The following is a 72089-nucleotide window of genomic DNA, read 5'->3' as shown; positions in this document are numbered from 1 at the left end:
GTGCAAAAGGATAAATGAAGTACACACATTGGAACTATCTTTGTTTGAATCAAAGAAAAGGAAAACTCATCAAGCTAGCACCTCTACAGGAAAAAGGATGACTCTAAGAGAGTGCTTAGCAATGAGGAGGGAAATGTTGGAACCAAACTCAATTGCACAACAAAATGGAAGGATCACTCATCTTACTTACAATCGACATAATGACTCGATCACCTTGAGGAATGCATCAGGAGGCACAATTGCAGTGATCATGTATGACAAAGACCTCCAATTCATACACCCTCAAGACCTTCAAGATATAGTAGATATTGAGTTTCCACTTGACTCCCAAGCTGCAGTGGAGTTAGATATGATTAAACAAAAGGCCGCCCTTATCAAACTGAAAAAGGAAAAATCTGACACAAGGAGCAAAAGGAAGAGATAGCAGAATGGAGATTTAATGATAATCACTTTGATTCTGTTTATCTTTATATTTTTGTTTTATTTGTATTTTGAAATGTAAAAAATGTAAAACTTGATGTGTAATGCCAAAGTGGCATAATTTCCTTTGTGTAATGAAATGATGATTTAGACTAAATTGATTATCTTTGTAGGCTGATACATTTGTAACTATATGCAGGTGTGTTTTGGTGCATCTAAGCTTGTTCCAATCTAGAGGGAGATTGTTGAGTCGGATTTTCGATAAGGAAGATTTGAATCTTCTCAACCTTCTCAGGAAATTAGCTTAAGTATGGACTTCGAGCAAGCTTGGACGATCGAGCGTGGTTTAGTACCTTGAGTAAGGTCTTCAGAACCTTTGGTGGTTAATTCTTCTAAGTGTTAAGGCTTCGAGCAAGCTACAATTCAACGAGCAAGAGTGTTCTTCTATCGAGTTTGGATTGCCAATCGAGCAAACAACTTGATCATTCAAGATATAACTAAGTGATTCCGAGCACAGGATGTTTGAGCACATGGTAACTAGCATGGATGCAATAAGGAGATGGCATATGTTCAAAGCAAGGACTTCGAGCATGGTTCATTCCCCCGAGCAAGATTTACATCCGAGCATGCTAAAGATTGTTCAATAAGTCTCTTTAGACAAGATTGAAGACATCAATAAGAATGAGCTTGGTCGATGGACTAGTTCGAGCAAAGCAAGGATTGGTCAAGAGAAATGAAGCTTGCTGGAGGAGAATATCTTCACTGAATATATTCTAAGTAAAGTATGCTCGAAGACACTCATCGAACATACCTAGCATAGTGAGTCTGCTCGAGCAAGATACTTATCATGCTCGAAGACTCTTACACTTGTATTTGTTTTTGTCTTTCATTATGTAATATTTAGGGAATCTAGAAGGAATGTCAGGGTCTATAAATAGGGTCCTAGGTTTCCATTTAGGGCACGGATAACAACGCGACACACGGATTACGAGAAAACATTCCAAAAAGAATATTCCCTTTTGTTTCCTCGTACCGCCGCCGCTGTCACGAAACCCTAGACATTCCATTTACTGTTTCATTGAATGATGCATTTAATACAATGAATCATTGTCTTTGTATTTGTTCTTAACTGATTATCCTTTATTGTTTCGTTTATTATTATATCACGCCTTCATTCCCATCCATTGGATATCTTAATTCTGCCGGGATATTCAATAGGCCTTTGGGTTATTGAGTCTGTGTGTTCTTGTCGACCTTTCTAAGGTGTGCACCTGACTCTTGGTCCTGACATATTGTATAATTTATAATGAATATTTTATATTATTTTATATTTTTTGATTATAATATTATTATTTATGTTTTAACAGAAACTCGGTTATTAATACGATATAAGTGTTTTAACGGCGAGGATATGAAGTTTGCACATTCGAAATACTTGAACTAGTGTTCATAAGTTTAAATTATAATTGTTGCTTTAGCGATATGTTTTTTAGTAAATTAAAGTTTACAGTTGTTATTTACGAACGATTTTTAATTACTGTTTACGAAAATGGAAATTTCGGTTTTTAAGTATGAAATGGTGAGATATATTTCATATTTAATTTACATTATTTTTATTTAATATAAAAAGGTTTTTATAAATTTATTATGATTTTTAATTAATTAAAATGATTAAATAAATATTTAAATAACTGATAATTAAATAATACAAAAAAAATGTGTCTGACCCGATTTCGAACCCGAGTCCTTATGTTACCAACTCAAAGTGTTAACCAGCTGCTCTAGGTTTCATATTCGTTAAAGACATGGTTTTTATTATTCAAAGATATTAACAGTTCATGATATATATTATTTATTAATAAATAGTTATTATAACAGTTTAAAAAAAAAAAACAAACAAACGCTTGACCAGGGTTTCGAACCCAGGTCTGGTGTTTACAATACATCATACTTAACCAGTGGACTATCTTGGTATTTCAATTTATTTATGAAAAATGATAATTATAAATACACAACATGTTCATCTCCTTCATCTATAAACCCTAAATTTCTAATTGTTTAAACCAGATTCTGATTGATTTAATTATGATAAGGGTTTCATTTGTTGATCAAAAACTATTATAAAACACCTAATAATTACCCGGAGTTGTGTTGTTTTGACGGAGAAGACGAGCTCGACGGAGCTGAAGCTTTTGAACTTGGTTATGGCCAAGTAATAGTATTTTAGAGAGAAAGAAGGTTGTGAGCGAGTTAGAATGAAGGTCTGGGTCCTGTTTATACTACGTATTGGAGCGTATACGCGTTAATAACATTGATTTGATTTCCGTAATTTCCGGCGAATATCACGGATTTAATTCGTGGCTAAAGGTTGTTATAATATAAGTAATACGATAGATATCGATGTTAATTGACAACATAACGCGTTGAACTAAAAATACGGGTCAAAGATTGAGGTTTGGAGGTTGTTTGGGAATTCCGACGCCGCCACCGGAGACGGTGGCCGGAAAAAAGGGGGTCAGGGCGGCATTGGGTTGGTTTATTTATTATATTATTTTTAAATAGAAATTTCACTTTATACCCTTGTACTTTCTAGTTTCTTTAAATCAGTTTTTAATTAATACATTTTTCACTTTAAACCTCGAACTTTGAAGATGTTATAAGTTACGTTGTGTACTTATGAATTTTGGATATTTACGTGTTTAACCCGTAAAGCTCGATTAACGATAAAGTTCGGGATTTCATAAATAAATTGAACATAGTACTAAATGAACGAACGTCGAACATTAAATGTTGGGAATACTTATTAATGATAAATAATAATGATAGTACATCGAAACGAGCTAGCGGGTCGGGTTTACAAATACAAATACGAATCAAAATTTGACGAATGTCACAGGTTTTTAGTGAGATACTTATTTTTTGTAAATAAAAGATTTCCAACAGTTTTTTACTCTGAATTACGTAATGGATCACAACTAGTTCCACTTGAAACATGCACACTTTTAGTGTGGCTTGGAACATTTCGGGCAAGTTCAACTTGCATTCGACCATTTAAGTAAACGAGCCAAATTTACTATTTGTGTTATCAAAACTGGCCATTTTAAGAAAAATATTACTTTTGGTTCGGATCATGTTTTCTTTATAGTTTTTTGTTTTTACTTTTACACACAAATATAAAACTCACTATAAATGTTTAGTTTCTTGTATGTTAGAGTTGAGCAAAATGTGTCAAGATCATCTAAAATTAAAAGTTTAGTAAGATAACATGATTGAAACCAAAAAAAAAATTATGATAAATTGCCTATAACTTTATTACTATTACACTTTCTTGGCTGATATTACCAAATATGCAGTTGCCCTTGTTTCTAATTTTATAACCTAACGCATGAATTAGAAAAAAGACATGAAGTAAGCAATGCAAGTTTATTTTTTGTTGGTTATGAATGGTTAATAATTTAAAATCATTAAACCCTCCATTTGAATCCTTTGGTAATTTTTTTTACCGATTGAAACTTTTGCAATTGTTATTTCAGTAGCAAGATATTTTGAAACTAACACAACAATATACTTAGAAGCAGTTTGTTTACATTTTTCAACTCTTGTGATTTTTTAAAAGATTTGGTGTATTTTGTTATATGATTATTGCAACTTGAAGAACCAAAATCATATAATAATAAGATAATGAATGAGATTTAATTTTTAAAACCGTGTAATACACGGATTTATAACCTAGTTTAATATAAACTAGGTTAAAGGCCGTGTTCCACAAGAGTGAAAAATATAATAAAAATAAAAAATTATTATATGTAATACGTAAATTCAATTGTTTCATATAATATTTTATATTTATGACTTTTTTATTAAGTTTTTATATATTATGCACTATATTTTAAGTTGAAAACCAAATCTTGATGTTTGATTTATTTCAAATAAAACATTCATGCCGATATTGTTATACTAAATATTGTGTGTATAAAAATGATATTCTAACAAAATGCTGTCACAGATTTAAAAACTAAATTACAAAGACTAAGGTTTTGTTGTAAAATAAAATAAATAAAAATATATTATATTTTAAAATAAAGAAAGAAACGATGAACAATCTTAAATGGTTGTGTTAAAGATATATGAGAAGACAATGTCATATTGTGAATTATGAAAATGTTAACAATTAAATATAATTTTGGTTTTATACTTGAAGAGAAATCACATTTATATATGTTAAGTTAAGAAATTAAACACAATTACTATTTTATTGGAGCTGGTAAGCACATTTGGTTTGAAACATGAGGTCTTGGGTTCGAAACCCGTATCACACAATAATATATTTTTTTTAATTTTATAAAACCTTATGGGTCATAGGTTATAATAGGAAAACGGGTCATGGGTCATAATATAATAGGAAATAGTGACGTGACATCTACTTGTGTAACACCCACAAAGTTTAGGTCCAAATTTTGACAAGTTTTTAAGATAAAGGACCAATAATAGTTATGAGAAAGGTAATGGGAAAAAGGATGATAAAGAAAAGAAAGCATATTATGCTAAGGGAATAAGTAAGGAAACTCCATCCCACATAGAAAGTGGGAAAGAAATAAAAACACTTTATAAGGAAGGCGTTTTCCATGGTAATGTTCTTATGGGGCTAACCACTCTTACTAGTCCTAGCGGAGGGTGCTGCGCACGGACTCGAACTCGGACACGGACTCGGACTCGGACTCGGGTGATGGGCGTAATGTGGTGTTTTGATGGCGCACTTCGCACGCTCGCATCGCCGCATAAGGGCCGCTTTAGTATTTTTGAGCTATGATCAAGATGTGACAAGCTACCAAAAGCTCAGGGACTAAAAATGAAAAGATTTGAAATTTTGCATCTTCACGATACGATAAGAAAGGAATTGAAATTCGTGCAAACGGGAAGACAATTCAAATAGCCGGAGACAAAGATGGAGGTCATGTTAGCTTAATCTCGATGATTAAAGCTAATAAATGTCTACGTAAAGGATGTTTAGCATTCATGGTATATGTAACGGAAGAACCTAAAGAGAAGAAATTAGAAGATGTATCAATTGTCTCAGAATTTCCTGATGTTTTTCCAGAAGAATTACCAGGAATACCACCGGAGCGTGATGTTGAATTTAGAATAGATTTAGTACCTGGAACCGCTCCAATAGCTAAGTCCCCGTATAGACTAGCTCCAACGGAAATGAAAGAATTAAAGAAACAATTAGATGAACTGTTAGAGAAAGGATTTATAAGACCAAGTTCTTCACCTTGGGGAGCTCCGATCTTATTTGTGAAAAAGAAGGACGGTTCGATGAGAATGTGCATCCATTATCGTGAGTTGAATAAAGTAACAATCAAGAACAAATACCCGCTCCCAAGAATCGATGATTTGTTTGATCAACTACAAGGAGCAAGTTGTTTTTCAAAAATCGATTTACGTTCAGGCTATCATCAATTAAAAGTTCAAGATGAAGATATTCCAAAGACTGCATTTAGAACCAGATATGGACATTTTGAATTCACGGTTATGCCATTTGGACTTACAAATGCTCCCGCAGCATTCATGGACATGATGAACAGAATTTGTAAGCCCTATTTAGATAATTTGTAATCGTATTCATCGACGATATACTTATTTATTCTAAATCGGAAGAGGATCATAAGGTTCATCTCAGGATTTTGCTTGAACTACTTCGAAATGAGAAATTGTATGCTAAGTTTTCTAAGTGTGAATTTTGGTTACATGAGGTACAATTTCTTGGTCATGTTATTAATACAAATGGAATCCAAGTAGATCCCACAAAGATTGAAGCGATAGCTAAATGGGAAATTCCTAGATCGCCAACTGAAGTTCGAAGTTTTCTAGGTTTGGTTGGATACTATAGAAGATTTATCGAAAATTTCTCCCGTATAGCAGTTCCCTTAACTTCTTTAACTCGGAAGAATGTTAAGTATGAATAGGGAACCAAGCAACAAGAAGCATTTGACTTACTCAAACAAAAGCTTACTAATGCACCTATACTGTCTTTGCCAGAAGGTACAAGAGACTTTGTTGTATTTAGTGACGCATCTCATTCGGGTATGGGTTGTGTAATAATGCAACGAAACAAAGTAATAGCTTATGCTTCTCGACAATTGAAAATACACGAAAAGAGTTACACGACTCATGATCTAGAGTTGGGTGCCATAATTTTTGCTTTAAAGTTATGGAGACACTATTTATATGGAGTTAAGTTTATCGTGTACACTGATCATAAAAGTTTAAAACATATCTTTGATCAAAAGGAACTTAACGTGCGTTAAAGAAGATGGATGGAAACCTTAAATGACTATGATTGTGAAATCATCTATCATGAAGGAAAAGCAAATGTAGTAGCTGACGCATTGAGTCGTAAAGAACATGAAAAACCCAAGAGAGTTAGAGCCTTGAGACTGGAATTATAAATAGATTTAATTGAACAAATCAAGGAGGCTCAAAAGAAAGCAATAGAAGAAAACCAAATCTCTGAAGAAAAACGGAATGGTACAATCGACTCTTTAATCAAAGGAGATGATGACATACTCAGACTTGGAAACCGAATTTGGATACCAAAGATTGAGGATTTACATAAAAGGATTATGAGTGAAGCTCATCGATCAAAGTATATGATGCATCCCGGTAGTGATAAAATGTATCAAAACCTTAAACCTAACTACTGGTGGAACGGGATGAAAAAGGATATTGCTCTGTTCGTAGCCAAATGTTTAACGTGTTTACAAGTTAAGGTTGAGCATCAGAAACCTTCAGGATTGCTACAACAACCTGAATTACCTGTATGGAAATGGGAGATGATAACAATGGATTTCATTACGAAACTCCCTAAGACTACCCGACAACATAATGCTATTTGGGTCATAATTGATAGGTTAACCAAGTCTGCTCATTTCATACCTATCAATGAATCTTACTCTATGGATAGATTGGCACGAATATACGTGAACAACATAGTATCATTACATGGTGTGCCATTATCTATCATATCTGATCGGGATAGTAGATTTACTTCTCATTTTTGGAAAAGTTTCCAACAAGCATTAGGAACTCAATTAAATCTTAGCACTGCTTATCATCCTCAAACTGATGGGCAGAGTGAGAGAACAATTCAAACGCTTGAAGATATGCTCCGAGCTTGTGTGATTGATTTAGGAGGAAGTTGGGATGATCACCTTCCTTTGATGGAATTCTCGTATAATAATAGCTATCACACGAGTATTCAAGCCACACCTTTTGAAGCATTGTATAGACGGAAATGTAGAACGCCAGTGTGTTGGTCTGAAACTGGAGATAATCAAATGTCTGGACCTAAGATAGTCCAAGAAACAACAGATAAGATATTACAAATCCATGAACGACTTAAGACGGCAAGAGATCAACAAAAGAATTATGCGGATGTTCGCCGTAAGCCGTTAGAATTTCAAGTAGGCGACAAAGTTTTATTAAAAGTTTCACCCTGGAAAGGTGTTGTACGATTCAGCAAGAAAGGAAAATTAAGTCCGCGTTTTGTTGAACCATTTGAAGTGTTAGAACGAATCGGTACTGTTGCTTATCGTTTGCGACTGCCAGAAGAGATGAAAGGAATACATGATGTATTTCATGTTTCTAACTTACGAAAGTGTCTAGCTGACGAAACTTTAGCTATGCCTTTAAAGGATGTTGAAATCAATGAGAATCTAAAATTTGTAGAACAACCTCTACAAGTTGAAGATTTCAAAGTAAAGAGACTTAAACGGCGAAAGCTAAAATTAGTCAAGATAAGATGGAACTCCCGAAGAGGACCAGAATTTACTTGGGAGTTAGAATCGGAAATGAGAAAGAAGTATCCGCATCTGTTCTAGCGAATCTCGAGGACGAGATTCATTCTAAGGTGGGGAGGATGTAACACCCACAAAGTTTAGGTCCAAATTTTGACAAGTTTATAAAGATAAAGGGCCAAAAATAATTATGAGAAAGGTAATGGGAAAAAGGATGATAAAGAAAAGAAAGCATATTATGCTAAGGGAATAAGTAAGGAAACTCCATCCCACATGGAAAGTGGGAAAGAAATAAAAACACTTTATAAGGAAGGAGTTTTCCATGGTAATGTTCTTATGGGGCTAACCACTCTCACTAGTCCTAGCGGAGGGTGCGATGGGCGTAATGTGGCGTTTTGATGGCGCACTTTGCACTTGATCTATGATCAAGATGTGACAAGCTACCAAAAGATCAGGGACTAAAAATGAAAAGATTTGAAATTTTGCATCTTCGCGATACGCGAAGAAGAATCGAGTTGCATCTTCGTGATACGCGAAGATGCAGGACACGTCATGGGACACGTGTCAGACCGGAGTGACACGTGGCAAGCCTACGATGACTCACCTAGGCTAGTGCACCTCCGCGATACGCGAAGATGCACGGATTCGGGCTATAAATAGGCAGCCATGGGATGAAGCTCCCATCACATCGCACTCACATTACCTCGGTTTCCGTGCCATAGCCTCGACAATTCCGACGCGCTAGTTGTCTAGAAGTACGTGCAAGTAGGAGTGCTACCCACGCAAAGTTTAAGCATTTTATAAGACAAGCCATACAAGGTAGGGGTTCTGCTCAATTATTTTATTATATATGGCTTAGACCCTAGTCAAGGGTATAGTTTATACCTTGATCAAGTAAGTAAGTGAAATATAAGCTTTCATAAAATAAGATTATGATGAAATGTTACTCTTTATTTTTATAAAGATGTTACTTATGAAAGAAGAAACTTGATATATACGTTTCTTCATGATGAAGAAACGTAGCATATAAATGTTTTGTAAAATAAAAATATCAAGGTAAAGGTTATGCAAATAGACTTAAGGTCTATAGCTAGATTGTAGATCTAGTTATTTATTGAATGTTATTCTCGTACTATAGGTCCGAGATAAAGATCAGACATCTGTTGGTGAGAAATTTTGAAATCAACAAAAGGTGAATACGTCCAAACCTTTTTATAGTATGAAATGTTTTATGACGTGAATACGTCTATGTACTGTATATTTTGAAAAGATATTTACTCTTTGAAACTATGGACTGTTATTCATATGTAAAAGAGTTATGGAAATATTTGCATGAGGGTTGGTTCAAATCCTCTAAAACGTTTTGATACAAGGTAGTACTAAACACTCAGGCTAAAATACACATGTGTCTGGATCCTTACATATATTTACCGTAGTGGGCACACTACAGACATACTGACCATGAGGCAAGTGACTGTCTCTAGGGCGAGTGAAGTCCGATTATGTGGTTTGTGCGTATGTTTAGTTCCGATGAGATGGGATTGAGACCCACTGAGTCGTTGAACACTATTGGTGTTGTGTCATTACGAATTGTGAAAATGTTTTATTGAGTCAGCGTATTCACCAGCATATAGCTGACGTATTTTGAAACTGTTTTCAGGTAACCAGGAGTAAGGAATAGTGATGAATATGACAATGAAGATAGAAGAACACTAGGCATAGTTTACAGCTGGTGGCTCAGCAAATTTTGTATTGAGGCATATATATATTAAACTTGTTTTTAAACAAGTAATTTTGTAAACAAACAAGGGTATTTAATTCCCTTTGTTATGAAATTAAATATTTTAAATTAACATTTTCCGCTGCAAACTTTGATAAATTGACAAAAGTGGTACCAACTGTGAGTCACACGCCTAGACCTTAAGGCGGGGTGTGACAACTTGACATCCTATGTAGAGTGTCTAGTTAAGTACCATATCGACAACTTGTGTTGTTTTAATAATATAGTTAAAAGTTAGATACTAATTAACCAACAATTAATTTACTCATCCATGATACCATATCAATTTCAATAAAAATACATAAAAGTCAATAGATATTTTTATCATTATCAAGTTGTATGGATTATGGATAACGCCTTAATTAATAAATTGTTTTAGTCTACTAACAATTAATAAAAAAATCACATCATTCTGAATTAACCAGTAAACAGCTAAAAGATATCGATTAACTGATGAAGAGCCAAAATCAAAAAAAAATTCCGAGCATCTTATCTAAGTCAGCCAGAATTAATTTGTGTTAACGTTGTTAGCACGTAACGGTTATTAAGACGAAAATATGTTCGTCACAATCATGCTTGGATGATAAATATATATGTTGTTTACCATAAGAAGAACCGCTTGACGATCATAATTGGTGTAAAACGTTTATATATAATAATTAAAATTTATGACTGGCTCAATAATTCTTCATTAAGTTCGGCTAAGAAAGAGGTTGTGGGTTCGATGATTTTTGTTGCCTGGTGGACCATATGGAAGCTTCGGAATGACAAAGTTTTTTTGACGAGCCAACCAAAAAATTCGTGGTTGTTTGATGACGTTATGTATTTCTCTTATTTATGGTTTTCAAGTAGAAAGAATAAGTATCAAGTAAAATAACTTGGACAGAGTAATTGCAAACTCCTCTTCTGTTCATGTAATTTTACTTTTGTTCTTACCCGTCTAGCAACTTACTAGTCAGTGCTTTTATGACATGGTGTGAAGGTGTCCGTCTGATGTAAACAAGAGAGGCAGGGATTGTATTTCTTTCACAGGACAGGAATGGAAACATGCCAACACGGAATGAAGGCCTACTTGAGCCTTTGGTTTTGAGATGCTCCAAGTTATTAGACATATGAAATAAGACTAGAATTTGCTAATCTTAAATCATGATAAGTAAATTACAATTAGAGAAAAGTTAACGTACAAATTAAATTAACGTGTTAATTGTGAGAATCAAATAATGTAATTATATTTACAAGCAGTGTAATTATGTAATTACATCGTAGTATAATTACACTATGCTACAATTACACTAAACTGTATATATTACATTACTTGATTCTCACAATTAGCATGCTAATTTAATTTGTATTTGATCCAAACCATTAACAATTATTTTCTTCAACGATGGGTGGGATATCATATAGGCATATACAACAAAAAAGAAATGAAGACCTCTAGCAAGCAACAAGATTATTAGCATTAGTTTTTAATTAATATTTAATTATGATACTGTTTAATATTTGAATATTGACCTTCTGTTATTGATGAAACAATTAATAATGAAATAATCACAAGTGCTTCCTCATTTATTACGATATAATAAATATTTTGAAAGTATATGTCAAAAAGCGCTTTTACATTTTCACTAATCATTTATAAATTTAACTTTTTTCTGTAGTAAAGGAATTTCAGTTTCCTTTATTTATACATATGTGGGTTTGAATATTAAGAAATTATGTTAGATCTACGGACAGAAAATATATAAATCTTCATGATATATATATATAACACACTTGAGTTGTGAAAACCCGCGAAAACCCTATGTAACATCGTTTTTTTTTTGTTACATGCAATATATGTTGTAACATTTAATACAAAACACCGAAACATAAAAAAAAATGTTTTGCTATTTTTTAACATTTTTTTTTTACTAATTTTTATATATGTTTGCAGAAGAGAGAAAACGTTATATTTGTATTTACATTTTTTATTCAATCACAAGATTTAAACATTAATTAAAAACATGTGGTTGAGAATGGGTTTCTAGAGTTTTCACAACTCAAGTAGGTTTTCATTTTATACTTAGCCTATATATATATATATGTGTGTGTGTGTGTGTGTATGGAAAAGTTAAAATACAAAGGGAGACAAAAATGAGAATGGTGAGAAAAATTTGTGGCCACACAAAAAACCCCTCAAAAAAAATTCTAAAAAATTAATTAAAAAAATCATAACTCAAAATATAAATAAAAAAGGAAAAAATTTAAAAAACAAAAATGTTTCCCTCTTGATTCTCGTTCCAAAAAAAAAAGAAAGAAACCGAAAAGACACAATGCATAGACAAAAGACACAATGACGAAAATGAACAAAAGACACAATTATAACTAAAAAAGGCACAATAAATCGCAAAATATAACACAATGTTGACTAATATAACACAATGTCAAGAAAAAAAAGACACAATATCAAGGAAAAAAGATACAATCAATGACGAAAATAAACACAAAACACAATGATAAACAAAACGACACAATGGTCTTTTTCACTCAACATTGTGTCTTTTTCGAGGTTTTTTTTAAGAACGAGAAAGACGGTGGAAACATTTTTGTGTTTTTATTTTTTTTTTGTTTTTTTATTAAATTTTTAGTTATGATTTTTTATTTATTTATTTTTAATTTTTTTAAGGAGTTTTTTTTGTGTGGCTATAAATCCTTCTCATTTTTGTTTACTTTTGTAGAATAACTTGACCCTATATATATATATGTGTGTGTGTGTTTTATATACATTTTAATAATTGTAAACGTCAGATAATCTATTATTATTATTATTACATTTTTGTTTAATTAAAAGAATCCAACATATAAAGACAAATAGAGAAAAATAACAATTTAAAACATAATTATAAGTTATGCCACATATTTCTAACTTATGCTATGAAACAAAAAATACATATTAATTAAAGCTTCAACATTTATTGAAGTTACATGGTGTAAACTATAAAGCGTAAACATGTAGATGTTGTAACATAAGTTGTGTGTTATAAAAACTATTAAAATTATAAAACATTTATAGTACACAACATAAAGAATGCTAAAAATATGAATATAACAATGATATATAATTATAATATTTATTAAACCACGTGTTTAATAAAGCAGCACTATAATCCAAACCTCGTGATTTAAAACACCATTTCAATCCAAACATTCATACATCCAAATGTTCATAAATAATTTCACAAAATCCAAAAATAAAAAATAAATAAATAACCAAGTCTCAAAATTTTACAAAAAATAGCAATAAAAACAATTAATTGTCTTTATTACTCAACAATTGATTATTATAACCATTTATTTTGAAACCTTCTTTAACTTAGGAGTTAATGTTTAAATTAGGGACAACTTTGTAGAATAGTAACCAAGTTTCAAGTTTGTTCCAATTAAGTCACTCATATTTTATTTTGTCTTAATTAGGTCACTCAACTTTTAATTTTGTCTCAATTAGGTCACTCAACTTTCAGTGTGTCTCAATTAGGTCACTCAACTTTCAATTTTAGCTTAATTAGGTCACTCAACTTTCAATTAATGTTCTAATACTATCTTTTTTACCTTCATATTATATGTTTATAAACAACTTAAACGACATTAAAACCAACACTTTTTATTTTTTATTAGTAAATATATCACTTACGATAATATAGTAGTTGTTCCTCTCGTTTTACAACACAAATTGAAACTTAAGTGACCTAATTGAGACAAATTGAAAGTTGAGTGACCTAATTTGAACAAAACAAAATATGAGTGACTTAATTGGAACAAACTTGAAACTTGGTTACCATTCTATAGTTTTTTCCCTTTAAATTAACATGTGGAAATTATGTAAATGAAAAGTTGATGAGTTAGAAGCTTATGCGAGCATGCTAGTTGAATGTCATGTAAAAAGTTTTAATAGTATAGTAAGAGATAATTTACTAAATGGTTACACACAACCAAATAATGCAATCACATCCATGCCACTACATATGTTACTAATGTCTAATGATACGTTAGTGTATATGTCGGTGAATACACTCTATAGTGCATTAGTGTGTGCATTGGTTATACACTAGATGTGTTATTAGTGAAATTTGTTTAAATGTTATTTCATACACAATATGTGTTACTCGTTATATATTTATGTATATATTGTTGCATACACTAAACTTGTTAGTAATGATACTTATAAATATATAATGTATGCAAGTGTAATTGCACTACATAGGCTATTAACAATGCATTGATGTATGATATTTTATAATGTATGCATTGTAGTATACCATATATGTGTTCATGATGGTATTTTTTATGCGTTGTTACATACATTTTTTTGTTGCTAATGATACATGTGTTAATAATGGCACGTGTGTTATTCAACAATTCTATGTTCATTTCGACGTTTGATGAGTGTTTGTGTTATATTTCATTTTAGCTGATTCATAGTTTGTCTTTTTTGTTTTAGATTAACTTGATATCGTTCAACTGTTCATTGTGTCGATTAGTTCTCCTTCGATTCGGATCCAACTTTTCTAAAGTGATATTTTGATTTGAATAATATGATTTTTTTTATCTGTTATGATATTATGTTTTTTTTTTTGGGTAAAGCATGTTTTCGTTTGTTATATTTGAATCTGGTTTTTCTCTAACAATTCATCGTAAAGGAAAGGAAAGTGAAGTTAATATCTGGCAGTTTGTTACAGCGTGTAAGGAGTTTTGATAGTCGAAAGTTTATTCGTGCAATGTTCAGTGGCGAACCAAAAAAAAAAAACAATTCATTGGGCAAAAAAATTTTAGGGTGGTTCGGATGGATTCACAATAATCAACTAATAAGGTAAGATATAAAAGAAAATAAAAATAACTATATGGCTGAATCAAGTATTTGGAAGTTATTTGCAATTGATTTCGCGAGAGCAGAGCGGTGGCTGGTAGTCTGTTGTCAGTCCATTTAAGTGCATAAATTGGCTTAAATTATCCGAATTAGTTGCTTAAAAAGACTTGAGTTATCAAAATTAATTGTCTAGCAGCATAATTTAATCGATATTATGAAAAGAAAATCCATGGGCCGGCTCACACCCGATCTTTCTAACGTAGGACTTTCTCATTTGATATAGAACAATTATATATAGTCTATTTTGTTGAAAAAATGGGTTGGTGTTTAACTAGGGCTGTAAACGTACCGAACGAACACGAACAAGGCCTTGTTCATGTTCGTTCGTTAAGAAAATAATGTGTTCACGAACGGCTCACGAACACTTACCGAACGAGATTTTTTGTTCGTGTTCGTTCATTAAGGAAATTAACGTGTTAACGAATGGTTCACGAACACAAATAAAATCGGCAGAGCCAACAGATTGAGACTGATGTATTCATCAATGTGAATAATGAAAGCCTGTAAACGAATCGAATGAACACTAACAAGGGCATGTTCGTGTTCGTTAATTTAACTTTAAAAGAAGACAGACACTTAATCGAACAAATATTTATGTTCATGTTCGTTTATTTAAAAATAGGCATTTGTGTTCGTTTGTTTAAAATCTAAACGAACGTAACTAAACAAAGATAAACGAGCATGTATGAATGAACACAAATATAAACGAACTTAAACGAAAACACTTAAATGAACACAAATTAACAAATATAAAACATTTAAGCAGGTGACATATCCAAATAATATTTAATTATTTTCTACTAATGGATAAACGAACATAAATAAACAGACATAAGCGAACATAAACGAACGTTCATGAACATAAATGAACAAACAGAACATGTGTTCATGTTCGTTTGTTTAATTAATGAACACAAATTTTTGTTCATGTTCGTTCGTTTATTAAATGAACGAACATAAACGAACTTCCCGCCGAACGGTTCACGAATAGTTCACCGAATGTTCGGTTCGTTTACAGGCCTATGTTTAACACAATATACGACGAAAATATTTGGATAGGACAAAAAAAGTATATGCTACCAAGTTGGCTACCCAATTAATTAAATTGCCTCAAAGGTCTTCGTAAATTTTTGATCAAGCAATGTTAGATGAAGACGCTATCTTTTAATCCGTGAGAGTGACCTAAAAGTCTTGATCAAAAAAGTTTAACTTGGTATGGGTCGGGAAGGGTTTGGGTCGAAAGGGGTTAAGTCAGAACGAATTTTGTGTTAGAACAGTGTGTTAGGCAGAACAGGTTGCGAGTCAACACGCGTTCAAGGTTGCGAGTCAAGACACGTTCAATGTAGCGTTAGTGTGCATCGACAACTAATTGCGCGCGTACAGTCATGTGACATGCTTACTAACACCGGTTAAGCTCCCAATGCCGCATTACGAGCATACTATCGCTAGGTTGCATGCGTACTGTTGTGAAGTCACGCACTTACTGGAACGGTAACACTGGTTACGCTTCGATGTCATGTTTGCGTACATATTTCGCTGCATCACGTAGGCACCCAACTATATATTACAAAACATATCTAATACTATATAATAAAAAAAATTAAAATGCATTTACAGTCTGGTCAGGTTTCATATGGTCGATTTTCGGTATAAAACGTGAATCAAACCGTTCGCTACGGTTTGAAAATTTACCAACCAACCAAGCGAAAGTAAAAAGCCGTGAAACCAAACCGATGACTGGTTTAAACGGTTTCAAGGTTTAAACCAAACCATGAACACTCATAATTGTTACGTGATTAGCAGGGTTCGCATTCAAACACCCGTTGCATCGCGCGGGCATCCATCTAGTATATATGTGTGTCAAAAAGTGCTTTTATATTTTCACTAATCATTTATAAATTTAACTTTTCCTTTTTGTTATACATATGTGGGTTTGAATGTTAAGAAACTATGTTAGATCCTGTGTTAGTACAGACAGATAATTTATAAAACTTCATATATATATATATGTGTGTGTGTGTGTGTGTGTATTATATACATTTTAATAAATTGTAAACGTCAGATAATCTAGCATTATTATTATTATTATTATTATTATCACATGCATGTTTTAATTAAAAGAATCCAACATACAAAGACAAATAAAGAAAAATAACAATTTAAAATATAATTCTAAGTTAAGCCACATATTTCTAACTTATACCATGTGTCACACTCCAACCAAAGGCAGAAATGTCAGGCATGAGTTGATTGTTCACAGCTCAAAGGTACTATCATAAAATATAAATGGCAATATCTATTAAGTTAAGTATTTCATAAAAGTGCACACAATATCCAAATATAACAAATATTCCAAAAACAAATAAAAATAATCTCAAACAAACTTAAATATAAATTGTCTTCATTAAACCCTAAGGTCTTTACTAAGTGTCCAGAATTTCAATCTTCAAGTCAATCGATAACCTGCATATGCGTAGAAAATACAATAGAGTTTGTCAACATAAAGTTAAGTGAGATTATCACCAGTTTTGCAATGAGTTCGTTTTTACTCATATTTTCTTATCTCAAAGTTTCAGGTTCAGTTGGTTTGTTTCGTTCGACGCGTTAGTGGACGACTTGCTTAATTATTAACTTTTTTATCATTATTATTCATTTGCCTTTGATTTAAGGTGAGTTTTGTCATTTCCCAATTTTACTATGTTTTCACAAGTTTTGGGAACATATGCGTACTTATTCATATTTTGTATTACCTATATATCTCAAAATAGCAAACGTGTAATTGTGTGATCTATCAAATATACTTGTTACATGTTTATTTGTTTACTTTATCGCATTCAGAGAGGTCCAACATATTCTCATTCATAGTATGATCATGCTATTGACCCACGTCCGATTCGCTTGGCAACAGTCTTATTACTTGCTCATGGTTGATTTACCAACGCCCGATTAGCTTGGCAATGGTCAATTGACACCTTATTTGCTCATGGTTTGATTTATTTACCGCAATTTATTACGTTTTGCTTATTTCTTATATTACTATCATAACATTGCAAAAACTGGTGATAATCTCACTCAACATGTGTTCTTGACAAACTTTATTTTCTACGCATATGCAGGTTGCCTTTGAATTGAAGTTTGACGTGAAAAGGACATCTGGTAAAGACCATAGGAAATTTAATGAAGATTAAATTTATCTTGATTGAATTATTTGTTTTAAATTATTTATTTGTGTTATGGATATTTGTGCACTTTAAATGAAATAATTAACTTAATAGTTAATGTTATTTTTATTTATGATAGTACATTTGAGTTGTGAACAATTAGCTTACGCCCCGGCATTTCCGCCTTAGGTTGGGGTGTAATCCCATGAAACAAAAAAGACATATTAATTAAAGCTTCAACATCTACTGAAGTCATATGCTGTAAACTATAAAGCGTAAACATGTAGATGTTGTAATATAAGCTGTGTGTTATAAAAACTATTGAAATTATAAAATATTTAACTACGCAACATAAAAAATGCTAAAAATATAAATATAACAATGAGATATAATTATAATATTTACTAAACCCGCGTTTAATAAAGCAACAATATAATCCAAGCCTCGTGACTTAAACCACCATTTCAATCCAAACATTCATACATCCAAATGTTCATAAATAATTTCACAAAATCCAAAATAATAATAATAATAAATATAACCAAGTCTCTAAATTTAAAAAATAACAATGAAAACAATTAATTGTCTTTATTACTCAATAATTGATTATTATAACTATTTATTTTGAAACCTTCTTTAACTTAGGAGTTAATGTTTAAAAATCAATATAAATTGGATGTGGCTCAATAGTAGAGCACTCACTTTACTAGTGAGAGGTAGGGGGTTCAAACCTCACTATCACCAATTTATATGGGAGACATGAGGGATGACCCTGACTTGCCATGGGTCGAGTCCTGATCTCACCCGGTTTTACCAACTCCTTGCTGTCGTGCCATTTGGCGGGCATGGGGTCGGGTTTTATCCGGGGTATCCCTCAATAGGTGGACCGCTAGGGGCTCCATCCGTCCAGACTCGTGCCCGGCTCGGGCTACCTTTAGCCATTGGGGGTCGCGTACGGAGTACCCGGCGTTAGTTAGTTGGTCGTTCCAAAAAAAATGTTTAAAAATCAATATTCAAATTAACATGTGGAAATTATATAAATGAAAAATAGATGAGTTAGAAGCCTACGTGGACATGCTAGTTAAATGTCATGTAAAAACCTTGTATTGCTTTGATAGTATAATAACATGTGACTTACTAGTATTCTTATTAATGATTACACACAACCAAATAATGCAATCACATCCATGCCACTACATAAGTTACTAATGTCTAATGATACACTAGTGTAGTATGTTAGATCTCGTGTTACATACGGGTAGAAAATATATAAAGCTTTATAAGTCATATATGTATGTGTCATGCATTTTAATGAATTATAAACATCAAATAATCTTAAACGTTTAATAAAAAAACAATAATAAAATTCAAACCTCGTGGCTTAAACCACAATTTTAATCTAAACATCCATAAGTCTAGTTCAAACGTTCATAAATAATTTATCAAAATTCAAAAAAAATTAATAATAATAATAACACTGCATTAGTGTGCATTGGTTATACACTAGATGTGTTATTGGTGAAATTGGTTTGTATGCTATTTCATACATAATATGGGTTACTCACTTACTCGTTATATATTTATGTATATATTGTTGCATACACTAGACGTGTTAGTAGTGATACTTCTAAATATATAATGTATGCAAGTGTAATTGTACTACATAGGCTATTAACGATGAATTGATGTAAGATATTTTATAATGTATGCATTGTGGTATACACTATGTGTTTATGATGGTATTTTTTATGCGCTGTTGCATACATTTTTTTTGTTACTAATGATACATGTGTTAATAATGGCACATGTGTTATTCAACAATTATCTGTTCATTTCGATGTTTGATGAGTGTTTGTGTTATATTTTATTTTAGCTGATTCATAGTTTGTCTTTTTTGTTCTAGATTGACTTGATATCGTTCAACTGTTCATTGTGTTGATTGGTTCTTCTTCGATTCGGATCCAACTTTTCTAAAGTGATATTTTGATTTGAATATTATGATTTTTTTTTATCTGTTACTATATTGTGTTTTTTTTTTTTGGTAAAGCATGTTTTCGTTTGTTATATTTGAATCTAGTTTTTCTCTGACAATTCATCGTAAAGGAAAGGAAAGGAAAGTGAAGTTAATATCTGGTAGTTTGTTACAGCGTGTAAGGAGTTTTGATAGTCGAAAGTCAATTTTATTCGTGCAATGTTCAGTGGCGAACCAAAAAAAAACAATTCATTGGGCAAAAAAATTTTAGGGTGGTTCGGGTGGATTCACAATAATCAACTAAAAAGGTAAGATATAAAAAAAATAAAAATAACTATATGGCTGAATCGAGTATTTGGAAGTTATTTACAATTGATTCGTGAGAGCGGAGGAGTGGCTGGTAGTCTGTAGTTAGTCCAATTAAGTGTACAAATTGGCTTGAATTATCCAAATTAGTTGTTTAAAAAGACTTGAGTTATCGAAATTAATTGTCTAACAACATAATTTAATCGCTATTATGAAAAGAAAATTCATGGGCCGGCTCACACCCGATCTTTCTAATGTAGGACTTTCTCATTTGATAGAGGTACATGTTTTAGTTCGATAGTTCGGGAAAGTGATTTTCATTTATAATGATAGTTATAAAATTGAAGGTGATATATTTACATAAATATCTCTAGACCTATTCTTGTTTCAAGGATGTTACTCATTTATTTGTCTTTAAAAAATGAATTATATGCATGCGTATTATATAGAACAATTATATATAGTCTATTTTGTTGAAAAAATGGGTTGTGTTTAACACAATATACGACAAAAATATTTGGACAGGACAAAAAAAGTGTATGCTGCCAAGTTGGCTACCCACTTAATTAAATTGCCTCAAAGGTCTTCGTAAATTTTGATCAAGCAATGTTAGATGAAGACGTTATCTTTTAATCCGTGAGAATGACCTAAAAGTCTTTATTCGGAAGATGAAACATTTTAGTGACGCATATTATATATCACGACAACGTCGTAAGAGAACAAGATAACTTCCTACTATATATATCCACTATATTTTACTACCCGCATAATGTAGAGGTAAGTTTATTAAGAAAAAGAGAAAAGGAACCATGTGTTTTTTACATGTAATATTAATAAAAATTCATTTTTAAATGTTTTTTTTTTTTTTTGAAGCTTTTGCATATATACACTTTTAAAGCTATTTAAACAAATATATTATTTAAATAATAGTATTTAATTTATAGAATGCAAACATATATACCTAAATTATCACTATATAAAAATGACTAAAACAACTAATAGTGTACACGGTAATTTATCAAAATTATAAGTAAAATATATAGAAAAACACAAAAAGAATGCATATTAAGTACAAACTAATTAATAAATAATAAACGAAACATCAAGCTTCACAAACTACTCACAAGTTAGGCTTAAGCTTTAGAAATAGAGCTCAAACTATGCATGAGCTCTCGTAAGTTAAACGAGCCATTACAGAATACACACATATAAGTATTAGGACCAGCCAGTAGTTCAACTACCATTAACAAACTGAATACCCAACTAATTCAACTCCATAATAATAAAAATAATATAATATAACATGTTAATATCTAATCAACCATATTCATAAAATACACCACAAAACTTGCAAAAGAGATCAAAATTGGCCATTGATATGATTAAGCAGACAAAAATGCATCTTTTAACTGCATATATGGTTGGACAATTAATCATAACACTTTATGCCCCACGGTTTCGTTTCTCCAAAAACGAATCAAGAAACGCAGAGCATAGCTTAGTCAACGGAGGTAAACTATGTGACGGTCCACTAAAAATAGTTTCCCACGGTCTTTCCAAAGGCGCTACAACAGCATCCGCAGAAGCTTCAATCGCTGGCAACTTGGACTCAAGCAGATTCCCATAAAGGGATGCGTACCCGGCTTGCCCTGTCATATAGAGCACACGGTTAAAATTTATTTTATTTAATATCAAATTAAACGTTTTTCGTTGACCAAGTCAAACCTGTTGCTTCCGGAATGGGCACATTGTCTGTATGCCTAACTTTCTTTGCTTGTATCTCTACACCATGCGGGTTAAAAACCACATACTCATGATCACCATTTACATACGCAAGCAAAACCGAGTCCGTGTTTTCGTCCATGTTATCATCTAAAGATCTATCTTGAATAAATGCAATCCCTCCACCCTTTGCCTGAACATAAATTAAAAACTTATACTAAAATCCAACACCTTTTCTTTAATATAATATTAATATATCATAATATTAAGCTTACCTTCGTCACAAACCATGAAGCAACCGAAACCGGATCTCCAGCATTAAATAATAAAATAGCCCCATCCACATCAGCTTCAGATGAATCAGGTACGAGAACAAGAACAGCGAAACAGGAATCTTTTTCAGAACATGCAATTGCTGCATATGTTTTACACAATTAAGATATTAAATATTATGTTTTGTAACTTTGTAATAATTAAATTTAGAAAAAAAATAAAAGACCTTCTGCATGAAGCTTGTATGACCAAGATACCGACAGCGTTGACATATTCCAAACCGAGAGCTGTGGATCTGTACCTTGTGATGCAGAAACAAGAAAATTTGAAGCTCCGATAAACGAAAGTTTTTCAATCGACTGCAAAAGAGATATAAATAAATAGAATGAAAGTATTGTAACTAAAAACTAAATTATTCAAACATTAACAGCGGCAGGGCACACCTCCCGAGTAGACCCGATTACAGCTACAAGAAAGTTCTTCTCCGGGTCCCACAATGTGATTACAGTTTCTGCAGCAACTGCTAATATGGAACCATCATTGGAAAATGCAGCGGCAGTCATAGGTTTGTTCCTGTAAGAACCAACCGCATGACAAGCCCATCGAGTCCTTTGACTCAACTTATCATTCGGTTGACTTGCGTTATTGCTAACCCAAACCTGTGACATCACAACAACGATACAAATTTAAAAATCCATCTTCAAAATATAAACAAAGAAACAATAAAAGCTTAACATATTACCTTAAAGTCACCGCCATAAGAAGCACTAACAGCCATGCCACGGGTTGGATGGAAAGCAACCGCAGAAACGCCAGCATCCCTGTAAGTGTATATAATGTTACAGATTGCGTCTGGCAAAAGAATATTGAATAAAATAATAAAAGAGAAAGGAAACCTGTGTGGCTCGTATATAACGGTAGATAAGTTAAAATCGTTGTTTTGGAACCCACGTTCCCAGAACTTAAGTGTAACAAAGCCTCCTATTCCTTCTTCAGCCATTCTGGTTTCAACGGTAGACATAACAGAGCCCTCTAATGAAAGTGCAACTAGATTTAGAACCATCTGCAATCATGAAATATACATAATTAGATAGTAATGAAAACATGTTTTGACAATGAAGGATGTTTTCATGTGAATTAATTTTACAAAAAGGTTCTTGAAAACAGCAAGATAAAGCCTAAATTATCTTTGATCATCTTAACATAAAAGGACTACTTTTATGTGATATCTTTTATATACATTATACAATACTTCGCTAATCAAAGAATGAAAGCATTACCGTAACGGCATCACCTGGTTGATGATTTCGTTCACAAACCTGAACCTGCAACACGCAGAAGTTTATAAATCAAATATTTGCTTGTTTTTAGTTTTGAGTACTTTAAATACTCATTGGGACAAAATAGAAGAATGATTAAAAAGAAAAAATCAACACTTATAAAACAATACACTATAGCTTGTGTACCTCTGATACTTCACGATCATCAAACAAACTGTAGAATTGAATACAATAATTCTCAGTACGAACAGCAACCAATCCCGCAGTACGGTCAAACACAAAATCATTACATGACCCACTAAACATATCTGGGAGAGCAGAAGGAAGCTGAAAATACATGAACCGAAATAAACTTCTACACCATTTTAAACATCAAAATAACAAATATCAAAATGAAACTTTGACAGTAACCTTAATCCCAGAAATAGACTTCAAGATCTCCATTCGTGGCATTTTTAGAATATGAATCCGATTATCTGCACAAGATACCTGAAAAAAAACATCAGTAAAACACAGTCGACACAAAAAAAAAATAATAAAGAGATTAAGAAAAAGTCGAACTAGCATGATTTATCTTACTGATGAAAGAGAAGAATCTGGAGAACTTATATAATTAAGAAGCGGGGTTCCAATTCTAGGTAAAAATTTCTTCTTCCCGGTATCTAACTGCCAGCCTACAAGAACTCCTTCGTTTCCACCTATGATTCAAAGATTTACATTAAGATTAGCATAACCATAACAAAATTTATATTAAAAAAAAAAAACAAAAAACATAAAGTTTGCTTTTTTGCAGTACCCGAAAACAAATAAGCTCCATCTGAAGAAAAGCTCAACACTTTGACTTCTGAAGAATGCCAATGCCAAGTAGTGCAAGAATCAGCATCTTCAGTACCCCTAACACCGGGTTTATCATCTTCATCATTCATAACCTTTTCATTTTCTGAATTATTACCTGAAAATGTCTTATCACCAAAACCTCTCCACACTAATATTCTCCCGGTCGCATCGCCGGCTGCCATAATCCTGTCCGTTGGATGAAAAGCAATACAGCTTAGGTTCTTGGTGTGTGATAGTTTTATTTTCCGGTAACTAACGTTCTTGTGGTTTTTTTCAGGTGCTTCCCATACCCGAATCTTGCGTTTTTCAAGAATTCCAAAGTATTTTCCAGTTGATGAAATGGTTATTTTCTCTGGTCTTTTACTCTTTAATAATTCAAAACATAAAAAAAATAATTAAAACATTACTTATATAAGCAAAACATATATATGAAACTAGTACTGTGGAGCTCACCTCTCCCAGTATCACTCCTGAAACCAAGTGAGACTTTGATAAATTGCACTTTAGAATCTTCCCTCTTAAGTCGTTTCTTTTATCATTTTGTTCGGTTTTGGTATCTTCCACAGAGATGTAAGCATAAGTATCAGATTGTGATTCGTTCTTCTCCGATTGATGAGCGAGTAACGATGGAATTACCTGAAAATCAAAGCTACCGATGTTACAGTTCTCATTACATGACTAACAATTATAAGCTATGTTATTCAACCAATTTCGTAAGTAATAAACATAAACAAAGCAAATGAATTACCATTGAATGGACTGGAAGCTGAATATCTATGGTTTTCAACAGCTCAGGGACTGAGAAATCCCAATATCTGATAGTTCCATCAAGTGAAGTGGTCCAGCAATAGCATAAGATCATGCTTGCAGGTGTAGACGCGGGTACAACTATTACAGATGTCACTAGTGACGTGTGACCTTCCAATTCCGCTACCTATGATAGATATTATCAGATAATGCGGATATTGTAGCATGTTTGCTAACTGGAAAAATGCATGTTTAAAAAATATAGTGCAAAAACATTCAAAAGAGAACCTGTAAACCAGTGTCGGTGCTGAAAACGGAAACGGTGTTTCCTGTGCAAACCAAAAGTCTCTTCGAATCATTTGAGAATGCAGGTTGTGAAGACACAAAGCTTTTTCCTCCCCTTATCATCTCTCTACCTAAGTCCCTCAAAGTTAGTATAACAGTCCTGAGTTTTTGGTCAACAAAATCAACTACCTGCAGCGATAAAAAAACCAGTAACAAACTAACAATTAGGATTGATAATGTTCGATGCATATGATAGCAACAACAAGTGCAAACGAGCTGATCTGCTCGCAAGCTACTCAAGCTTGGCTCAACAAAAAGCTCAAGAGCCAGTGTATTTGTTAAGTTTTAACTCTTTGGATTTCTATGTATTAATTTCTCACTGCATAGCTGAGCTTAGGCTTGCTAAAGTTTTTATCAAAATATAAAAAAATTAATAGAAATGTATATAAACTAATTAGTAAGCAATAAACGAGTCGAGCCCAAGCCGAGCTCAAGCTTCAAATTTCAAAAACAATTAGTAAACAATAAGTGCTCGAAATGAGCTGAGCTTTGGCTTATTTAAGGTACCACATACGAGCTCAAGCCAAGCTAATTAGTAAATAATAAATTAGTCTCGAGCACGAGCCGAGCTTGAAAAAGCGAGTCACGACCTTTGCAGTCGATATCGTCGATATATCACCAATTAAATTATCGGTGGTACCGATAATATCGGTGATATTGACCAATGTATCACCGATATCAGTGTTTTAAGTCTTTATTATGAATTTTTATTGTTCAATGTTAGTGTTTGAAGTCTTAATCGGTTCCTGCTTGCTACGATTGTTAGTGTTTTGCAAGTTGCAAAAGGTTAATTTGTTAATAGTAGGAGAGTACATTGGATTATTAGTGTTAAATTGCTATATATATATATATATATATGTATGTATGTATGTATGTGTATATATATATGTATGTATATATATATATATATGTATGTATGTATATATATATATATGTATGTATGTATATATATATGTATGTATGTATGTATATATATATATGTATGTATGTATGAATCTTACATGATATAAAAATTACCAATATCCGATGTTTTTCTGCATTAACTGCTTAGGTCACGACCCGAGCTCTCGAGCTTTGGAAAAGGTGCTCGAAACGAACCGAGCTCAAGTTATTCTCTTATTAAGTTATTATTCAAATTTCAAACCTAGTTAACAACTGCCTTATAAATTTTCAAATATAATATCCAAAAATTTGCTACAAATTGCCGAAAACACAAAACAAAATTAAACAAAAAACAGTTAAAAAATGAAAGCTAACCTGAACGGACTGCCAGAACTGAGCGGTGGTAGGAGTCTGTGGTGGCTGGGTGGTTATTCGGACTGCGGTGGTGTGTCTGTTTACGAGTATGAGGGTTCAAGGCAGTTTTCATTTTAGTCCCTATGCTTTGACTACATTGCATTTACATTACGAAACTAGCAGTCCACAATCCAGGCCCAAACAGCCCACCAGATATCGGGCTCGTTTAGAGTTGCATTTCTAAAGCTTCACAGCATTCTCAGTACTAAAAATCATTATTTTCTTCTTTACTTTTAATTAAATAATATTTTTTTATATCTTTATTATTATTTTACCACTTTAAAAAATTATTAAAATATTATAAAGGTTGAAGATCTTTTTGTATATAGTAAGTATAATATATACTTTATTTATTTATGACATGTGTTTTATTATATAAATATGTTAAATAAAGATTATATAAATAAAATGCTTGTCTAGGTTAGCGAGCCGGACTAAGCTAGATATGTGAAGCTCGGTTCGAACTCGTTTATGAGATGAGCATTAATAAAATCTCAAGCTCGGGTTCAGGCTCATTTAAGCTCGGCTCGATTCGAGTTTTAAAAAATCAATATCGAGTTGCTTGCGAGCGGCTCAGTATTTTGCACCACTAATTAAATTGATCAAAAGGATCGGGTGACGGTTAAAACCTGTTTAAATTTTTTTAATATATAAAAGTTTCATTACTAAATGTAGTCTAATTTGATTATCATTTTATTCAAAGATATCGAAGATCGGTTGCCAAAAGTTTTTTATCTTTTTTCTTACTTTAAAACTAGTGTTACTGTACGTGTTATAAAATAGTGGGTTTGGTGCATATATGTAGTTTTGTTATTTGGTATATGAAGGTTTAGTCTTTTTGGTATTTGTATGTTTAGCAATCACTAATAAAGTGATACAGAGAATTAGACATATGACTTAAATGTTAGGAACAAAGCGGCGCAGCGGAACAACACACAAACGAGCACACACGATTATATACGCAGTGGATAGAAAATATAAACGATAAGCACGACACAAGAATTTTACGTGGTTCGGTCCCAGCGAGGGACCTACATCCATGGGCTGCAACTAGGTTATTTACTTGATTAGGGGCACTGATTACAATTACATAGCGGGGGTATATATAGATATAAAACTAGGGTTAAATGCTTAACTAACAAGAAACAATAACGGGCATGGGCCCTTATTCTCCTTGTCACCAATTTGAGCCCAAGCCCAAAGCCTTCACAAACCCAACAATCTCCCACTTGAAGGCTTTGCACGAACCGCAATAGCCACTCAAACAAAACCTTGTACCCAGTAACTCCAGTAATATTTAATAACAGAAATCCACCAAGCCTTCAGTTCCAAGAACAGGCTAAAACTTCAACAACAGAAGTTCTTCAAGCCTTCAGTTCCCCGTGAACAAGCTAATATTTTAACAATCTAATCCACCTAGTTGCAGCGGCCTTTTACATCAGTTACTCGAAAGGCCCATTGAAGCACCCCAGCTCCAATACGGTCGTCAAAGACCCAGTCATGGCAAAACTAGCCAATGACTCATCTTCAATCTCAACCAACACCTACTTACTCTCACAATCGGCTCCAGAGACTTCCAGAAGAAATAACACTCTCCTAATACAGCAAGCACCAAGACGAGAATTTCCATTCCGAATTCATGTCTCAAAACCCCAACGTCACTATGTAACTGTACCTGAACACTCTCGTGCTCCCACTGTTACCAAATCCCCGTCAAAGTTTAAACCTCTGAATATGCTCAAGCTGACATCCTTGTGGCTCCAGGATTCATGTTTGCAATACGAACCCACTTAGCTCTACCTGATGTAGCGAGCCAAGCCTTTTACAACTCTAGAAAAGTCTTTAATAATAGATTCACCGATGCTTCATTGAAGTGGTAACAAGAAAATGAAGCAACACAAAATCTCAAACACAAGAGTCTGCACTGCTTTTCGCGGAGACCCAATGCATCACCATCAACACATTCTCAGAAACAGAATTTACCATGTATGGACATAGACTATAAAAAATGTCTCACACCTTCATGCAGCCCCACTAAGTCAAACTATGCTCAGCTCCCATTGTCTCTGTTATCCCAACCCATGCCAAAACAACACTAATGAGTCAAATCTCCACTCATACATCCTCAGCGAAAACCTTCACCCGGTATCAGTACAAAAGATCCCCCTCAAATGTCAAACCACTAATCACTACCAAACAAAAGTAGCTTCACAGTTCTAGACAACTAATAGGCAAATGGTTATAACAGCAGTCGAGCTTTCAACGGAAAGTAAGCGGTACCAAGGGTTCTATGACCGTCCACACGATTAGTTAACGCAAACCCTAACCGAAAGATCATCCAAATGAGCAATAGATCACATGACTTGCCACTATATTTTTTTTCACTTATGTCGTTACCAATGCACCCACTGGTTCTATTTTCTCCAGGTTTATCCATTACCAGTACCACATCCAAGTTCCCATGACAAACTAATCAACCAAAAAATCCATAACCGACAAACATTCCAATCATAACCATCCTGTCTTTAGTTATAACAATAACAAACGAGAACAAATTAGCAATAGTGAACAGATACAGCAATGGCACGGGCCTAAACTTGACGGCTGTTCTACTGAACACTGTCAAATAAACAGATTTGCTCCTGTAATAACTTCACAAACCCGGTTAAAATAATCATGGTTGATAACCGCAGTCAAACTCGAACTCAGAAACAAAACTGAATTTTCAAACCTGAACTTCCTATCCCATCGAATCCCAAATCCCAAGAGTTTTGAAGGACCAAACTCTTATAAAAAATATTAGACAAGAAGTGAAGAATTAATTCAAAAAAGAAAAAAAAACCTCCGTTGGACAAGTAAAAACTCTAACATAATTCTTTAGTGGTACAAATTAAAAAAGATACCCATGGCCCACCTAGAGAACACATCCAACCAAAATAAAAAAAATATAGGCATTACCCGCCCCTTAGGTTTAATTCTCCTGTACTGAACTTCATGGAGAACAAAAAAGGAAAGCACCTCCATGGTCAAAGCGATTTACGGCCAAATCGCTTCAGACCATTCTTCACATCTTCGTTTCAGGTCAAACCCATGGCAATACCAGCCGGCAATCCGGCCTCTTCGACCACCATTGCGGAACAAACTCAGCCCCATTAATGGCTTGAAGGGTGGATTGTAGAGCCACCCTTAAGTGTAGTAATTCTAATTCAAACGGGTGCGTTAACGTGTAATTCCAAGGAGTTAGGTTACTACCGTATTGTGTGGTTGCAGGTACCAGTGTTGAGAAAAAGATGTTTAAGTGAGCTAAGATGAAAATGGAGTTGAAGCCACCGTAGCTTACGGTAGCCACCGTAAGCTACGGTGGGGTGTTTTGGCGTAACAAGCTGCCGTGAACAGAAGATCTTTGCGTAAGGTTTTATTAGCCACCGTAAGCTACGGTGGCTACCGTAGCTTACGGTGGACCCTGCATGCTGGTGGCGATTACAAATCGTAATTGATGTTATAATTGCCTTTTGACATACTTTTCAAGAGATTCCATTCTAGACAGTTGTTTTGGGTCATTTGGGTGCTTGAGAACAAGTTTTTGGGTGCTTCTAATTAAAGATTAACACTATAATCTTTGATTGCTTTGGATTAAACATTGAATCGATTATGCTAACCATGTGTGGCTAATCTTGTGGTATTTCTCTTGGGATGTAAGGTTAATTACAAGACACTTTATGTTATTTGTTCTTGAATTTGGATTGATTGTCTAATTGTTTATGTTAGTATAATCATGATGTTTGTGTGATTATTTGTAACTTGTCTATATCGTTTAAACCTAGTTTTGATCCATGCGTTCTTGGTGTCATTGATAATTGAGATTTAGTGGAGAGAATTAGGGTTAATAGTATTGATTGATTGTTAAGTAACAACCTCGCGTCCTAGGAATCTGAGTACTTAGTTCTTGATTAATCACAAGTAATTGCATATACACAAAACCAAGATAGTATGGTTTATCCATTGAATGTTAACAAGAGTGTTGAGTAATAACCTGAACCCCGAGAGGAATGCTTGTTTAATCAATTGTTTACCACTTTCATGTTAGTTTATTTAGTTCTTAAAATCAAATCAAAATCAACTTGAAGATTACTTTTTGTCATTTACTTTTATATTAGTTTAATTGTTAAGCTACTTAATTAACACATATTCCACAAACTCCTTGTGTTCGATACCCATTTACCACTATCTATTTAGTTGTATTTGGTTTAAATTTGAGTGACTCTTCGACTTCACGTCATGGCCACAATACCAAAAGAACTCAATCACAAATCTTGGTTCCAAGAGTTATTTTCCTTGTCCGCAAGAACAACGCCCACCACCAAAACCCTTAACCAATCCAACTTCCGATTATCAAACAAAACACGAACCAAAACCAAAATGCGAATCGGTTTTCCATGCATCAAACCGTGTGTTAAATGAGCCAACGTTTTGATACCACTTGTTAGGAACAAAGTGGCGCAACGGAACAACACACAAACGAGCACACACGATTATACACATAGTAAATAGAAAATATAAACGATAAACACGACACAAGAATTTTACGTGGTTCAGTCCCAGCAAGGGACCTATATCCACGGTCTGCAACTAGGTTATATCATTGGTTAGGTGCACTGAGTACAATTACATAGCAAGGGTATATATAGATATAAAACTACGAGGGTATATATAGATATAAAACTAGGGTTAAATGCTTAACTAACAAAAAACAATAACGGGCCCGAGCCCTTGTTCTCATTGTTACCAATTTGAGCCCAAGCCCAAAGCCTTCACAAACCCAACATTAAATGACATGTAAATTAAAGTGTTTATAAGGTGTGCCACAAAGTAAGGCGTGGTTCACACTTTTAAGGTCCATGCTACTTATATATATCATGGACTCTAAAAAATATACTTACAACTATTGTAGGTCGTTACGTCTAACCACATATCTTATAGTCATTCGGCTCTGATACCAATCTGTAGCACCCTCAACCTTCCGCGTAGTATGCCGGGGCGGAATATGTCGGGGCGGTACGCACAGATTGCTCATAAGCTCATAACACTATAAATGTGATAAATATAATTACTTCATTTCATTAAATCACAAGTACACAATTTCGCACTAATCAAATAACAATATAATAACTTTAAATTTCATTATGATATGCATTTTATAACCTAATGGTCCAACTATCTAGTCTTCAAAAATAGTGTATTAGGGTTTAGGGATGATTTGTGGCAGAGAAATAATGATATGTTTATATAGGATTCACTAAAACGAACTATATATGATAACTTACTTGTTTAAGAACCAGATGGGCCTTTAATGACCAAATCAACATTATAATCTGTAAAATTTGTTCTTGAACAAGGGGTAATTTATATGGACATGTTTCTAAGCTAGGTTAGTTTTCTTGGGGCTTAAAACACTCGATTTATGCCAAAAATAAGCGATTTGGGGCCAAAAACGAACTAGGAATCAATAATAAACGAAACGAGCTGTACAGGGAGCCCAAAGCGTTGCGCGGTGGGGGAAGGCCATATCACCACGTGGTGCTCCGACCAAAGTAAGAGAAATTTGATTTTTGACCCTTTTAGTCCTTGTAGTTTGGGAATTGGATAAATAATGAATCTTTTGTGCATAAATTAAGAATTGAACATCATTTAAAGTATGAAGGGCCTAAAGCGAATATTAGAAACTTAAAGTCTTGTAAATATTTGATTTTTAATTTATAATAAAGATCTAAAATGTTTCCGGGCTGGGTTAAACGTAAACGAATACGGGTTTAGAAAATCCGAAATGTTACAAATGAAGGAAACTTTCAAAATGGAGCAATTAGCTAAGTTATATGTAGAAAGGAAATTTTGGCCTCCACATGAAAGAGAAAAGATTGCTACTATGTTTTAAAACCACAAAATGGAGGGTGTGAAATGTCGTGAGTGTATGACAAAATTCTTTGAATATGCAAGACTGGTACACCGGTTTTGGCTTCGCTGGAAACGGTACTAATTTCTCGTTATATTTGGGGATTGGTAAGTGAAATCCGTGATCTGGTAAAATCGGCTAGACCTCCGACTTTGAGGAAGTAGTTGAACTAGCCAATACCATGACGGACGGATTAATCCGCACTCAGGAAGAGAACAAAAAGAAGGATTTAGCCCAGAAAATTTCTCAAGAATTTCGAAAGAAAGGAATAGGGCAATCCTTTGCTCCTCCTTTCTGTAAAGTCTGCAGAAAAGGGCATTCAGGGAGATGCGCTTTTAAAAAGATTAATTCTGCAACTACTGCAAGATGGCTGGTCATACAGATGAAGAATGTAGAAGAAAAGAAACTCGTGTTTGCTATAACTGCGGAGAACCTGGCCACATCCGTTTAGAATGCCCAAAGTTGACAAAGGTGCCTGACTACAAAGCTAAAAATACAGATGGACCTAAAAGGAATGCACGAGCTTTTCAGCTTACTGCACAAGAGGCAGCAACGATTCCGGACGTCATTGCGGATACGTTTCTTATTAATGACATTTACGCTAAAGTATTGTTTGATTCTGGAGCAAATCAAAGTTTAATAAACAAGAATTTTTGCCAAGCCCTAAATCAACCATCAACCAAACTTAATCAAGTTTGCATAGTAGAAACAATCGACGGGAATTCCACTTGTATTCATGAAGTACTTCAAGGAAAAAATATAGACTTATTAGGTCACAAGTTTAAAGCAAATTTGCTTCCAACGATTTTGGTCAGATTCGATGTTATATTAGGAATGGACTGGCTAGCAGCCAATCATGCTCGAATCCTATGTAATAAGAATTCTGTTAAGATTCATACGCCAACAGGAGAGATTATTACAATTCAATGAGACAAAGTTCCTAGACCTACGAACTTTATATCGGTAATGAAAGCGGCAAATTACTTAAGAAAGCAAGGCATAGTATATATGATTTCTGTAATCATTAGCGCCAAAGGAAAGGAGCTAAAAGAAATTCCGGTACTATCGGAATATTCTGATGTTTTTCCAGAAGATTTACCGGACAACCACCTGATCGTGAAGTAGAATTCAGAATCATGTAATCCCAGGAACAACACCAATCGCTAAAGCACCGTATCACTTAGCGGCAACAGAAATGTCAGAATTGAAAAAGCAATAAGATGATTTGTTAGAAAAAGGTTTTATACAACCAAGCTCATCTCCCTGGGGAGCGCCAAAGCTGTTTGTTAAAAAGAAATATGGGTCAATGCGTATGTGTATTGATTATAGAGAATTAAATAAGGTCACAATTAAGAAGCCGTATCCATTACCGAGAATTGATGATCTATTTGATCAACTTCAAGAAGCTCGATATTTTTCAAAGATCGATTTACACACAGGATACCATCAATTAAAGGTACAGGAAGAAGACATTCCTAAAACTGCTTTTAGGACAAGATATGGTCACTACGAGTTTACATTTATGTCGTTCGGTTTAACCAATGCACCAGCTGCATTCATGGATATGATGAATCGAATATGTAAACCGTATATGGATAAAATTGTAATCGTTTAACTTATTTATTCTAAAACTAGTGATGATCATGTCAAACATCTTCATACACTTTTGGCATTATTGAGGAAAGAGAAGCTTTATGCTAAATTCTCAAAGTGTGAGTTTTGGTTGCAAGAAGTGCAATTTCTAGGTCACTTGATTAACCATGAAGGTATTCATGTGGACACTGCCAAAATAGAAGCAATCATTAAATGGGAAATTCTTAAAACTCCTACAGAAATTCGAAGTTTCTTAGGATTAGCAGGATATTATAGACGCTTTACTCAAGATTTTTCCCGAATAGCAGTTCCGTTAACAAAGTTAACATGCAAAAAAGTTAAATTTGAATGGGGACCCAAGCAAGAAGAAGCTTTTGTAACCTTAAAGCAAAAGTTAAAAAATGCCCCAATACTTGCATTGCTAGAAGGAACCGAAGAATTCACAGTATGTTGTGATGCTTCCAAATCAGGATTAGGATGTGTATTAATGCAACGTGAAAAAGTTATTGCTTATGCATCCAGACAATTGAAAAAACATGAAATGTATTACACAACACATGATTTAGAATTAGGAGCAATAATTTTTGCCCTAAAGATTTGGAGACATTATTTGTATGGTAGCAAGTTTACTGTATTCACAGATCATAAAAGTTTAAAGTATTTATTTTGGCAAAAGGTGCTCAACATGAGGCAAAGACGTTGGATGGAAATTCTTAGCGACTATGATTGTGAAATCCAGTATCGTGAAGGTAAGGCTAATGTAGTAGCTGATGCCTTAAGCAGAAAAGAGCACGAGAAACCTAAAAGAGTATGATCTCTAAGATTAGAACTTCAAATAAATTTAATTGATGAAGTGAAAAATTTTCAGAAGCAAGCAATGGAGGGAAATAACATTGCTGATAAGAAAAGAAATGGTACAATTAATCAATTGATCAAAGGCAGTGATGAGATTCTCCAAATGGGGAATAGAATCTGGGTACCAATCATTGGAAATTTAAGAGAAAGGATTCACGAGGAAGCTCATAAATCCAAGTATACGATGTATCCCGGAAAAGATAAAATGTATCAAGATTTGAAGAAAACCTATTGCTGGATAGGAATGAAAAAGGATGTGGCTAATTATGTTTCAAAATGCATAACTTGTTTGCAAGTTAAAGCTGAACATCAAAAGCCATCAGGATTACTTCAACAATTAGAAATGCAAGAATGGAAATGGGAATTAATAACAATGGATTTTGTTACTAAATTACCTACAACAAGCAGAGGTAATGACACAATATGGGTGATTGTGGATAGATTACAAAGTCATCTCATTTCATACCAATGATGTCACACCCCAACCTAAGGCGGAAATGTCGGGCTGCAAACCGATTGCTCACAGCTCGAAGATACTATCATAATATATAAATGTGATAATATCTATTTAATTATTTTATTTCAAATGTGAACACAATATTCAAATCCAACAAAACAATTCAAATAAATATATACAACAATTTACATTCATGTTTGTCTTCAATAAAACCCTAAGGTCTTTCTAAGTGTGCAAACTTCAACTCAAGCAACCTGCATATGCGTAGAAAACAGAGTTTGTCAACAACACATGTTGAGTGAGTTTATCACCAGTTTTGCAATAAAATAATTTTAATATAATAAATATGAGAAATAAGAAAAACGTAATAAATGCGGTAATGAAATCAAACCACGAGCAAATAAGTTGTTGATTAAACCATTGCCAAGCGAATCGGGTGTCGGTAAATCAACCATGAGCAAATAAAAATAATAAGACCGTTGCCAAGCGAATCGAGAATTGGTCAATGAGAACCCTCCACAAGGGGATATGTCAAAGGAATGCACATAAATAAGTAAGCACATAACAAGTATATTTGATTAATCACACACAATTATATGTTTGCTATTTTTGATATATATATATATACATATATATATATATGTCTATATATATATAGTATGATATACGCATATGTCCCCAAAACGTTGTGAAAATTGAGTAAAATAAGGGAATAATAAAACTCACCTTAGATTAAAGGCAAGCGATTAATAAATGTGATTAAACGAGCTAACAAATAAGCGAGTCGTCCACTGCAGGTCAAATGTTATAAATGATCAGAATATGAATATGTGAGATATGATAATACAATTAAAAACGAACTCGTGGCCGTTGGAATCAATCCAAATGAACATTTAGAACTCTAGATATGTTATATTTAAGATTTAAGCGAGCTGGTACTGACCAGAATCCAAACAGCGAGTCAGGAGTCGGGTTTTGCTCAGTAGCCTTAAAATTATGTTACGAGAATAAAAGTCTTCTGGACCGAACGTTGAATCCGAACAAAAGTATGAGAAAACGTTAAGTCAAACTAGTTGACTATTTTGCCCTTTAACGGGTTTTAAATGATTTGACCAGTCAACACCCTGCAACCACCGAAATTGATTGAATTTTATTAACTAGGGAATATATAGGAACAATTCCTATGTTTACAACTTACCCGGAAAGTGAAAGGATTGATGAGAAACGGAAGTCAAAGGTTCGTACGCATGCAAACCCAAACGAACAAGCTTGTATCTTCAACGAATGAGCAAAAACCGAAGGGTTTGGTGATGAACAGAGGTAGGTGATGGCTGAGGATAGTGTATTAGGGTTTAGGGATGATTTGTGGCAGAGAAATAATGATATGTTTATATAGGATTCATTTCACTAAAACGAACTAAATATGGTAACTTACTCGTTTAAGAACCAGATGGGCCTTTAATGATCAAATCAACATTATAATATGTAAAATTTGTTCTTGAACAAGGGGTAATTTATATGGAGATGTTTCTAAGCTAGGTTAGTTTTCTTGGGGCTTAAAACACTCGATTTATGCCAAAAATAAGTGATTTCGGGCCAAAAAAGAAACTAGGAATCAATAATAAACGAAACGAGCTGTGCAGGGAGCCCAAAGTGCCGTGCTGTGGGGGAAGGCCATCCCACCACGTGGTGCTCCAGCCAAAATAAGAGAAATTTGATTTTTGAGGCTTTTAGTCCTTGTAGTTTGAGAATTGGATAAATAATGAATCTTTTATGCATAAATTAAGAATTGAACATCATTTAAAGTATGAAGGGCCTAAAGCGAATATTAGAAACTTAAAGTCTTGTAAATATTTGATTTTTATTTTATAATAAAGATCTAAAATGTTTCCGGGCTGGGTTAAACGTAAACGAATACGGGTTTAGAAAATCCGAAATGTTACAAATGAAGGAAACTTTCAAAATGGAGCAATTGGTATCTCCATGGAAAATAGTAGTCCGATTCGATAAGAAGGGAAAGTTAAGTCCAAGATTTGTTGCACCATTCCAAATTATTAAACGAGTTGGACCGGTAGCCTATCAGCTAGAGTTACAAGAAGAAATGACAGGTATACATGATGTATTTCATGTAAGCAACTTAAGGAAATGCTTAGCTGATGAATCATTAAAAGTACCCCCTCAAGATATAAAGGTAAACGAAAAATTGAAATTTGTTGAGAAACCACTACAAATTGAAGATAGAAAAATCAAGAATCTCAAGTATAAAAGAATAGTTCTTGTCAAAGTGAAATGGGATTCAAGACGTGGACTAGAATATACTTAGGAATTGGAATCATAAATGAAACGAAAGTATCCACACCTATTCCAATAGATCTCGAGGACGAGATTCAAAATAAGGATGGGAGACTATAACAAACCATGAAACAATCCAAAAAGAAATATAATAATTAAAAGAAGAAGTGAAGAAATAAGAAGGAAAAAGAGAAGAAATAAAGCAAAGGAAGAATGGAGAAATCTAAAGGAAGTAAAATTCCATCCCACATTGGTGGAGGAAATAAAATGGAAGGCTTCCACCATGGTATAAATAGGATTTCTAATTCTTGTCCCACATCGCTAGATTACAAAACTTGTAAGCTCTTTATAAGGAAGAGAGCTCACATGATAATATTCTTGTGTGCCAAATCACACCCAGTAGTCCTAGCGAAGGGTGCAAAGCACCCGACGCGCACGCGCACGGGCTCGGGCGATGGGCCCAATGTGGCGCTTTGATGGCGCGCTTTGCACTTCGCACGCTCGCATGCCGCGATCTGCTTAAGGGTTGCCTTAGTATTTTTGCTCTTTTGCGTATGCTTAAGATTCTTCGCGCGACGCGAAATTGCGACGTGGAAGCTACGCAACGGTGACACGTTACCAGACACGTGTCGTGGCACGTGGAAAAGCTAGGGCTGACTCGACAACCCTATATCAACTTTGCGCGACGCGAAGATGCTTAATTTCAAGTATAAATAGGGAGGAAATCCAGACCTTCACAACTCGTTCCAAAAATTTACTTTCTCTCACATTTTCTTATATAAGGCTAGTATTATGACCCGAGTAGTTGTATCGGTACCTCTCTGATCGAAAGGAACTTATACACGAATCCAAAAGCTCTACCTAACCAAGGTATGACATTGTGCCATCGTGTAAAGTTTCATGTCTCACGATTATAGTTATGATTATGGGTTTATACTAATATAGATATACTACATTGTGTTTAATCTAGGTGCTTAACACCAGAAGGCTTGTTAAATATAAACTTGCAAGGTGAGACATTCGAGTTTTTGCACAACTCACATTTGCGTGAGACAATTGATTTTCAATACTGTCCTGATGCTTTTCTAAAACCACTAAACTCATGACAGATAGTCCAAATATTTTTAACTATATTTTCAAAGGATTTACACTACATTATAGTGATTAAGTCTCTGTAGACTTACAGGATGGTTACTACTGGTATTGTGGGTTTTGTATACAAGGCTTGCCTACTGGGCTATTACACGTTACTTATTGGACAAGTGTTAGCCAATAAGTAACATGACCACAGTCACAGATACTGTTGAGTGACAAGTACTTTTCGGTAATTTGTAAGCATGCAGATGTAAAAACATCTTAATGCTGTAACTGTAAAACGTGTCATTTTTAAATGAATTTACTCACCAGTATTTACTGCTCATCAAATATTTTTAAACATGTTTCAGGTGACTTGTTATAGACAAAGGAATGATGCCTGCAGGCTTCCGGCTTAAATAAGTGGCTTGTCACCAGAATAAAGAAACGTGTTTTGTAAATTAGGGTTTATCCCTATAAAACTTATGTTTGTATCAAAATGGGTTTTTATCTCAGTTTATGAAATAATAATTAAGGTGTTTTTATAACTCCGATCAATTTTTCCTAACTACGGTTCTGATAAAATATTCTGCTGCAAATTATTTTAATAAACACCGATACCACCACTTAACATTCACGGCTCCCCTCCCGGGGTATAGGGGTCGGGGGCTGTGACATAGCATGTAATCACATAATTTATGAGCATTATGATATAAAATAAATACATACGAGACACATATGTGAATTTTGGTTTACAAAATGAAACATGAAATAGCAATAAAAATTTGTAATGTACTACACCCCCAAAATGTTAAAAGATGAAAAAGAGGTTATGAAAACTCACCCGTTAAATAAGCGAGACGAGAAAATAAGTGAAAATGGCTTTGAGTGAGTGAACCGACAAAGTTTGGTTCGACGAGCGACCTTAGATAAATAAATAACTAGGATCAAAATTACGTTGAAGAAAATAAGAAAAAGGTGGTCGACATGTTCAGTTTACAATTATTAGACGAAAAGTTTGTTAAACATATATTAGTTGAAAGAAAAAAAAATGTTAATTCTTTGGTTTTAAGTTGATTTATTTTAGTCTTAGGAAAAGATTAGTTTATAATAATTATTAGTTAATTTAAATGGGTTAGGTTGTTTCCGAACCGAACATTATTAAGGAAAACAGTTTGAACAAGTGGTTCGTTTTTGGTCGGACTCAAACTCGATTTGAGTCGGGTTTGTGTCTAACATGTTTGAAATGGTAAGTTGAGATGAGATGATAGAAAAGCTTAGCCTTGTTTATTAGTTTGCAAAAGTTAGTTTTTTTTAACATAAAGTTTTTATAACCGATAATTAGACGGGCCGATTAACAAAGGATGATACGTCATCATAAATGTAAATTGGGTTTGACAATAAGATTATGACCAATTTGTGTTTCAAAAATAAAAACAAACATTACCCGATGATTGATTAACGAAAGAGCAAGACTTGAACAATTTGATTTTTAATAATCAAACCATGGACTTGAACACCAAAGGAGAGCTAGAGCATGAGTGATACTTAATTGGGTTGTGGTAAAGGATTTGCAAAGGTAGAGTATGAATTTATAGTGCAAGAGTCGTTAATAACAATGCTTGACTGGATTAATTGGTCAAGCTAGTCTTTAGCCAAGTCTTAAGCAAAAGTAATGATGAAATTAAAAGGTTTGACCAAAAATTGATAAAAGGTAATGATGTTATACATTTGAATATAGTCTAGGTGAATCCAAGATCTTCAAAACCAAGTCAAAAGGCGAATCTCATGGGCAAAAGTCATGGAATTGGTCAAAATAAATAAATACAGTTGAAAGTCATTTAAAATATGCAAAATCATAATTAGTGAAAGACTAATAGTTGAAATTTAATCAAAACATAAATGAATTAAATTGATCTTGACTCAATTTAATGCTTTGAGATAACAATATTAATAAACATCATAATAATCATAAATAACATAATGATCATAAATATTAAATAAATTAGCCGTCTTTAATAGCAATTGAATGCCTGAATTACATCGAACATTTTAAATGGGTTGGGTTTCCGATTTGAAAATTAATGAATGTTACACATTCACTCGGCCGTATGAACTCGCACATCCACTCTTTTGGTTACAATTTCGGTCATCTATTCGAGCGAACATTAGTCTTCTTGATCTTATTAGGTTCCTGAATCAAAACACGAGGACATCATTCAGATCAAAACCTTGGTCAAAACGTAATTCGTTCAACCCGTATAGAAAACAAACATTGATTTGAACACCCACTTGTCTAACCCATTTTTCCGATCACAACTTGATTGATTAAACTTGTTCTTCAATCACAACTTTGATCGAACACAAAAAACGAGTCTCGAACAAACTCCACCAACAGTTCCCACACGAAATCCTACTCGATCTCAATTCGGAACCTTGTCTCGAACATGCTCGATCGCAACCTGCCACCTTTCCTCTACGAACCAGCTCTGGTTCGAAATCACCAAATAAAAGAAAAACACAAAACTATATCATCTTTCGAATTCCTTGTGTGCACAGCCAAATCAAAAATAATTTTTCTTTCTTAAAACCACTTTTTTCCGTAACATGCAAGTGCAAGACCCAATTTCAACAAAAATTACGATAGGAACATCCAATCCTTTTCTTTCGTACCTCTGTGCACGCCGTATATTTAAAAACCCGATCAACGAATCTTCCGCTTGTTGCCTCAAAACAATAAGAACGCCGCCACAGGTCGACTTACCGGACGTCGCTCGTAGATACCGCAACCGTCGGAAGAACTGTAATCCCTGTTGGGTTTTGTGAAGTCCTTGGGTTTATTTTTAATGGGCTTGATTGTTATGGATGTTTAGAAGGCCCGTTTGGTTTTCTTATTCACCGAGCCTTAAACCTTAGATTAGTCTGTATAAATACCTTGTCTATGTAATTGTAAATTGTTCACTGAAATAATAATATCCCTAGTTGCAGAGAGTGGACGTAGGTCTCGTTGACCGAACCACTATAAATCCTCGTGTTCGTATGTCTTTATATTTTCTCGTTTATTATTGCGTGCTCGTTGTGAATCGGTTATTCCGCTGCGCCACTTTGTGCCTAACAAGTGGTACCAGAGCTTCGGCTAGTTTAGTTGAATTCACGTAACATTTCACAATTTGTTTTTGGAGACCTTGGAATCGCTGCCTACTGTTGTTTTTGTGAGTATCGTTTGCTTTGACCAAGATATAACAAAGAAATAATAAATAGGTTTATTTATTGTTTTCTTGATTTGTTGGGAGTCTGGCAAGGAAACACATGTTAAAAGAAGGAAAGCATATCAGGTGCCTTTTATAATTTATTCTTGTGGTTTGATTTCTTGTTGCCAAAGAATTAATAAAAGGGGATTACGACTCTGTTGTGCAACGAGAGTTCCAAGTTCGTAGCCACCAACACCATCCATACGCATATATATTTTCGTTTTTCCTGTGGGTCGTGAAAGGAAAAGAAAACGGGAATACCGAACACCTCCTGTCACCGTTTGGAGCATCGCCGGGAACCACCGTTTACAACTGTTTTTCAACCGCAATTAGGAGAGACAGGTTCAGTTACTCTTGTTTTCTGGTTAGGGTTTGTTCGAGTTGTTGTTCGGGTTTTGGGTTTTCAAGTTTTGGGTTATTATTCGGGTCGTTCGGGTTTGCTTTGAGTTTTGGTTGGGTATTTGTTTGGCCGGAGTACCGTTGAATCTGATTCTTTGGAACCAGTGTTGAATTCGGGTTGTTTGAAATTGGGTGTATAACTGTCGGTTTTTGTTCAACAGACGAGTTCTTGTGTTGGGTCGATTAAGTTTTTTGTTCGACTCGGTTACGGTTAGGGTTGGAGATTCTGTTAAAGTTTTTTGACGATTAGTTTATCAACTTGGAACCGGTTACTTTTATCAGTTTCTGTTTGTCGTTATGGCTGAAGACGGAAAATTTGTGATTGAAAAGTTTAATGGTTCGGATTTTAGTTGATGGAAAATGAAGTTGGATGCATTACTAGGTCAAAAACACTTGGATATGGTACTAGAAGAAAAACCTGAGAAAATGGATAAAGAAGAAGAAGCTCTGTGAAAAGCCAAGGACAAGAAAGCTAGAGGTGTTATTACATTGTCGTTGACGAGGAGCGTTGCATTTAACATCATGTCTGAAACCACCGCTCGTGGTATGATGTTGGCTCTGTCAAACATGTATGAAAAGCCATCTGCAGTCAACAAAGTGTTCTTGATGAGAGAGTTGTTCATGATGAGGATGAATGAGGGAACTTCAGTGACCGAGCACATTAATAGTCTTAATTCAATTCTGTCCAGACTTGCATCTGTGGGAATGAAATTTGATGACGAGACCAAGGCTTTACTATTGCTATCTTCACTGCCGGATAGCTGGTCCGGGACAGTGACTGCTATTACAAGCTCGGTAGGAACTAGTGAGATAACATTTGAGGGTATCCGGGATTTGGTACTAGGTGAAGGTCTTCGCCGGAGGAGTGCTAAAGGGGGGTCATCTTCTGAGATGTTACATGTTGGTAGCAGAAGGGATAATAGCTGAAATATTGGAAGGAGCAAGGGTTGGGGCAGGAGCTAGTCTAGGGCTCGGCCGAGTGCGTGTTGTTGGGACTGCAACGAGAAGGGGCATTTTAGGAGTCAATGTCCAAATAAGAATGCCGATAAAGAGTTGAATTCTACTGGGAATGCTTCTGATGTTTCTGAGGATGGCTCTAATTTGCAATGAGGTAGACAGTATAGACTCCTGGGTCATGGATTTTGGTGCATCATTCCATGCTACCCATAGCAATGATGGCATGAGGAATGTTAAAAAAGGTGATTTTGGCAAAGTTAGGCTAGGAAACGGTGAAATTCTTGATGTGACTGGCATGGGAGATGTTGACCTGGTTACTACTTTGGGCACTACTTAGACTTTGTGTAACGTAAGGATTGTTCCAAGGCTTGAAACGAAGTTAATCTTTGTTGGGCAATTGGATGATCAGGGTTTAGATGTTAAGTTTAGTGGTGGAAGGTGGTTAAGGAGAATCTCATTATTGCTAGGGGTTTCAAGAAGGGGTTGTTGTACATGGTCCCTGTTCCGTCTGGGGAGTTGAACACCTTTGTTAAGACAAACGCCAAAGTCAGGCTCGCCGATTCAATAGTTAAACGAGTCCTGTTTACAGAAAAAGACTTTAGGACTCTAGGTAATCTGTTTGAGCATATTCGGAGGTCTGAATGTGTACAGGATATTCGTAGCAGTGGGAGCACGGGATGTGTTCTGACAATGTCTAGAAATCAATGCTGGGTTCCGAAGACCAAGTTTCCGAATGAAATCTCTCCTAAAAAGTTTCTACTAGTGGGGAGTGTTCCTTTGAAAATCCTTGTATCTGATGGTTCGAGTCTATGGGAATCAGTTGGGATTGAGGATGTGAAGACCGGGTCTTTTGAGACCAGGTTGAAGCCCTCTGGGGTTTTAACGGGCTTTTCAGGTTACTGATGATACGGCCGCTGCAACTAGGTGGATACATAGACAGGTTTGAAGTTTGGTTTGTTCTTAGGAGCTGGACCTGAAAGACTTTTGTTCCTGTGTGATTGAAGTTTACGGATTACTGTACATGGATTGCTTTGTGCTTGTTCGCGGACTTGGTGTTTATCGCAAGGTCTTCAAGTGGGAGATTGTTGGGTTTTGTGAAATCCTTGGGTTTATTTCTAATGGGCTTGATTATTATGGATGTTTAGAAGGCCCATTTGGTTTTCTTGTTCACCAAACCTTAAACCCTAGATTAGTCTCTATAAATACCTTGTCTATGTAATTGTAAATTGTGCATTGAAATAATAATATCCCTAGTTGCAGGGAGTGGACCTAGGTCTCGTTGACCGAACCACTATAAATCCTCCCGTTCGTGTGTCTTTATATTTTCTTGTTTATTGTTGCGTGTTCGTTGTGAATCGGTTATTCCGCTGCGCCACTTTGTGCCTAACAATCCCCTGTTGGAACAAACAAGTCCACTGCTTTAACCGATAGACCCTGATTCGTAACCCAGCTTGGTTCCAATTCTGATACGCACTGATTGATAGCTCCTCCTCAAGCCACCGCTCTTCGCCGACCTTCGTTAACTCGATTATTGATTTCTTGAACTTGGCTCTGATACCAATTTAAGTCCCGGATCAATAATCAAACACGAACTAACGAATAACTCTCATTTATATTAATCAGAAATATAACTCAAAAACTTATTACAACTCTAAACCCCTAACTCGGTTTGTCTCCTGATGAACACTAACTTTGTTGCATCTAGATGAACCTTAACTCGGCTACATCTTGTGTGTGTCTCTAGATGAACCCTAACTTGGTTTCACCTCACACATTCTATAATGCCTAACATTGACTTGGTTTATATAGACTTACCTAACTTGTTAGCCAAGACATACCTATTATAATTACAATACAATTTGGAAACATAACCACCTATGACCAGCTTGTCAACATTGGTCCCTCAAGTTCACCAACTTGTGACTTAGAGTCCGAAATTACTTTCAACACACATACCCTCCCAAAATGCTCAAAGATCTTCAAACTATTATACAAATCTGAATTGCATCAATGTCATAGCTTTTACAATAAGATCACGGTGCTTTACTTGCTTTCGCTTGGAAAGTCTAACTCGTGTTTAATGTGTATCAAGTAGCAAAGCCAAAAAAGAAAAGTGTGGGGCGGTTTGTGCTCGAACTTAATCCTAACCAAGGGGGACACTCGAGGAGTCGAGTCTAAAAAAAGAACTTGTTTAGGTTACATGATTTATTTAATCATTCTTCATTATTTTTTAAATCATGTATACATGGATGTGTATTCAGTCTCTCTAATATTATCACCTATGTTTGTTGTAGCAAACTAGCAATGCCAATATGTTATGTAACTTACAACAATAGTTATGAAGTCTTGTTTCCCACATATTTAATACAAGTTCAGTATGATTTAGCCTCCAATATATCATAATTCAAATAAATTCCGATATAATAAACATAAAAATATAAAGAAATAGCAAGCATAATAATAGACACAAACTCCACGATGAATCAGTTGATTTACACATCCTTCATGAGTTCTTCAAATATTTTCATAGCAGAAGTAGGCAATCCAAGCAACACATTCACACTCTTCCTCTCTTCTCCATGAGACAAGAACAAAATCACTTCCTTCTCGGGCAAAGCGACCGGACCTGACATAAGCGGCTCGCCCCAACCGAAATCATTAGCGTGAAATGACAACTTTGACCACGTAGTAATCAGTAGAGTAGATGAGAGTGTCGGTCTAGCTCGTGTTACTTCAAAATAATCAATAGCTGATCTCATGTAACCGTCGGTAATCATTTTAATCGCATCGTGAACTAATTTCACGGTGAACGATAATGGATTATTGATTTGATCTCCAGCTGTGCATATAGCGTTGGTCAGCACAATGCCATTGCCAGAATAATATTCTGGCAACAGCGGTTCGAATCTGGACCGTCCGTCTACCGCGAACAGAAGCTTGGTCTTCTGTTCTGGTTTCATTTTCAACGATTCGGTTCTAGCTTTCCAGACGAAAGCAGATAGTGCTTCGAATGTTGTGCACGTCGGCATTTCACCGTCTTTGGTGGCTTTGATTTTTAAGTTCAAGATCGACTGGCGAAAAACAGAACGAGCGGTAGGCTAGTTCTTCTTTGTAGAGATCGGCGGTGTTTGATATGTCTTTGATCTCAGCAAATTCCTCGTGAGGAAATTCAACTAGTGGGGGGTTTCTGGCCTTGAGAACTGTTCGATCAAGGAATGGAGGTTTGTTTAGCGGTAAGCCTCTCGCGATTCGACTCCATGAGTTGATGAATTCCATGGCAGCAATTCCATCAAAGAGGTTATGGTTCATGCCAAGTCCAAGCACAAACCCTCCACATTTGAATTTTGTAACCTATATTGATATATATAGATAACATTTCTTTTAATAACTATAACTATAAAACTGTGAGAACTGTATGATATATTAGTTCATCCATCATGTCTGATGAATATACCGAGAGTTAGAAAGAGAGTGAGGTAACCTGAACAACAAGAGGAGGGATCTCAAGAATGTTTTTTGCACCGGGAATGTCATAAACCAACTTGCCAAGAGTGACGGGATCAGGCTTCGTATGATCACCAATATCTTCGATATTACAATTAGCCTCAGCCTCAACAAAAACCGCACCTTCATTGGTACAATCGACAATCAGCTTATCCTATGGGCTAAGTGTCAACCTCCCAGCAGCGGGGTAGTAATGAACAAGAACCTTAGACAAAGCGTCTTTAATCACTTCAGCAGCCGTTTCATTTCCTCTCTCTTCTGACTTGAAGCAATAAATGGTGCGTACGATAACTGCGATGTTTTGGTCTAGATTAGATAGAAAATAGAGACCCCTTTCGGTTTTCTCATATGGTTGCACGAGTGTTGGCTCTTCTGTCCTTGTGACAGTGAGTTCGACCCCTTGGTTGTCGTTGTGGGCTTTCGCACCTCCCATTATAGCAAACTCGGTGATATTGAAAAACCTATTACATATTGACCCATCAAAATATTTTGACCAAAAAAAGTTATTAAATGTATGAACAAGTGAAAATAAGTGTGAGTATAAACATGCAAATGATCATACTACTATTACCACTACATGTTTGTTACATGAGTAGTGTGTACCTCAAATGGTGCCTTCCCTTTGAGAGCTTGAGAGTTGAATACTAAAAATGTTATGTTTACCAAGAAGAAATCATGATAATTATATAGTGTTGAAATATAAGATGGGGAGATGAACAAACACAAAACTTTGGTTAACAATAAATTTGAAAATGACTTGTTATCAAGATTGAAGTTTTCCTTTTAATTAATAGTTTACCCTAAACAATATAATTAGATAAGGTGGAGAAAACTTAAAATATTGCAACATTTATTTGTTCATTATTGTCAACTTTAAAATATGAAATATTGGATATCACAAAAGATTGTTCTTATAATACTGTATATCATGTTGAGTATTTCAGTGAATTATGATGCTTTATTATTGTTTGCCATGAAAATTCAGAATTTATATGTTTAAATTGTACGTAAGTTTTCAATCATTTCAACTTGCAAGTCTAGTGCTATTATTAAACCAAAAATATAGATATATTTCATGACAAATTAGGAAATTAAAATATTTTAATAGCATTATATTGAAGAGGGTGGGTAGTCTACTCCTCCGAACATGCAGTCCATGGTAAGGTTGGTGAGGGTTGGCGTCCTAGATTTGGTTGCTTGATAAACTTTCTCACCCAAGTATTGTTTTATTTTGATTTTTTGTTATTTTAAAAGTGTCGCCACTAGCTACTAGCTAGCATAAAAAATATAGATGATGAACTTGTTTTGATGCTTCTTTTTCAAATGACTCATTTTTAACCGACCCTATGTTGGCTAGGATTTGTTTCACACGAACCAAATTTATATTTCCTTAAAACCGTTTTTGTTTTGACCAAGACTTATTTTGATCAAGATCTCTTATTGACCCAAAATTATATTGGCATGTCATCGGAACCTGTCCAACCCGCCTAGCTTGTCACGCTTAACGACCACCTTCTTAACCATGTTATTTGCAACTTATGTAATTATGGCCTTCATCTAAGACTCTGTGTATATACTAACCAAAACGTGTTCGTAAAATAACTAATTTGAAAACATTAGATCAAACTAGTAAATAGTTAAGACTGCTTGTTGCGGCCTAACTAGGGGACGTTATTGGTGCCGCGTAGGCTTGATGATGCCCCAAACACCGCGCCGCAAGAATGAGGGGGGGGGGGGTATTGTTTTTGTGTTAGACATGCATCAGCATTTTTGTTATTTTGTTAACACACAATATCAATAATTTAGGTGGGGTCCAACCCCATTCCATCTCAAACTTTTTTTTCTTTTAACGTTAATGCTAATTAACCCACAAAGCTCAAGTTAAAGGGTGTGATTGTTAACGTCAACTGCTTATGTAGCAGTGATGGTTTAGCCCACAGCACATAGCCTAAAAATATGTTGGAAATAATAAATGTGTGCATAATTGTATATATGGATGTTGATGAGGGAAAAAGATAGGTTAACTATTAAAAATATATATGTTCAAATGTAAAAAATAGATAGGTTAACTATTAAAAATATATATGTTCAAATATCAAACACTTAAGAATTGTACCAGATTTAATTTGTACTTTTTTTTTCACAGATAAATAAATAGGTGCACACACCGGATTTTCCATGAATGCGACTTTCCTTTAAAACCGATTTCGATTTGGTCATTAGAAGTCAAAACCATCATAGGCTGAACCCGTTTTTAAGGATTGGAACGGATTGGATCGGGATCGGATTAAGTGAAACCGGTTTGAAAAAACAAGTCTTTTTGGATGCCGTAATAGAGAGGGTTTTTGAATTTTGGGAGATTATCAAGGGATTTTGAGTAGTGTGATAAATAGGGGTGCAAACGAGCCGAGCCGAGCTTAGCCCGAGCTCGACAAGGCTCGTTTACCATTTATATATTATTTTTAAATAATATAATTATATTTATATATTTTTCTATTATAATTTTCTATATATAAAATAATATATATTATTTAGTTATTTTTATTTATTTTTTGCAAAATTATATATATATATATATATATATATATATATATTAATTAATAATTATTAATATATATTTTAAAAAATCATATAAATGGCAGGCTTGTTTAGGCTCGCGAGCAGGCTCGATAAGTAAAGTTCGGGCTCGGGCTCGATTAAGCTCGGCTCGTTTGAGCTTTTTAACGAGCCGATCTCGAGTAGCTCGCGAGCAGCTCGGCTCGTTTGCACCCCTAGTGATAAAACTAACACATTTGATAACTACAGATACTAACAAACTAGGATAGAGCCCTTGTGATACACGGGTGGCCCTTGTGATACTAACAAACTAGGATAACTACAGCTCGGCTCGTTTGCACCCCTAGTAAATAGAAAGTTGTGAATTTATACCAATTAAGGAAAATAAAAGGCTAGCATAAATTTATCCTAGTTAAGTTGGTAAGCTACAAACATTTTAAAAGCAATGTAGTAAGTTCGATTCCCACCAACATATTTTTAACAATTAAATATAATTTTGGTTTTATACTTGAAGACAAGACATTATTGAAGAGTCAAATTATTCTACAAAGGGAGACAAAAATGAGAAGGATGAGAATTATTTGTAGTTACAAAAAAAACCCCTAAAAAATAATGAAAAATTAATAAAAAAAAATCATAACTCAAATTTTAATACAAAAACGAAATATGTAAAAACACAAAAATGTTTCCACTGTCTTTCTCGTTCACAAAAAAATAATAATAAATAATAAAACCTCGAAAAAGACACAATGTTGAATGAAAAAGATCATTGTGTTTGTTTTCGTCATTGTTTGTTCCTTTTTTCTTGACATTGTGTCTTTTTTCTTTATATTGTGCTATAGTACTCAACATTGTGTCATATTTTGTTCGCCATTGTGTTATATTTTGCGATCTATTGTGTCTTTTTTGGTTTATCATTGTGTTGTTTGTTCATTTTCGACATTGTGTCTTTTTTCTCAGTATTGTGTCTTTTCGTCATTTTTTTTGAACGAGAGGGAAACATTTTGGGTTTTTATTATTATTTTTTATTTATATATTAAGTTATGATTTTTTTATTATTACTTTTTTGAATTTTTATTTGAGGGGTTTTTTGTATGGCTACAAATCTTTCTCACACTTCTCATTTTTGTCTCCCTTTACATTTTAACTTTACCCGACAAAACATATTTATATATACTAAATCAAGAAATCTAACATAATTACCAATTAAGTGGAATTGATACATCTTTAATTTGAAACATGAGGTATTGGATTCAAGACTTGTACCACATAATAATTTACTTTTCAAAATTCGGGTCTTTGGTTAATAGGAAAACGGGTCATGGGTCATGATATAATAGGAAATAGCTTACATGACATCTATTTAACATCCTATATGGTGGACTTAGTTGAATGTAATGTGAACAATAAGTCTTCTTTTAATAGTATAGTTAGTAATAGCGTGAATATCGCGTATATATTTGTCAAGATTGTATAGCTATCAATTAGGCTTGTTATTAGCTGTACATTATTATGTTTCCATATTATAGGGTCAACATTGTATTATAAATTAAGGAGGAATGGAACAAGGAAGATCATTTAGAAAATTACAATATCTTATATGGTATCAAGTCTCTGATCCTCCTCCCTCCCCCACCATCTCCGCTAGCCTCTCCCCCTTCCCTTTCTCTGACCCTTTCTCCTCCCGTCATGGAAACTAAACTACACCCTGCCATGACGGTCAACAGCATCAAAAACATGGTTCTGATCACCCTGGAAGTCGAGACCTCCCACTATACCACATGGAAGACCCTCTTTGAAGTCCATTGCTGGGTTTACCAGGTCTATAATCACCTAGAACCACACCCTACAGCCACTGCTCCCACCAGCACCTCGTCAGACGCAGACGTGGCCAAGGCCGCCGCTGTAGCTGTAGAGGCCGACTCATTGTGGTCACGACTCAATGCCATAGTCCTTCAATGGATCTATGGCACCATCTCCACCGACCTCCTCAACATCATCATTGAACCAGGACAAACCGCCTATCAGGCATGGACGGTCGTTGCCAATCACTTCAACGACAATAAGAGTGCTCGCCAAGTCCAACTTCAACAACAATTCTCCAACATTCATCTTGAAGCCTTTCCCTCTATGGCTGCCTATTGTCAATAAGTCAAGCATCTTGCCGATCAACTTAACAATGTCGGGGCTCTTGTCGATAACCAACGCCTCGTCACCCAGCTTTTGAGCGTGTTAACCGATTAATACGAGAGCATCTCCACTGTCTTACAACATCGAGATCCCTTACCCGGTTTCGCTGAATGTCGTTCCAGGTTAACCATGGAAGAGAACAAGAAAAAGAACCAGACAACTCGTGCCACAGCCTCAACCGCGACAGCCCTTGCAGCCACTACAGCCACTTCCACACTAGCCGGTTACTCGGCTTCTTCTTCTACTCGCAGATGTGGTCGAGGTGGCCGCTCTTGTGGTCGAGGTCGGGTCAACAACAACAACCGCAACAACCTCATTCCTGGGAACCCACCATCACATCCTTAAATTGTCTTCCCACAATCGTGGGCGGCCAACCAATGGGCGCGTTCGTCCCTCAAGCTTCATCATGGCCTTCCGCCAACAACACCAACCCTCCACGCCCTTACCCGTCGGTTCCTAAAACACCACCCACAGCCCCGAGTACCACAACCGCGAGCATTCTTGGACCACGACCTAACCAGGCTTATGCAGCAGGCTTTACCCCCGCAGACATCCAGCAAGCACTATACACAATGTCTCTCCAGCAACCGGATCTGACTGGCTATATGGACACCGATGCAAGCGGTCACATGGCTACTCCACAAGGTATCACCTCCCTGTCCTCTTTTAATTCTTGCACTAACAAATCTACTATTGTTGGTAATGGCATGCAAATACCCATCATCGGACAAGGCTATCTTACCGTACCTCCACCATACCCACCTTTAAAATTAAATAATGTCCTATATGCTCCTCAGTTAATTAAAAACCTTATTTCTGTTCATAAACTGACAACCGATAACTTATTGTCGATTGAATTTGACCCTTTCGGTTTTACTGTGAAGGACCTGAAGACCAAGGCTCCCATCCTTCGATGCAATAGCTCGGGTGATCTCTACCCTCTGACTGCTCCTCTTCCCAAAACCACCACTCAACCTACTGCTCTCACTGTTACAACTCAAGACCGTTGGCATCAATGACTTGGGCACCCGGGCGACAATTTATTGCATGCTTTAAAATTATCTTCGTCTATTTTAGTTCATAAAAGTAAGACCCCACTTTTCCAACCTTGTGTTTTTGGCACAACTGTTAAATTTCCATTTCATGATTCTTGTAATGAAACTACTTTACCTTTTGATATTATTCATAGTGATGTGTGGACCTCCCCGGTACTAAGCGCAGGAGGTCATCGTTATTACGTTTTGTTTCTTGATGATTTCACAAATTTCCTATGGACCTATCCCCTTACAAATAAATCCCACGTCTTCTCCACCTTCACCCATTTCAATAACTATATAACCACCCAATTTGAACGAAAAATAAAACAATTCCAATGTGACAATGGTAGGGAGTACGCAAACGCTTCTTTCCAAACATTTTGCAATAACCATGGCATGCATTTCCATTTTTCATGTCTATACACCTCATCCCAAAACGGCAAGGCTGAGCGAAAAATACAAATAATCAATAATATGGTTCACACCTTGCTCGCCCAATCCTCTCTCCCACCCACTTTTGGGCATCACGCCCTCGAAACCGCCACGTAACTTCTCAATATCCTACCCAACAAACACCTCAAATTCCACTCTGATATGGTCTAAAATATATATATTATTATATAACTATTTCCCTCAATTTTAAGTGCTTTGAACTAAGTTTTTATTGAACATTACTCTTATTTGGCTCATATTTGGATTTTAAAGGTTTCATGATTAAATGAGTTAAATTGGAGTACTTGTATTAAATTTGTGACAACAAGCTTTGACATTGTATACTTTATTAAACTTGAGTCAATTATTGTGTATTAAGTTCTGTTACCACGTTGAATTTTGTGAACTTGTGCAGGTATGAAGTTGGCCCACGCATCACAATACAAAAGATTATATTTGGGTCGAAATCAGTCATCGAGGAATCTAATAATTGGGCTAATGGGAGCTAGCAACAAGAAATAAAAGTCAAATTTCATTGGGTTAATTAGATGTGGTACTGGGTTGGGCCCTAAGGTTAACGAAGGGGTTTTGAGAATATGACAACATTATGATAATACTATTGGAGCCCCTTGACATCGGAGAGGAGCTTTAGTGGGGAGCCACCACAACAATCTTGGGACGCAAGACAGAAGTAGACATCACCATTATTAGTGTCAAGAAGAAAGGAATAAGCCATTGATTCAAGTAGAGAGTATCGGGTTCAACACCTACTCATCCAAACATCATTATTACTTGGTTTGAATTTATTGTTTTCTTTATGAATTTATTGTTTGAACCTATTTATTTTCTTTTGGTCTTGAGTATGGTTGTCGGCTAAACCCTTAGACCGCCTAGGCTTATGATGAACTTTTGTTGACGTTTGATCTTGGCTTGGGTTTTATTTATCGTTATAGTTTTATGAACAAGTAAAAGGTTTAATTATATTAAGTTGATGCGTATGTGTACTTGAGGTTGTTTAATTAAGTTTTATTATTCCATAGTTGCCTTGATTATTGTTTGTCATTAAGATAGGTTACTATTAGGTCATTTACTTTGTGTCTTTGACTATTTTATGATTGACTTCGAATAAGATCATAGGAATAATATTATTTAATCAAATAAACCTAAGTGTGCTGCTAACCTAAATAGCTGTAAGGTGCTAGGTTATTGGTAGGTCTTTGTTGATCAGGATTGCTAGATTTAGTTCTTCGTAAGGAGTCCGTCTAGTTTTGATAGATTAACTTTGTCTATCGAGTCAATTGAATATATTAGATTGCCTTTTATTTCCGCGCTGTAAGGTAGGATTTCGTATAAAGGAACTAGTTTGTAATTAATTAGGTGACCGTAAGGAAACTTGATTTTTAGTACTGGTGAGTGTTAAAACTTGTTAGAAACCCATAGGTGTTCTTGAGAAGGTTCAGGGGTCTTGTTCGGGTTTTCTTTTAAGCGTCTATTTTACGATCCCAGTTCCATAACTAAATATTTTCCCGGTTAATTGATAACTGAAACTTAGGGGATTCTAGCCTAGGTGGTTGCTTGTCATCATTTGAATTAAGTCCTAAGTTAAGTCGTCTTTAGTTTTATTAATTAGTTTTAATATTAAGTTAATCTTAGTTTTTAGTAAAACCCCCCAATAATAATAAATAAATAGTCGTGTCTGTAGTTGAGTCTAAATTTAGCTAGTTACCGTAATTTAAAGAGTCCCGTGGGTTCGATATCCGGACTTACTTAGTTGTACTAGAGTCGATCGGTTCACTTGCCGGTTAGTAGTTTTAGTTAAGTTAAGAGTCTAGAATTATTACTTAGTATCTATATTAGCGTTTATTTAGTTAATAAATTAAAACTACTTTTAGCACATCACACTCCCCCACCACTCGCCTTTACAACTGCAACCCCACATATGAACACTTATGAGTATTTAGTTGCCTTTGTTATCCCTTACTACCCTCCACCTCTATTCATAAACTCGCCAACCGTTCCAAACCCGTGGTCTTCCTCGGATATCCTTCAAACCATTGGGGCTACAAATGCCTCGACCTCACCTCCCAATCCATCTTCATATCCCGCCACGTTCAATTCGAGGAAACCATTTTCCCCTATGTCGCAACTCAACCACCTAGCCCAAACGCCTATGCCTTTCTTACACCACCCTTTAACCCTCTCCTGTGGCCTCATGTGTCTCACCCAACTTCCTCTCAATACCACCCAAACCACACTAGTCCACCTCCCAACACCACGGCCCAAAACACACCTTCGCCCTAATCCCCATAGTCCATCCCACTTCACCCCGGCCTCTCCCCTCACCACGGCCCAACCAACCAACAACCAAACTCACCCCTCCCCACCTCCAATTTCTGTTCAAATCAACCAACAACCTACCTCACCCACACATGCTCACCGGCCTCCACCACCCCCTCCGAATACCCGTACCATGCTCACACGTGCCAAGGATGACATCCATAAAACCAAAACAACCCTTTAACCTACACACCACCTCCCTCACCCCCATACCAAAATCACCCAAGATTGCCTTGTCCTCTCCAGATTGGTTCAATGCCATGTCTAAACTAATTAAAAATGAGACATGGGAGTTAGTTCCCCGTTGGCCTGATATGAACATTATTCGGTGTATGTGGTTATTTAAACATAAATTCAAATTCGACGGGTCTCTGGAACGGTATAAGGCATGTTTGGTTTGTGATGGCAGAAGTCAGCAAGTTGGAAACGATTGTGGGGACACTTTTAGTCCGGTTGTTAAACCGGTTACTATTCGCTTGGTTCTCTCCTTAGCTCTCAATCTTGGTCGATTCACCAATTGGATGTCACCAATGCTTTTCTTCATGGTAACTTGGTAGAGACAGTATACATGTATCAGCCCATGGGGTTTCGCAACCCCATTTATCTCGACCATGTATGCCGACTGAAAAAGGTCCCTTTATGGACTTAAGCAGGCGCCACGTGCGTGGTACCAGCGTTTTACTGACTTTGTGTTATTGCAGGGATTTATATAGAGTAAATCAGACACATCATTATTTATTTACCATCATGGGACGGATAAAAGCGTGTTTACTTATCTATGTTGATGATATCATCCTGGTCACATCCTTTGACACGCTCTGTCAGTGTCTCATGACCACTCTTGCTGGTGAATTTGCAATGAAAGATTTAGGTCCCCTCACTTATTTTTTGGGCATCTCTGTTGATCGTACTGGTAACCGCATGTTCCTATCTCAACAAGCCTATGCCAAAGATATCATTCATCGGGCTGCTATGGACTCGTGCAAGTGTAACACCCCGCCAAGGCGGAAACGCGGAATGTACAGTATATTGATTCATCAAGAACACATTGTTTACAAGAGAATGCCAAACATGCATTCTAAACTTACAATTCTTACAAAGTATAGTCCTTTACAATATGCTCAACCAAGACACTAAGTACTAATTCTAAATCTTCCTCATATATTCCTAGCAAGCAGTCATCTATTTGCATATCCTGAAAAACATGCTTGAAAACGTCAACTAAAATAGTTGGTGAGCTCGCAAGTTTAAGTTATAACAAAAATATCTTTAGTAATAGCATTTACATTTCCTTGTAAAGTAGATTTTTCCATCTAATTTCAATCTTTCATAAAATAATTTCATCAAAAACATGTACGTTAGCAATCATAAATCTTCTAAAAACGTATATGCTATTATATCAAGAATAACTTCAATTTCACCATTCATGGTCTAAAAACCCATTTCATAAATATAAGGGATATTGGCATTACCATGTCAAGGTTCACCATTTCTTTTCAAAACATGACATGGACATTTCCATGTCTATATTCATAATTTCAACTTAAATACCAATGACGTAGCTTTCAAATACTTAATCATTATTCCAGTTTAAAATCAATAATATAGATTCAGAATCCGATAACATATCCTTTCGTATTATGTATGGATTCTCTGCTCATCATATGCCATGTTAATATGCAATAAATCACTTCTTTTGAAATCTAGCATAAGCCCGTAACCTAGCCGATTCGTCTCTGCCCCCGCAAACGCCTTTCCGGGCCCGTTATCTCTAACGTTTTATCGCGGAACGTTAGTACACAAACACAAAATGACAATAAGCATTCACATTTACATAGTTGGCGCTACCAACCGTGAATGGGGTGGACGTCCCCGATAGTACTATCCCAATTGACACCGGCTCATATCACAAAGAGTTAAAGGTTACGACATAACAAACAGAGGACTTAAGCGATAATTCTAACATATTCAATCATTCAATCATCTTTCATCTCAAGCATAAACATCCGGCATTGAGCGTATCCTTCACATAATTTCAAATCTATTACGTAAGTAATTTACTTTCTCAAAAACATAAGTAATCCTTTTAAATCCAAAAAATGCTTTAAATATATATGTATTTCAGTAAAGCGATTACGTTTCAATAAAAAGGTATAGTAATATAACTCATATAGCAGTCACGTATAAGTAAAATAATTTACATCTATATTAAGCATGTTTCACTCCCGAGTTGAAAACTAAAAAGAGAAAAGGGGGTTACGAACTCACCTTTGGTCCAAGTAAGTCACTTGATAACTTCTGGTAAGGCTTCACTAAAACATCCTACTCAAGCCCTACATCATGATGATTCTTAACTTAGAATCACCATTTTATATATTCTTCTTTTCATTATTTTATCTTTTTTATGGATTATAGTTTTCTTTCACAAATTTTCTTATTTCTTAATCATTCCCTAGATTAATTTCATCATTCGTTCCTTTCAAGGTTATTACATTACATCCTTTCATTTTGTACACTACGGCCATATCTTGATTATTATTATTGTTCAAACAACTTCAAATCATATCATTTTTATAGATCTCATCTTATGACCACACAAGGGTTCTTAAACACATTTCCATAAGTCTTGTGATTACTTTTGTAGTTAACATCATTTTTAGCTTTTATAAATGGTTTGAGTCACCAACACTAGGATTAGGGTTTTCAAGAACTGTTTCTTCACATCATAACTACTCCTGCAAGTAGTTCCTTAGAAAATAGTTTGATAAACAACTTTAGTGTAACTATGGCCATAGTTTCTTTACACACATTTTTCCACTCATATCTTGTTCTTAATCATTAATCAAGCTACTTAACATGTGTTTAAACTATAACTCAGAACACATAAAAGGCCTTATGGTTCGGTTATGTGAGTTGGCAATAACACGGTTTTGGCTAACCTGAAACTTACGGGTGGATAATCACACTTACTACTAATGAGGGGAACCAATATATGGTGATGAGCCTTAGTTGATCTGCACCTCTTAGCCTTCCTTCTTACTTCTCCTTGCTAGATCCTTCCTTGTTCAACCCGAAATGAAATAGCTTAGTGTATGTATAAGGTGCACCATGTGAGGCTAGGCTCAGGGTGAAAACGGGTTCAAATTACTATGAAATTTTGGTATGGTAAACTTCAATGATCTCCTAGGAAGTAGGAAAAAGAATCAAGTGATTTTGAGTTCGTTTGGTGCTTCAAACAAAGAGGTGAACAGATGTGCAGCTCCAGATCTGCGCAGTTCTTCCTTACAGCTGGTTTGGTGGTCTAAACATCATCCATATTGAGTGATTCCAGTTGGAGGTTTTAAGGAAGAGGTAAGAGCTTCACCTCCAAGTGGTAGATATGAATTTGGAGTAGTAGATAGGGAGATACTACCGTTTTCTATAGGCTAATTTTCTGGACAGAAGCTAAATTGATAAACATGTGGTTTGGTGTACGATTGTTGTGTTTTGTGAAGGGTAAGGGCTGGGTTCTTATAGAGGGGTTCAATCCTTGTACTCTCATCCTATTGGTTGATCTTACGAAAGATCCAAGGGCTCATAATTCAGCTGAAAACTTGTGATTCCTGGCCCTCACAAAATCATGTATATGTATGCATGTATTTGTGTTTGTTTGCTTCTCCCAAGTTGATAGCGACTTGTCTAGATTAAAAGAAGTATGATGCAGTCCCTTGGCTGTCAAAATGGTGTACACAAGAGTTCCTTAGTAGCTTAACCTCTGTCCATGAGTGTTCACAACACAGAACTCGGCTTTTGTTCCCTCTCCAACCTTTCTTGATTGTGACGGTTCAAGGAACTCTTAAAGAGGTAATTATTGCCACTCATTTTTGGTTGGGGAGGGTGTGTATTTATTTTATAATGGTAATGCTAAGTTAATGTCATGATTCCCTTAAAGGTCAATCTGATTCTTGCATGCTAAAAACCAAAAATTTCATGTTTATGTGTCTAGTTAGAAAATGCACCAGTAAAAGGGATTGTTGACCTTACTTAATATTGTTTAATCTTGATTTTCCCCTTGACATTCGGTTGGATAGCTAGTAACCAAAAATTAACACTCTCATAAGGATTCTAGGTCTATCTTGGTGTATTGCATAATCTGATCATGAACCGAAGATCGAACTGCAAGATTGGAATGGCTAGGTACGGCTTTAGGGTTCACATCGTATTCAAGTCATAATTTTATAAGTTTACGTCATAATTGGTATGGATATTGTTATCTTAATCTCATTTCTATGTCCTTAATCTACAATGTATGCAATGTAAGATACTAGTTCTACATGTACCTTTAATGTGAATTACCATTCCAAGTAATGTCTAGGTCATTCTATACCTTATGCTATTATATTATATGTTTGGGATGACATAAACATAGGTTGTTTGCTTGTAGTAATAATTTTTTTTTTCCATAATTATTACTCATACAAGTCTGTGTGCATATACATTCGTTTCTCTTAACACACTATTTCTTAACTCATTATCTTCACCCATTAACCATATCTTTCATTCTACGATCATAGTGCAAAAGCACATCTCTAGTATTCATTATCAATCCTTTCGACGTTTGCATTCCTACACTCATCACATATTAGACTCACGACGCCTCATGGTCATGAAACCATAGAACAATATTCTGAAATTAAATCAAATAATCACATAGTAATCAACTCTAACTTCAAGAATTTCATTCAATAGACATTCAAGTGTCATATAAGTGTTTATTATCAAGTTGTCATCAATATTAATCAGGAGACTAAAGTGTGGAATGTCACAGCAAGCCCGTTGCCACCCCTGTATACACAAATCCCAAATTGGGTAACACCTCTGCACCTCCATTTAGTGACACCACAACTTACCGTAGTTTGGCGGGTGCCCTTCAGTACCTTACTTTCACCCGCCCAGATATATCATATGTAGTTCAGCAGATTTGCATGCAGATGCACTCTCCTATGGAAGCTCAATGGAATCTCAAACGTATGATTCGCTACCTTCAAGGCACATCAGCTTATGGGTTGCATCTTAGCCCTGCTCCTAATTTATCTCTATTAGCCTACACCGATGCTGATTGGCTAGTTGCCCAGACACTCGCCATTCTACATCTGGTTATTGTGTATACCTTGGGGAAAATATTCTTTCTTGGTCCTCCAAACGTCAGCCCATTGTCTCTCGCTCAAGAGCTAAAGCTGAATATCGGGGAGTGGCAAATGTCGTTGCAGAAATTTGTTGCCTTCGAAATCTCCTGCTAGAACTCCACCATCCTCTTTCTTGCGCCACCTTGATCTATTGTGACAATGTATGTGCAATATACTTGTCTGGTAATCCAGTTCAACATCAACGGAGAAAGCATATTGAGTTGAACATTCATTTTGTTCGTGAGAAGGTGCAACGGGGGTGTGTTCGAGTCTTAGACGCCCCCGTCTCGATATCAATTTGTTGATATATTCACTAAAGGCCTCCTTCGCATCCTTTTTGATGATTATAGATCCAGTCTAAACATTCGGCCACCGAACGTCTTAACTCCGGGGGTGTAATAGCGTGAATATCGCGTATATATTTGTCAAGATTGTATAGCTATCAATTAGGCTTGTTATTAGCTGTACATTATTATGTTTCCATATTATAGGGTCAACATTGTATTATAAATTAAGGAGGAATGGAACAAGGAAGATCATTCAGAAAATTACAATATCTTATAGTTACATTGGGGACATAAAGGTCATTTGGGCAAACCAATTTCGTATCCCAAACCGGTTTTATTTTTTTCATCTCTAGTTAAACTAGGATTGTCCATGAGCCAAGCCGAACCAAGCGAAGGCTTGCTCGTTGCTTGGCTCGTTTACAACTGAACTGAACCAAACGGCTAAAATTCAAACCGAGCGAAAATTGAAACGAGCCAAAATCGAATCGAGCATTTTTTTATTGAACATCGAGCGATATCGAGCATTATTTATTTCATTTTCACTCTAAAACTTTCAATAAGAAACGATTTGGAAGGCTGTAAATAATATATTTTGTAAATAAATTAGTAGTTTTTAGATAAACGTGCAGTATGTTGTAAATTTTTTGAAGAAGTTTGAAGTGAGATATAATGAACATGTACAAAACTTCTAATATTCTAAAAACTTGAATCAAACTAATGAAATAATAAAATTGAAGAAATAGGAAAATTTTAAAAGGGTTTAAAAAATTATATACTTATATTTGATGTGTGTAGTCTATATATTTATATATTTGCTCATATATAAGTATATATAAAATAAATAAAAATATTCGAGCCGAACCAAACCGAGCATACGTTTGCTCGTTGCTGGCTCGTTTACAAACTGAACCAAGCAGAACGACTCGTTTATAATCGAGCGGAAAAACGAGCGAGCATTTTTTGAGCAATTTTTGAGCGAGCGGCGAGCTAGTTCGAGAGACGAGTGGTTTGTACGGCCTAAGTTAAATAGAAGAGAAGAATGGATTGTAGGTCAAATGGGCTGGTGACCTAAACGGCTACTGATCTTATGGGATTTTGAGGGCTGTGCATATAAAGTTGCAATTCCTTCATTAATTAAAATGACAAACAATAAGATACTGATGAAAATTTTGAACCAAAGTGTATAAAATAAAATGAATTCTTAGCTTCTTGAGAAATGACTTATTCTCCTGAAGATACAGATTTTAGAATATTTATGTTTGAAGATATTTTAGAATGTGTCTTGTAAATGATCATCATCTTTAACACTCTTAAAAATTAACCTTAAATACACAGATATATAAATTTATTTTTTTTATTAAACTTGACCATCATAAGTTAAAGCAACTTAACAATATTTAACACCCATAAATATGGAATTAAGCTCAATAAAATGTGGAATCAACAAAGTCGAGTCTTGTGTTCAGTTTGCATCAGGACTTGATCTTCATTCAATACCACAAGCCTTTAGTTACCTACTTGTTATCACCATAAAACAATTAATAACTTATTATATAAACGAGTCGTCGACTTTGAAGTATGAAATAATAAAATCATACAAATTGTCCCTCGGTAGCGCGACGGATTTTGGAACCAAGCTGTAACGTAGCATGACGGTCGATGAGTTGACTTGGGTTAGTGGACCATCTCACTCACGTTACAAGTGTCTATTGTTGCATTCTACTAAAGTTAGTAGGTGTCTAGATTTGCACTTCTCTAATATTAGCAGGTATCTAGATTTGCAACCCTCATATATTACCAAGTATCCAGATTTGCACCCTTCTTATATAAGCAAGTGTATATGTTGCACTTCATTTTAAGTTAACATGTGTATAGATTTGCACTCTAATCTTAGCAGATGTCCAAATTTGCACCCATCTTATATTAGCAAGTGTATTTGTGGTACTTCATTTAACATGTGTCATTTGCACTCCTCTAATATTAGAAGGTGATTCCAGTTTTTCCTTCCAACCTCTATTCATAGGGAAAAACTAGCAAAATTTTGAACGAGTCAAGGACTAGGTCTAGGGTCTTCTCATAGATATGGTTCTTGCGTAGGGTCTTAAAGTCTAGGGAAGTCTCCAAGACCGAGGTCATGGGCCGATTCAGGAGGTCGATTCATACTTAGTTTTTCAGAAGGGTTATGCACCAATATATATGGCAAAACTAGCAAAATTTTGAACGAGCCACGTGGTAGATCTAGGGATTTCTCCTAGATCCGGTTCTTGCGTAAGGACTAAAAATAGTCTAGGGAAGTCTCCAAGACCGAAGTCATGAGTCGATTCGGGGATCGAAACACTTGACTAACCCTAATTCAGGGCAACCTTTATCTAATATAATTGGATAAAGGTATAAAGGTATTGTCAAAATACAATGAAAACCAACAAGACCAGTGACGAAATAGATTCGATAGATTGAATTGAAAGGACTAATCTAGTACATACTTAGAATGCAGACAACAAATAATCAAGCACAGTGGTCACAATAAATGATTGCTTGACGAATTGTAGTATTAATTGGCATCGTCTTTCAAGGATAGAGAGTTAACAAACCATTTCAGAAATTTCAGAAAGAATCTTAGACCATGAAAGTCAGATTCTTGAAAGAAGAGATAGTAAACCTTAGACGACTAATCTCGAGGACGAGATTCATTCCAAGCTGGGGAGGATGTAACATCCCAAAAAATTCCGGTTCAATTTTGACAATTATAAAAGTTAATGGACTTAAAATAATCTCAAAATGTAATGGAGAAATGAAATAAGAAAAGTGAGTTCATCCCACATTGGAAGAAACAAGAAAGTGAAGTCATTACATATGAGTATAAATAGGAAAGAGAAATTCCTTCCACGTTGATAAATTACAAAACTTGTGCGCTCTTTATAAGGAAAAGAGTTTCCATAGCGGAGGGTGCGAAGTACCCGACGTGCACGGGCAATGGCTCGGGCGATGGGCGCAATGTGGCGCTTTGATGACGCACTTTGCACTAAAAAAGTGGAGGGACCAAAGGAGAAAAATCTAAAATCTTAATCCTTCGTGCTACACGATGGACAAGGATCTGGCCCTTCAAGCTACGCGAAGGAGCTGGGATAAAACCGAGGTTTAGGCGGTGTCGCACTACGTGAAGAACCAACTTATGATGCTTCGTGTTATGATAAGTGGCCATCATGATTATGTGGCACGTGCGGACACATGGCATCATGTGTCAGACCACGTGGCAACCTGATGATGACTCATCAAAATTAAGGCCTAAGTGAACGGTCAGATTCTTTTTCCTTCGCGCTACATGAAGGAACTCAAAGATGGCTATAAAAGGGGAGGTTCACAACACCTTCCTTTTCACACTAACACACATTCCATACACACATTTAGCCTCATTTTGTGTGCCGCGTCTCGAGGTACATGCCAAACTCTGAAGTTCTGACGGTTTAAGCCCCTGTACACGATATAGAGTAGAAGTACTGCCCGATCGATCTTAGGCGTCTAACTCCAATTACCCGTGTAAGATAAGGGTTCCGCTTAAGTATTCTTAGGCCATAGTCAATGGTATAGCCCGAACCTTGATTACATTTAAGCATAATATAGCTTTTCATAAGCAGAGGTTATAGTCAAAAATATTGTTTCTTTATGATTAAGAAACGTAAGGTTTTACATACAAGGGTTATAATCAAAATAGTATTTCTTGATGATTAAGAAATAATAATATTTAAATATAAAGGTTATAGTTAAATTTTGGATTCCTTTTTGAATAAGAAATCCAGTATAGATGTTTTTTTCATGAAAAATAAACGTAATATATAATTGGTAAAATAAACAAAGGAACTAAAGGTCCAAATGTTTATATAAACAAATAAATTATCAAGGTTAAAGCTATACAAAAGAAACTAAAGGTCTGAAGCTAGATCATTAATCTAGATATTTATACAAAGGTTATTCTTGTACTATAGGTCCGTGGTAACAATCAGAAGCAAAAATCAATAACAGAAACTGATCATAAATAGGAAGGTGAATACTACCTAAACTTTTACAAACTCTTTAAGAGTCAGAATGTTTGCATAGGATCTATAAATCCTTAAAACCTTGTGTTACAATAATAAGAAACGGACACTCTGGTTAAAATTATACATGTGTCTGGATCCATTCATACATGGTGACTCAGAGTTCCCTAAGGCCATGCATATCATCAAACATGCCTCTGGAAGTCTATGGGACTATTCAGGGAAATGATATTCTGTATATGATTAATTGTACATGTACTTAGTGTTATTTTATCACAATTGAGTTGGGTTCCTAATGAGTAGTCACAAAGGTATTACTATTGATTTCACAATCGTATTAAAAATATTTTATAACAGAGTCAGCGTCATTCACCGGCTGTATGCTGACGTATTTTTCCCTCATATTTCAGGGAATCTGTAAAGTTAGAACAGACAAGAAGATCGAATTAGAAGATTGGAGATATAGTCATTAGATGCTATCTGATGGCTCAGATATTTTATTCGGAATTTTATAATTATATTTCCAAAAGACATGTATTTGACTTATCAAACTGGTATTCAAGTCCCAAGTTTTCAATATAATAATATTATATTCGAAGACTTCCGCTTAAAGAGCGTAACTCTGATATCTTTACAAAACAGGTACCAACTAATGGGTCACACGCCTAGCCATAAGTCAAGGTGTAACAAATAGTCTAGAGAAGTTTCCAAGATCGAAGTCGTGAGCCGATTCAGGGACTGATTCATACTCAGTTTTTGGCATGGGTCGTGTACCTTATTTATGGAAAAACTAGCAAAATTTTGAACGAGCCACGGGGTAGGTCTAGGGTCTTCTCCTAGATCCGGCACTTGCGTAGGGTCTTAAAATAGTTTAGGGAAGTCTCCAAGACCGAATTCGTGAGCCGGTTCGGGAAATGGATTCATACTCGGTTTTTCGGAAAGGTCGTGTACCAATATAAAGGGCAAAACTAGCAGAATTTCAAACGAGCCATAGGGAAGATCTAGGGATTTCTCCTAGATCCGATTCTTGCGTAGGGACTTAGAATAGTCTTAGTAAGTCTCGAAGACTGAAGTCATAAGTCAATTCAGGGATCGCAATACTTGATTAACCCTAATTAAGTTAAATGCATGAATGAGTGTTTGAGATAACGGAGATTGTGCGTTTTGGGCTACATTTTTGCCTTTTGGGTTACCTTTTATGTTTTAAGATACCTTTATGCCTTTGGAGCTATATTTGTGCCTTTTAAGCTACCTTTTTGGCATTTTAAGCTACCTTTGTGCCTTTTAGGCTGCCTTGGTGCGTTTTGAGTTGCCTTTATGCGTTTTGGCTACCTTTATGCCTTTTGTGCTACCTTTGTGCCTTTTGGGCTACCTTTGTGCCTTTTGGGCAACCTTTATGTCTTTTCGTTCATTTGTGCCTTTTGGCTTCATTTATGTCTTTTAGGCTCTATTTATGCCTTTCACCTTTGTACTTTTTAAGCTACCTTTTGTGTGTTTTTGGCTACCTTTGTGCATTTTGGGCTACCTTTATGCCTTTGTGCGTTTTTGGCTATCTTTATCCCTTTTGGACTACCTTTGTGCCTTTTAGGCTACCTTTGTGCCTTTTGGGCTACCTTTGTGCGTAAGGTGGATCCATTTATGCCTTTTGGCCAACATATATGCTGTTTGGGCTACCGTTGTGCCTTTTGGGCTACCTTTGTGTGACATTCATCATTTTCCAAACCCGAAAACCGACCTGCTTTTAAAATTTGTTTTTAAATCAAACCTTTCATTATTAAGGAAAAGATGACATTTTATATTTTCTTTGTAACTGTATTATATAACTGACCCGGTTTGTTTTCAGATTCATCCTTATTAATAAAATAATGTTTTTCATGTTAAAATCATGTTACATACTTGTCATGTTGTTTTAATATCTTTAAGGGTGTTTAATTCGCTTGTTTTATGCTCGAAACCAACCCAAACCAAAGTACAAGGAACATTTTTGCCAAAAACCAAGCTTTTCCCCAACCTCTAAATCAGCTTTTAATTTTATTAATTATTTTATTTAATTAAATTCAAAACCAACCAACAAACCTTTTTGCATGCAATTCTATTGGTTAAGCCTTATCATCATCCAAGACGCACCCCTAGTCATTACCTCTATAAAAGCAAGCTCTCATCTTCATTTCTTGGCTACTCATCCTTCCCTTTCTCTCTAATTTTCGGATTTGATAAGCATTCTAAGTGTTCTTGCCTAAGTTGACTTTATAAGTCAAACAAAACAATTGTTTGCCTGTCAATCCGATTTGAGTAATATTTTGGGATAGTTTTCAGTTTGTATTAGTCTTATATATATGTTTCAATGTTATCCTTCTTCAACCTTGGTTGATTAAGGTGTTTATGTCATCCTAAGGAAAGTCTTTGCGTATTAAGGCTATTTTGGTCAAATTTTTGGATTTTTTTAAACTCGTTTAAAGTTTTTGATTTTTATATGATTTTTTTTTTGTTAATTCTTGGACTAAGAGGATTTGTGTAGTAAGATGGTAGATGTGTGCTAACATCACACAATGAGTGGCATAATTTTTCTTCATAAAAAACCATTCCAAACCACCAAGAACTTAGGTACTAATGGTATTTCAATTCTGGATAGAAGTTGGTCATCAAAGATTGGGCCATAACTTAGTTGTAGCGAGCTGGATTACTAGAATGGTGTAAGGCCAAAGCCTATAATGAACTTCATTGAGTTGTGGTTTCAACAGCTATTTAATTTTTTTTAATTCATTCGTATGACTTCACAATCATTGTTTTAGTTTTAGTATGCAGATCTGTATTAATTGAGAAAACCAGATATTTCAGACTATCTCGAGTCCTAATTTGGGGAAAGCTTCTAAATGTAAGATGTTCATAACATCCTAATTTAGTAGAGTAGAGATTTTTATAATTTATATAAATTTATTTATATTTCTTAGTATTATTCAAATCAAGGACAGTTTCTGTCCAAGATTAAAATCATTTTGTTTATTTTCGCACCTTGGATGTGGTATATTGTTGGCTTAGCCATTCTTAGCTAATGTTTTATAATTATTTTTCATGTTAAGAGTAGACTAGAAACGAACTTGGTCAAATATCATGTTCCGAGCCAACGGGACCGAACACTTGTTTAAACCCGTTTTGACATCTACACTAAGTTTTATTCGATTAAGACTGGAGTTTCACTTAGAAGTTGATTTATATGAGTTTATTTTTTGTTTTCACACTTTGGATAAATCGGAACCGAACTCGATATCATATCTAGTGTCGGACTGTGACATTCGTCAATTTTGATTTATATTTTCTTTGAATTTGTATTTGTTAACATGACCCGTTGGGTCGTTTCGATGTAATTTTTATGATTTGTCGTTATTAAGTTCTTTTACCTGATGATTGATGCTCATAGTTCATTCACTTTCTGTTATTCTCGGTTAGGTAATGAAACCTCAGGAATTCTAATATTTTATGTTTAAGTAATTCGTTAATGTTTCGGGTCTAAATTAAAAGATATTCAAAAATTAAAATTTTTGTTACCTTTTAACATAACCCAAAAGTTCAAGGTTATTATTAGAAATATACTTTAATTTAAAAGTTAAAACGGATAGAAACCAGAGGGACCATTCTTGAAAAATTTTGATTCTAAAATATATTAAATAATTAAACCCAGCACCCAACACCCTTTCCCTACCTGTTTTTCAAACGAAACCCGTCCGGGAAGGGAACGTTTTCCGGCAGCCACCAAACAATCCAAAATGCAAACATTAAACTCTGTAATTGATTGTAAATTAATTCTCCATCAATTTAAAATGTTAAGAAATGATTATAATGGGTAATAAAACTGTATCAATTCCGAATTAAATCCCAACGGCAGAAAAACAAATAAAAACACATTAACACGCAATTAAACTCCAACGGATCAATTGAGAGTATAAATAGATGATACTTTACAGTGTAAACTTGCTCATATCAACGAATTTCCCTAAAACTCTCTCTAACTATTCTTAATTCCGGCCAAGAAAGCTTTTACGGCGAATTGTCTTTTCACCATCACCGAGGACCTATTCCAGGTAATTAATATAGGCTTTATGTTCGTTTTTATACATATATCAAAACCCCTAACACAATTCAATCAAACACGGAACCAAACCAGAGAATTAGAATCCTAGAGTTTCTAATGAAAGAGATGAACCTGACTAGTTATAATATATATATATATATATATAAAATTTTTTCCATTAGTAAATTGAATAGTTAGATAGAGCAGCTGTTTTGTATGTGGGGTTGTCAACAGAAGGACTTGGGTTCGAAACCCGGGTCATACTATTAACGCTTTTATTTTTTTAATCAGTTTTTATTAAGTATAATAAATAAATTAACTAAAAATCATAATAAATCAAATAAAATTTATTTAAACCAAATAAAATGTTTATAAATTAAATGTAAATTATATTTCACCATTTAACATATAAAGACCAATTTTCAAACTCATTAACTCGCTAATTTTAATACGTTCATTAATCGAAAACCGTTAAACTTTAATTGTTTAGTTTATTCGTTAAACCATTAAAGTTAGTTTAACTTATTCCCTGCAAATGTCACATTTCTCTTAATTACGTTAAGTTATTAAATCAAATAAGATTAAAATAATATTAACCTGTTAAAGTTCCGTTATAGCATAAAATATTAATAAAATAATCAAATGCCCTAAAAATTAGTAAAAATTATAATAAAATAAGATATATCTCCCCAACAAAGTTATACAATAATTAATGCTAATAATTCCGTTATTTAGTCATTAAATATTCATGTGTTTTATTTTTAGTTCGTGAGTTTCAACCGTTCCGACTTATTTGATGCGCTTCGGTTTTTCATTTATTTTCGCTTCATATCAAAGGTATGTTTCTCACACCCCCTTTTTAAACGCTTTCTTATTTTGGGGGTAGCATATGTATTTATACAAATTCAAAGTATTATGATTCTGCTTACAAACTACAATTCACTATATGGACTTGTGTGTTACTTGATTACTTGCTCGAATTTACTTGCACGTGGTAGCCTCAATAAATATGATCATACGCTCCCCTTTGCACTCAGAACCATTTTGTTATGAGTGGAAAAGGGCCTCATTGTCCGAGTACGTTGGTTGTTACCAACTGGAAAGGACCTTACTTGCGCGTTATCTGAGTACGTTGGTTGATACCAACTGGAAAGGACCTTACTTGCTCATTTATCATTGTTCATGAATTGTATGGATTTTTTATGTATTTATTTAAAACTATGTGAACTCACCAACTATTTATTTAGTTGACAATATTTTATACATATGCTATAGGTACAATTATCCGAGGTTGATACGCATCGAAGATATTAGACTCAGGTTACAATAATAAATGGACAAGTTGATTTAGTTTTCGTTATTAAATGTATTTTCTTGATTTGAACTTGTGTGCTTGATATTTTAAATAAATCACGTGTATTTGAACAATCTGTAAGTCACACTCAAGCGTTTCCGCTTAAGCTGGGGTTTTACTGATTGGTATCAGAGCCGTGACTATAAGATATGACATTAAACGTAGTGTTCTAGTTAGTTATAACTTATTTGTTTATTTGATTATACGTGTATGTTGCATGATTAGAAATTATTTGGGCGTTTACTTGATTGTTCGAATGAAGTTATTATTATTTTATTTTTAATTTCATTTACGCCTCACGTACACAAGTCCAAGGCGTTGGCCTAAAACAAGAATTTTCAAATCGTGTTTAAACAATTTTATTTCGGTTTTCCGATATTTATTCTTCTTAATGACGGTTTATGTGGCGGGTATGTAGTAACTGTAAGGGGGACGTACTTGTTTTCCGAACTCTTGTCACCAAGGTTATTGAAACCTAAGGATAAGCAATGCGCACAAATCCCAATCAGCTGCGGGACCTGGTTCCTCACCTGGAGAGTTCGGGAAGGGCATTAAACCTATTAAGCCAAAGCGTACCACACCTAACGCCATACGAATCGTAACTTTAAGATTTCAAACGTGACCATGTTCTCTTTGTGAACGGGATATGGTTACACTCATTAGGATGCCATACAAGTCATGGTGATTCATGCGACTTGTGACTCCGACCCTCAATGTTTTACAATGTGTTTTAACCAAAAGTCTGTCAAGTCATGGTGATACACGAATACCCAGCTTTTGGTTCATTTAATTATGTGTTTTGATTTTTGTGTTGGAACATAAGAGTCCATGGTGGTTCATGAAAACTCTAAGTTCCACACCATGTTTATTATTATTGTTATGGTTTTCAAATTTGACCAACTTTAACATAGGTTTCTTTATACATGTCACACCCCGACTTAGGGCCTAGGTGTGACACCCATAGTTGGTACCTGTTTTGAAAATATATCAGAGTTGCGGGTTATTAGCGGAAGTCTTTTTGATTATAAAAAATATTAATTTATTTTGAAAATTCTCTTGGATAATAAATATCCAAGTATTTGGTTTACAAACTTTGTTTATTCTTGTTACAATATTTTATTTATTTAAAATTGATCCATCACCATCTACGAGCATCTAACTCCATAAATGACTCTTATGCCTTGCTATCTGTACTATGCTTGCTTTTCTGTAATGTGGGTAAAATACGTCAGCGATATGCTGGTGAATCGTTGACTCTAAAAGCATTTCAAATAACAATTATAATACAAATATAGATTTCTTAACACATCTCAACAGAAATATTTCTACTTCCAATATTTGGAACACTACCCTACACACACACAAGTCTCCGAGCCACGTAGCCCATTCCGGAGGACAAGTTATGACCCTTAGCCCGCGGCCACGTAGCCTTTGACTGTTATGCTAAACAGTTAT

General features: G+C 35.0%; 1 protein-coding gene and 1 pseudogene across 2 annotated transcripts; both read right to left on the bottom strand.

Annotated features, from left to right (window-relative positions):
* Positions 1–21747: 21747 nt before the first annotated feature.
* On the bottom strand, positions 21748–25671 carry LOC143551471 (uncharacterized). Its single transcript, XM_077041898.1, has 15 exons — positions 25489–25671; positions 25202–25387; positions 24907–25089; positions 24413–24818; positions 24196–24314; positions 24028–24105; positions 23803–23943; positions 23617–23661; positions 23233–23399; positions 23079–23157; positions 22780–22995; positions 22563–22695; positions 22339–22478; positions 22067–22256; positions 21748–21990 (listed from the first exon to the last, which is right to left on the bottom strand). The coding sequence occupies exons 1-15, from the start codon at positions 25606–25608 to the stop codon at positions 21785–21787; spliced, it is 2409 nt and encodes an 802-aa protein (XP_076898013.1). The 5' UTR covers positions 25609–25671; the 3' UTR covers positions 21748–21784.
* A 20468-nt stretch (positions 25672–46139) lies between these two features.
* LOC143551456 (omega-hydroxypalmitate O-feruloyl transferase-like) lies at positions 46140–47620 on the bottom strand (annotated as a pseudogene). The gene is made up of 2 exons (XR_013138497.1): positions 47151–47620; positions 46140–47020 (listed from the first exon to the last, which is right to left on the bottom strand). The product of XR_013138497.1 is annotated as an omega-hydroxypalmitate O-feruloyl transferase-like (transcript).
* Positions 47621–72089: the final 24469 nt, after the last annotated feature.

Source organism: Bidens hawaiensis, unplaced genomic scaffold (genome assembly GCF_021521415.1).
Source record: "Bidens hawaiensis isolate Kalapana, Puna unplaced genomic scaffold, B.hawaiensis_p1.1 tig00001016_1, whole genome shotgun sequence".
Classification (NCBI taxonomy): Eukaryota; Viridiplantae; Streptophyta; class Magnoliopsida; order Asterales; family Asteraceae; genus Bidens; species Bidens hawaiensis.
Note: the sequence above shows the minus strand (reverse complement) of the source record. Positions and strands in the feature narration are given on the sequence as shown.

Coding starts and splice junctions, on each gene's coding strand:
- LOC143551471 (XM_077041898.1), bottom strand. CDS start 25,608: ATGATAAGGGGAGGAAAAAGCTTTGTGTCTTCACAACCTGCATTCTCA. Junction 25,090..25,201: donor AGCTTCCAGTCCATTCAATG/GTAATTCATTTG, acceptor TTTGATTTTCAG/GTAATTCCATCGTTACTCGC. Junction 24,819..24,906: donor CAGGAGTGATACTGGGAGAG/GTGAGCTCCACA, acceptor GAATTATTAAAG/AGTAAAAGACCAGAGAAAAT.